The sequence below is a fragment of the Cannabis sativa genome, chromosome 7, assembly GCF_029168945.1.
Source record: "Cannabis sativa cultivar Pink pepper isolate KNU-18-1 chromosome 7, ASM2916894v1, whole genome shotgun sequence".
In the NCBI taxonomy this organism is placed as follows: domain Eukaryota; kingdom Viridiplantae; phylum Streptophyta; class Magnoliopsida; order Rosales; family Cannabaceae; genus Cannabis; species Cannabis sativa.
Genome location: NC_083607.1, coordinates 32,728,952 through 32,801,040, shown reverse-complemented (window position 1 = coordinate 32,801,040; position 72,089 = coordinate 32,728,952). Strand labels below are relative to the sequence as shown.

Here is a 72,089-nt window from a genome sequence, read left to right as displayed (position 1 = left end):
TAGATTCCATATTTATGTTAGCGCCCCCACTCAATTGCACTACCGTGTTCCCAAAATGTATGTATTGCCCAGACTAAAAATTAGGCTTAACTAACAAATCAAAGAACACGAATAATACTCTTGAAATTGAGCCTAACCATATCAGGATTTCGATCATGTGATCTAGGATCAACTTATGATATTGAATTGAATAGATATTTACGGTAAGTTTCAAAATCTAATTCAAAGTTCAATATCGGTCCATTCCAATGCATACTCCATGCATCCAACCTGAGCTTTACTTTAACCTATGTTCTGGAAAGAACATAACATTTCTCCAAATGTAAGTAAACTTTGTTGTAGATTGTCATATCAGTAAAACCCAGTGTTCTGATAAATCTAGGAATACTTTATTCACATAGTCATGTTTATTTTCCACTATGTTGACAACACAATAAACATGATCAAGTATGTGAAAAGGGGTTTGGATGAAATTATATATCAAATACACAAGCAATTGATTAAGTGAACCATGCAACATAAAAATGTTATTTCTGATCTTTATTAATAAGTAAATCTGATTATATGAAATGAGTTTTATTTAGGGCATAAAACCCAACAAAACGTACTAAAAACACTAATAATAATATGTTTATATAGGCTAATAAAGTTCCCTATAAGATACTAAAAGATTTAGAATTTATACTTTAAAAGATAAAAAAACAGGCTCAGGAGCCGCAACTCCACCGCCAATCAATCTGTCTTTTGCTCACAATATTTTATCTTTTAACACGTCAAAAATAGGGTTCAAACAGTCTCTTACATGCATAACTATTTTATTTTATACGTGTGTAAAATAAAATTTTTGAACACTTCTTTTTATATCTGAATTGCTCGAAATTTTTCAAGATGCCTTAAATAACTATAACGTACACGATCATGAAAAAAAAACTAAAAAAAATTCCTACATGCCAAAATAGTTGGGAGTTCACTTATGCATCCCTTTTTGGTGGGTGCACCGTAGAAGCTCCCTATACTATATATGTGAATTGTGAATCATGTAGTGTACATATACATAATGGAATACGTACACCTCAGGAAGTTAATTTTGAGAAGAAACCTATTTATGATAAGAGTAGACCTCTAAATTTATCAAGCTTAATTATGAAGTCATCCCAAATCAAGAAGTGATTAATTAAGGGAAGTCATCAAAGGACACAATAGACCGTTTGTACCCAAGATGGGACCCCGTCATCACCACGCGACCCTAGAAAGGGGTCACCTCCCCTCACCTTGCGCACCACCTGAAGGACCTGCTCATTTCTCTTACCAGCCATCGAGGCCTTAACTCGTTGCACCTCCCAACACCTATTGACCCCGAAAGGCCTTGCCTCGCTGCACCTTCCCTCACCTTGTGAGCAACGCTCTCAAGCAAACACCTACATGAGGCCATGCCTAGGCTCGTTGCCTACTTCCTCATCAGGTGGGCCATACACTTGCACCCACAATCCCTCATGAGGCATGCCCCTCACTCCCCTCTCTCACACACGCTAACACTCTCACTTGCTCCATTCTCTCACTCAACTAGCAAGCGTGCCATTTGCTTGACCTTGCAAAGCGTATGATGATGAGCCCCCCTCTTATTGATGAGGGCCTCTTCGATGGGAGATAATGACTGGAAAAATTCATAACGCAAGTATACATCTCGTTTCAAGTAATAATAGTGTGTATGCACAAGTATCATCCCACGAAGACTATTACCAAGTACCAATTATTGTTTTTTCTACTTTCTATTTGGCAAACAAAGATTGAGAAAATATTATTAAAACTAACAAAAGAATTTAACTATAAAATTAAAGTAAGTAAACAATGATTATAAATATCAATAAATAGAACTTAGGATATTAATTTCATAAACTTGTCAATCTATTTATTTTACAAATTCGTTCTATAATTTTTTCTTCCTATTTTAATAGTGGATTAACTAAAACGAATCATATTCTTTTTCGAGTTATAAAACTTCAATCTACATGTAAATTTTCTACATATACGTGATAAATTTTAACAAATAAAAGACATTAAGAATGAATGCCCTATTTGTTACACAAGTCATACGAGTACTCTCCTCCAATATGTAACCTATGACTATATTCAACTCTCATCTCTCGAATATCAAATTAAAATTACAAAAACATGCACATAATGATAAAGTATTCATAAACATTAAGCATAAATAATATACGTTAAAATAAAGAGGAAGAAATCAATAGAACATCATAGCAAAATAAAATAGAAATTAAAGTGACTCCAACCCCTAGATAAGAAAATTTGTGAGAAAGTCTCTAGAAAATTCCTAGGGCACATGAGGAATAAATTTTTATGAAAGATATTTTTGTAAAAAAGAAGGAGAATATAACCTAGCCTCCATTACACCATTTGGAGCGGGGAACACAATTCTTGGCAGCCATTATTCAAAGAAACTCAAGAGAATGAAGAAAAGAAAATGAAGAAATGGAGAAGAAGTACAAGAAATGAAAGAGATTGAGATTAGGCTAATAGTTTACTCTCTTTACCTTTTACTCTTCTTGTATTTTATTTTCTATTTCTAAATTTTGTAATAGATGATAGAAGTTTGGGTATTTTTGTGTTTTTGAGCATGAACTAATTTATCTTAGTTAGAACTTTTAATGAACCTTGGATTGTGAATTTTGTTGATGTTTTATGAATGTCTTTGGTAAGAAAGTTTTTTTCATTCAAGGATGCCTAATGTTTGTCTACCTACTTTTGCTTAAACACCAATTGTAGGTTGTTAGCTAATCTTGATTTTGGAAAAAATAAGATCAGTAGAAATACTTGAATGATGCAAGATTATCACCTTGGAAAAGTATGATTTGCAGATGGTATATGAATATGTTATTTACCTTGTATGACCCGTGGGAAATTGGTGCTTCATTTATGTTCTCTAGGTCTAGATTTCCATAGTTAATTTAATCTTGAGAGCCCATAACATATAGGTTTAGAAAAATCACATGTTCGTTTATATTTCCAGTTGATAAAATTTAATTACTAATGCATTCATCTATGAAATTTACATTGAATTTGCATTCTAAGTGGATTTGATTGTTCTAGCTCTTCACTTTGCTCATTTTCATTTCTCATTTTACTTACTTTCTTGTTTATTTTTTAGCCTAGTTCAAATCATCACCACTTCTTGTCTGTTTTACCCAAATTATTTAGTATTGATTTTTGCATAATTAATTTTTAATCAATCCCTGTGGAGACGATACTCTTTTACTTATCATTGTATTACTTGTTTGTGACTACGTGCACTTGAGTATATCTAATTTTAGCACAGCAAGTTTTTGGCGCCGTTGCTGGGGATTGATTTAAAGAATTTTTTCTTGTTCAAATCAATTGCTTTTCAATTTTGTCTTTTATTTTTCTTGTTTTCTTTTACGTTTACTTGTTTTGTTTGAGTTTTTCTTGCAAGGTACTTTAGATGTCTCATCCACAAGTACTTACTAATTTCATTAAACATGACTCGGAGCCTTTACATAGAGCATTGTGGAGATATAAGGATTTGCTAATGTGGTTTCCTAACCATGGTTTATCTAAAGAGTGTGTACTTAAAGTCTTCTTAACTGGGTTGCATCCAAGCACAAGAGAATGGGTAGAAGGAGGAGATAGTACCACAAATTTCTACCAACTATCTATCGATGAAGCCTATTGGATGTTAGAGGACATGGCAGAGTATGATGAGTGTTGTTGGAATTCTTCAACAACTAACCAAGTTTAGGAGAACACCTCTAGCCATATGGAGCAAACTTTTGATAATGACACTCAAGGACCATGGGAAGATGATTTATTAAGAGATTAAATATCAATGATGAGTGCATTCATGGAGAAGGTGAATGCGTACATGGAGAAGGTGAATGAATATATGGCTAAAATTGATGACTTAATTCATAGCAATGCCACATACTTAAAGAATCTAGAGAAGCAAGTTGAGGAGTTATCTTGGGAGTTGCATAATAATTCTCAAGGTGTATTTCCAAGTGATATACAAAATGTGTAGCTAGATGATGAAGAAACACTTGGAAAAACAATGAAGATTTTGAAAAGTGTGAGGAAACCTTTGCGCATCAAATGGAGCCTACTTCAATCCAAAATAATAAAGAAAAAGGAGAGAAAACAAAAAATTCAAATTTGTTGAATTCTGTCTCTACCCAAGGTGTTGAGAAATTATTTGAGCAAAGCGTTGAAGAAATGCTAATTCCACCACCATCGCTCATACAACAAGTAATTGGGTATCAATATAGTGAGAAAATAAGTTGAACATTGGAGCTCGCAAATTCACATCTCGCCAAGCTTGATGGCGTCCAAAACATAGACCCCTATGTGAGGGCATATGCCACTCTCTATGGGCGAAAGCCGCTCTTTGATAAGCACTTCTCCAAAAGTCAAGCTAGTGACTTTAAATCAAGCTCTTCTTAGGAGGCAACCCAAGTTTCTCAACTTTGTTTTTAATCTTATAAGTCTAGTTGATTTCCTTTGAAGAAAAAATAATAATGTTTAATTTCTGTTGCCAATTTCTAGTTTTTATTTTTATTTTTGTGTGGATTTTACACTTGGTTTGGTGTTTAAGGTATTTTTAGAGGACAATTTAGAGTTTTGGATGTGATTTGGGGGTCTAAAGTTTTTGCTAAATTTTTTATTCAATTTTGTGTCGGAATTTATTTTACCAGGATCTTAGATCTACTCACAAGTATGTTTATTAACACCCTAAATATGAACTTTCTAAAACGATGAAATAAACACATATAAAGTTTAGGAAACCTTACATTGGGTGCAGCGGAATATAATGACTCCTTCCGTTCAGATATCTAGCCCTTGATTCCTTTCTGTAGCAGAGCATCATCAATATCTAAACCTGGATCTCTTTCTCTGAATCTTTGATGTTGAAACCTCCTTCTTGCTGAAAGTCTTTCTTCACGATCTTCCTCACTATGATTGAGGTATCACTTGCTGTGTGTGGGCACTACTCATACACTAAGAATTTCGAAATCTCAATGAGGAAGAGAGAGAGAGTGGGTTCGGCCAAAGATAGGGAGAGAGAAGGCTCAGTTTTTTCTGAATGAAAAAGTAGAAAATTTAAGTGTAAATTTCTTGAAGCCTTCACTATCTATTTATAGCATTCCACTAGGGTTAGGTTTGAATTATTTGGCATTAAAATAATGAAAAAATCAGTTTAAATTTCCTACAAAAGTGGTCGGCCCTATACTAGTGGATTTGGGCCTCACTTTTTGCAATTTTGCAGTTTTACCTTTTCTGCATCTGATTTTCTCAAAAACGCCAATTTTCTAATTCAACCATTTAAATGTCAATTCTAACTATTTAATAACTATAAATAATTATTAAATAATATTGTCATTTATCATATTTATTAGTTGAACCATACAAAGTATCATAATTAACAAATATGCCCCTATAAACTCTTTCTTTACAATTTCGCCCTTACTTAGTGAAAAATTCACAAATAGACATAGTCCTATTTGAGAATTATAATTGATTAATCAAAACCAATTATATGAGTCTTACAAGCAATATTATCTGAACTAGTGCGGGGACCATGACTCTATATAACCGAGCTTCCAATAAGTAGATCAAGAATTTAGCATTAAAATTCACTAACTTATTAATTCTTCGTTGAATCCACGCATAGAACTTAGAATTGCACTCTCAGTATATAGAATGCTCTATATGTTCCACCATATAGATGCATCATTAGTTATCCATTGTTATAATCCTAATGTGATCAATGATCCTCTATATGAATGATCTACACTGTAAAGGGATTAAATTACCGTTACACCCTACAATGTATTTATTCCTTAAAACACTTGACCCCGTATAAATGATATTTCAGCTTATGTGAAATGAGTACTCCACCATTTATGTTCGTTTGGTCAAGCTCGAAGGAGATCATCCTTTTCTTACTATTCGCCAGATAGAAGCTATAGATTCCATGTTTATGCTAGCGCTCCCACTCAATTGCCCTACCGTGTTCCCAAAATGTACGTATCACCCTGACCTAAAAGTAGGCTTAACTAACAAATCAAAGAACACGAATAGCCTCTCGAGATTGAGCCTAATCATATCAGGATTAAGATCATTTGATCTAGGATCAACTACGCGATATTGACTTGAATAGATATTACGGTAAGTTTAATAAATCTAAGTCAAAGTTCAATATCGGTCCCTTCCGATGCATACTCCATGCATCCAACCTGAGCTTTACTTTAACCAATGCTATGGAAAGAACATAGCACTTCTCCAAATGCAAGTAAACTATATTGTAGATTATCATATCAGTAAAACCCTATGTCTGATAAATCTAGGAAACTTTATTCACATAGTCATGTTTACTTTCCAATGTGTTGACAGCACAATAAACAGGATCAAGTATGTGAAAAGGGTTTCAGATGAATTTATACATTATGTACATATAATCATAAAATAAATCATGTGAACCATGCAACATTAAATGTTATTTCTGATCTATATTAATAAGTAAATCTGATTATATTGAAATGAATTTTATTTAGGGCATAAAACCCAACATTTTGCCGCAGCAAAAACTGGGTATAAAAAAAGACTTTTGTCATTGATTTGGAAAAGTTCGCCTGCTGCAACATTTTTTAGCAAAAATCTAGCAAAAGTGGTACAAGTTAAACGAGCAGTCAGGAAGGTTTTTGCTGAATTTTTGTGAAAAAATTACTACAGCAGGCGTGTTTGAGTTTCCTTTGCGAGTTGTAGTAATTTTTGTAAAAGAAAAAGGCAAATGCTTAATTAGTTTTTCCCCAAAATAAATTAAATGAAAAAAAAATTGAAATGCCCAAAATTCCTAACCCTATTTTCCCCTCATTTTTTTTTCTTTTTCACCCATCTTCTTCCCCATCTCAGAATCGTCCATAGCCGCCCAAGATCACCACCTTGCTTGAACACCCATCTTCTCCCTCTCGGTCACTCCCTTTCTTGCTTAGCCACGCACAAATCTCCCTCAAACTCTCGCAATATCACCATCTTCACCTTTCCTCCTCCACGCCAGACCCCAAAAGCCCTACCACGTTTTTTTCCATTCTGCCCAAAACCCGACCACTACCCACCGTCCTCCACTCGCATGAACGTAACACCCCGCCCAACCCTCTCCATTTGACCCAATCTAAATGTCAAAGCCTATCACCACCTCTAATTTCCCCTTGAACCCATCTTCTTTCACCATCTCTCAGTCGAACACCATTCAAGCTCCATTCCACTGTGTGCAGCATCCTTCATGGCCCGTTCTCACCTTTCCAAAAGTTCACAATACTGATTTGTATTTTCAAGTTAGAATGATATATTTTGTCAGGTGCTCTGTGCATTGTGAGAGTTGGTTAGTTTTTAGCCTTGGTGACTATTAGGGATCCCTTTTGTTGCTTGGGAAGGAAATTTCTATGAGTATTTGTTATGGTAGTTGCTACATCAAGATCCAACAAGCATCTTGTTGGTTGTAATTTGAGTGTGATGAGGCTATTTTGAAAAAGTATCTCAAGCCTGATTCAGCCTAATATTGACTAAGCATTTCTCAACTCCACTCTCCAATTTACTTTCATTTAATTATTTTTCTTTATATTTATTTTTATGTATTGGGTTGGTGGTTGTAACTATTGTTCTTGTTGGTGTTATTACTCTTTGTTTTTTTTTTTTTTTGTGTTGAGTAGGTACTGCACCTCTCAAAGTGTGGGGTGTTGATTGCTTAGTTATGATATTAATTGAGTCACCCATCTTACTTTTTATTTTTGAGTCATTTTGTTGATTTTGTCATATTTTTGTAGGAGTGAGGAAATTTCATTTGCTTAGTGTGCTCTTAACAATGTGCTCAATGATTAATCAGTATTTTTTTTTAAAAAAAAAATAATCCATTCATTTTTTTTATTGCCTTTTGTTGTGTAATTGGCTAATTGTGTTCATAAGTGTTCTTGAAGTGATAAAATTTGTGATGAAAGTGTTTTTCCCAATATCATGTGCATAGCATGACCAAATCTATTTTGAATTCCTAGAACGAGTTAGATTCTTAAGAGAGCTTAAGTCTCTAGAATTGTTTAATGTTTCATTTGAGGCGAAATCCTAGAGAACACTTAATTAAGGATATGATTTAGGCCATCTTTGGATCGTTTGAGCTTTTCGAGTTAACCAATATATATTTTTATCCCTAGTCACCCCATTGAGCTTAATTTCCCTCTTCATTCTTAACCCATGATAAGCCTCCCTACACACATTATTTTTCCTATAACTCCTTAAACACCTTGATCTTGTTGGGAATATTTTACCAGGATCTAAATTTACTAACAAGTATATTAATTAACATCCTAAATATAAATATCTCTAAAATAATGAAATTAAACATATAAGAATTTTAGAAAACCTTACATTGGTTGCAGTGGAATATAATGACTCCATCCGCTCAGATCTCTAACTCTTGTTCCTTTCTGTCACAGAGTATTATCAACATCTAAACCTGGATCTCTTTCTCTCCTTCGAGTTTGGTTACCACCGTCTTACTCACTATGATTGAGTACTTGACTTGCTATGTGTGGATATGGCACTCTTTCACTAAGGGTTCGAATATGGTGAAGAACAATGAAGGAGGTGAAATCACTATAGAAAGTGTCTCTCATCTACTAGTTGTTTGACAAAGAAAACTAGATTTTTGGCAGGTTGAAAATTAACTGGATGAGTGAGAGCATTATGTTCCTTTTATAGTGTTTCAACTAGGCTTAGGGCTGAATTATATGGATTAAAAAAGAATAAAATATTACGCGAAAAATACACTTAAAGGCTGGCCAATAATAGGACCATTCTCTAGTTACAATTTTGCCACTTTATTTCAACCACTTATTCTTCTTTCAATAATACCATATTTTCCGATTCAATCTTATAAATGCCAAAGCTATTTATTTAATAATTATAATTAATTATCAAATAAAATTGTCATTGATATTATTTATTAATTAGACCATACAAAGTCTCTTAATTAATATATAGACCCCAAAATCTCTTTTCTTCACAATTAAGCCCTTGCTTAGTGAAAATTCATAAATAAGACATAGTCTAATTTTAGAATTATAATTGATTAATTAAAATCAATTAACTGAGTCTGCAAGTAGTATTTTCTCAACTAGTGAGGGGACCATGGGCCTATATAACCTAGCTTTCAATAAGTAGATCTAGATTGACCAAGTAAATTCTCTAACTTATTAATTCCGCCTTGTGCCACTGTAGATTTGGAATTGAATAGCACTCTCAATTATATAGAACGCTCTATATGTACCATGATAAAGATACGTTATGATTATCCATTGTAACAATCCTAATAGTCAAAGATACTCTATAGATGATCTACATTGAATAGGGATAAATTTACCGTTCTACCCTTCAATGTATTTTATCCTTAAAACACTTAGCTACCTATAAATGATACTTCAGTAATCTAATATAATTACTGAAATGAGGCCTCAATCATTTATCTCTATTCACCCAAGCTCGAAGGAAATCATCCTTTTACTTCTAAATACTTATAGAAGCTGTAGATTTCACATCTATGATCAGCGCTCCCACTCAATTGAACTACCATGTTCTCAAGATATAAATATCCGCCAGAACCATTAGTTAGCTTCCACGAACAACTCTAAGAATACAAATAATACAACTAAGTTGAACCTAACCATATCAAGATCCAGATCTATAGACTTAAGATCAACCATTGATATTTACTTAGAAAGATATAACGGTAAGTTTATGATATCTTATCTAAGATCAATATCGGTCCCTTCCGATGTATACTCCATACATCCGATACTGGTAAACTTTGCCAATGCCTTGGAAAGGACATAACGCTTATCCAAGGTGTAAGTATACCTTATCGTCGATTATCATGTCAGTCTTAATCCAGTGAACTGACAAATAATGAGAATTAAACTTTTGAACATATAATCATGATTTTATTCCACTGTGCTGATGACACTATAATCATGAACAAATATATATGTTCAGGACTTAATAGAATTTATACATTAAACTTAATCATGAAATAAATCATGTGAACCATGCAACATAAAATGCAATTTTTGATCTTATATTAATTAATAAATCTGGTTATATTAAAATAGATTTTATTTAGGGAACAAAACCCAAAAGATCTATCTAAGATATGCATTAATTTGAGAGAAAGTGAGAGGAGTGTGAGGATTTGTTGAGTCTTTGGTGCCACAATATAATATTCATATTCTTAGTGGCAACATTGGTGACAATGTTGGGTTTAAGTTTGGGGGAGAGTGTATGTTGTGTTTCTTGCCACTTTTATATATTTATTGATTCATTATTAAAGAGAGAGAGAGAGAGAGAGAGAGAGAGAGAGAGAGAGAGAGAGAGAGAGAGAGAGAGAGAGAGAGAGAGAGAGAGAGAGAAATGATAAAAAGAAAAAAAATATTAAAAAAAAAAAGTCCACCCCATTAAAAAAAATGTAGCCAAGTTATATAAATATAATTTGAAATTAAGTTTAGGGGTGTAGTAAAATAAATAAAAAAGAAGTTTCCTTTTCTCTTTCTTATTTTGAAAGTGGCAAGTGTGGTATTCATTGTTTGTGGGGACATTCTTTTAGGGAAGTGATTATGTGCTCTTATTACTTGAGTCCTAGAAAGATTGAGGTGTTTAAGGTAATTTGAGCCTAAAATAATATCTTTTATCCTACCTTTACCTTAGCCTAACAATACAAGCTTGATAAAGTCCTATTGATCCTTGGTTAAGTCTTTGTCTACATTAGTGGAGAAGGAAGCATTGAGTTAACTTATGGAGACAAAATGTTAAACTTTAGGATTGAGGTCGAGGAAAAATTGAGTTTGTTTTGGGAAGAGCTATGCATTAGCTATTGGGAGAGACACTTGCATTATAATTTTAACACTTCATTAACACTTGAGTAAATTAGTCGAATGCATTAGCAAGAGGCATAATCATCATCATCATCATCTTCCATCCTCATTTTAATAAAGTTTTGAGAGTATTTATCATTATTAAGTTGCATGTTAAGTAAAGATCTCCTCTCTTTGTCTCGTGTCTTGTGTGTTATTTATTTTCTTTTGTGTGAGTTGTGTTTTGAGTCAATTTTCTTTGTCGTCTATTTTTTATTCCTCTTTGAGTCATCACTCGAGGACGAGTAATGTTTTAAGTTTGGGATTGTGATAACTCTTGAATAAAGAGTTATCTGTCATGTTTTTTTAGCTTAATTTGTGTGTGTATTTTACTTATGTTTAGTTCTTTTCCTCCCATTTTGTGAGAATATATGTTATTTTGTATTTTTATGTTCTTTTGGGTAATTTGGAGTTGTTAGTGAGAATTATTAAGTTTTATTTGAGTATTGGTAAAGAAAAAGGCTTAATAGAGAAAGTGCAAGGTTTTACTGAAGTTTTGCAGGAACTTTGCTGCAGCAAAAGTAGCAGGGCTGATTGTTGAAACTAATGTAGAAAAAAATGACGTGGCAATTCACTGATGTGGCAAAAAATAGCTAAGGTGGCACGAATACATGTGGATTGTGGCTAATTTGTGAGGAAGTCTTTAGAAAATTCCTAGGGCACATGAGGAATAGATTTTATGAAATATATTTTTGTGAAAAAGAGGGGGAATATAACCTAGCCTCCATTACACCATTTGGAGGGGGGAACACAATTCTTGGCAACCATTATTCAAAGAAACTCAAGAGGATGAAGAAAGAAAAGGAAGAATGGAGGAGAAGTACAAGAAATGAAAGAGATTGAGATTAGGCTAATAGTTTGCTCTCTTTACCTTTTACTCTTCTTTTATTTTATTTTCTATTTCTAAATTTTGTAATAGATGATAGAATTTTGGGTATTTTTGTATTTTTGAGCATGAACTAATTTATCTTAGTTAGAACTTTTAATGAACCTTGAATTTTAAATTTTATTAATGTTTTATAAATATTTTTAGTAAGAAAGTTTTTTTTTCATTCAAGGATGCTTAATGTTTGTCTACCTACTTTTGCTCGATCACCAATTGTAGGTTGTTAGCTAATCTTGATTTTGGAAAAAAAAATAAGATTAGTGAAAATACTTGAATGATGCAAGATTATCACCTTGGAAAAGTGATTTGTAGATGGTATAAGAATATACTATTTACGACCCGTGGGAAATTGGTGCTTAATTTGTGTTCTCTAAGTCTAAATTTGCATAGGAATATGTTAATTTAATCTTGAGAGCCCATAACATATAAGTTTGAAAAAATCATACATTCATTTATATTTCTAGTTGACAAAATTTAATTACTGATGCATTCCTCTATGACATTTACATTGAATTTGCATTCTAAGTGGATTTGATTATTCTAGCTCATCACTTTGCTCATTTTCCTTTCTCGTTTTTTATACTTTTTTGCTTAGTTTTTAGCCTAGCTCAAATCATCATCACTTCTTGTTTGTTTTACCCAAATTGTTTAGTATTAATTTTTGCATAATTAATTTTTAATCAATCCCTATGGAGACGATACTCTTTGTAACACCCTAACTAACTTAAGCGTATTACGTGATTTTCAAACATACTGTGTAGCTCGTTGCTAATCAACGAGGTTTATGGAAAAACGTGATTAATTAAAATTTTGCTTTTTAATTAAACTTATAAGACAATATTACAAAAGACTCGGGATCCCGATTATAAAAATATTTACAAAAAGTTTAACTGTTTAACTGATACATAAAATAAAAGTCGTCTAACGACCAGTTACAAAAATCAGCCTCGCTGTCCCGATGATCGTACGCTCCAGGCCTAACCGCCCCGACATGTACAACCTTCATAAGCTCGCTCACGGTCCATCAGCTCTAGCCTTGCCTTTACCTACACATCAACGTAGAACTGTGAGTCGACAGACTCAGTAAGAAAAGCATAAAAATATCATACATAATACTAACTGCCGTGTCCAACACGATACTGAGTCCCACTACTGCCATGTCCAACATGGTACTGAGCCACTACTGCCATGTCCAACATGGTACTGAGTTCTGAACGTTCATAGGGACGGTACTATTGACACGTAACAACCTGATCGGTCGAACCGGTCATACTCCGGCTGCTGGTCATACTCCAGCCTGTACCGACGTGTTACTATATCCTCCTGATCGGTCGAACCGGTCATACTCCAGCCTGTATCGACGGGATACGTCAATAGTACGGAACCACCAACCAAGTGTCAGCCTGATCGGTCAAACCGGTCATACTCCGGCTGCTGGTCGTACTCCAGCCTGTACCGACGTGACAGGGTTGGATGGTTCGAAGCCAACATACAACTAATGTAATCTAATAGGCTTCCTACATGCACGCTAAACATGTAATCTACATATGCATACTGTTATACTAATCTTACCTGGATTCCGAATTCGTGTGTGGCCAACCCGACCGGAACCGAAGCCGAGCGGCGGACATCGGCTCCTAAACCATAAAAATCACAACGCTATAAGTGACACGCTAAATCACTTCCCGGGGACTAAAATTATGAACTAAAAGTTTCCCTATCGATAAAAAGCATGGCAATAACCCTAAAAACAAAAAAACGAGGAAAACTAGGGTCCCTGAATTTTCCCCAACCGGTAGACCGGTTGCCCAACCGGAATTCCGGTTCTGGAAAATTCAGAACCCTCATCCGGAATTCCGGATGCACAACCGGAATTCCGGTTCCTCGCAGGCAGCCAACCAAAATTTTCATAACTCGACCAATTCAACCCCAATTGGTTCCAAACTTTCCAGACCTGCTCTAAACACCCCAAAGAACAAATCTAAGGCAACAAACTAACCCAGAAACCTCAGAAGCAAAATTCACCATGTGAGCTCCAAGCTTTGAGTAAAAACTCAAACTTGGCTAAAGCTCACTCACAAGCCTCAAGCTAGCTTAGAATCACATAATCAAGCATAGAAATACAGCAGAAAACAAAACCTAGTTCATGCAACAACTACAGCCACCAATTTCTCAATTTTTTACTTTGAAAACCAAACTTTTGCATAAGAAAATTCTAGCATGCTCAACCTAGGAATTATACACCACAAGTAGCTTAATTAACACCTAAAAATCAAGATTTAACCTCAGAAATCAACAATCAAACTCAGCAGCAACAACATTCAAATTAACATGCATTAACTCATTTTTTTATCAAAAATTCCAAGAAGACTAAGAAGAACAAGTAAGAGATACATACCACAATCAAGAGTTTCTAAAATGTGATGAATCAAGCTTGAAAAACCCAGCCTTTGAATCCCCAATACCCAGCCGAAAAAGAGAGAGAGCTTTGAGTGTGTGAGTTTTGAAATTTCCTTTCTAATTTGACTAAGTGTGGAAATAAAGGAAAATAAGATTTTTAAGCCAAAAATACCACTTTACTTCAGCCAAATAAACACATAAAATAAACATTTATTTTCCAAATAAAAAGTCACTAAAAGACAAAAAGTCATTGGGGCAAAAAGACCATTTTGCCCCTCCACCATAAAATCACAAAAACCATACTAAAGGGGTATTTTTGGGAAATTCTAAATTCCCGGCCATTCCCGACATTCCCAATGTCTAAAACCCGTCCCCAAACTACTAGCATACTAAGTTGTGGTTTCTACTGAGCCAAACGCCGAGTTCCAAAATACCGGGCACCGGAATTACAAAATAGGCAAGCTACTGAATACATAAATAACAGTAATAAATTATTTAAATAGCTATAAATAATTTCATAATTAATCACATTCAACTGATAATTTCCAAATTAACTAAGCGGGCTTTACAACTATCCCCCCCTTAAAAGGATTTCGTCCCCGAAATCTAACCTGAATAACTCTGGATATTGAGCTCTCATATCTGACTCTAGCTCCCAGGTGGCTTCCTCCACCTTGCTGTTTCTCCAGAGTACCTTGACCAATGCTATGGTCTTATTCCGAAGGACTTTATCCTTTCTATCCAGGATCTGCACTGGTTGTTCCTCATATGTCATGTCTGGCTGAAGCTGAAGACTCTCGTAACTGAGTATATGAGAGGGGTCTGAAACGTATTTTCTCAACATTGAGACATGGAATACGTTGTGCACTGCTGATAAGGCTGGAGGCAATGCTAACCGATATGCCACTTGACCTATCTTCTCGAGAATCTCGAAAGGTCCTGTAAATCTAGGGCATAACTTGCCTCTTTTCCCGAAACGTTTAATCCCCTTCATCGGAGATACCCATAAAAACACATGTTCCCCTACTTGGAACTCAACATCCCTGCGTTTCGGATCTGCGTAACTCTTCTGTCTGCTCTGTGAGGCAAGCATTCTAGCTTTTATCTTTTCTATCGCCTCATTGGTCCGCTGAATTGACTCTGGACCTAGGTATTTCCTCTCCCCTGTCTCATCCCAGTGGATAGGGGATCTGCATTTCCTACCGTACAACAGTTCATAGGGAGCCATCCCTATCGTACTCTGATAACTGTTGTTGTACGAGAATTCTATCAACGGTAGATACTTACTCCATGAGCCTTCAAAGTCCATAACACAGGCTCTCAACATGTCCTCCAATATCTGAATTGTCCTTTCGGACTGACCATCTGTCTGAGGATGGAATGCTGTACTGAATTTTAGCTTTGTACCCATTGCCCGTTGCAAACTTTGCCAAAATTTGGAGGTGAACTTCGGATCCCTATCCGAAACTATAGACTTCGGTACCCCGTGAAGTCTTACTATCTCTCTGACGTACAGTTCTGCCAACTGATCCACTGAAAATGTTGATCTAACCGGCAGAAAATGAGCAGATTTCGTAAATCGGTCCACCACTACCCAGATGGAGTCAAATAAACCCGTGGTCCTAGGTAACCCGACCACAAAATCCATCGTGATATCTTCCCATTTCCATTCTGGTAGGGTTAGAGGCTGCAACAACCCAGCTGGTCTCTGATGTTCAGCCTTAATCTGCTGACAAGTGAGGCATCTCATCACGAATTCTACCGAATTCTTCTTCATACCGCTCCACCAGAAGTACGGTTTCAAATCTTGGTACATCTTAATGGTGCCGGGATGCAGAGAATACGGGGTAGAATGAGCCTCCTCAAAGATCTCATTTCTAAGTTCCACACTGCTCGGAACACAAACCCTGGCTTTATACAAAAGCATCCCACTGTCTGATATTGAAAAGTCCTTGGCTTGACCAGCCAATACCTCATCTCGGATTTTCACTAACTCCGGATCTGTCATCTGAACGACTTTTATTCTTTCCAACAGATCAGATTGCAGCGTTAAGTTGTGAAGCTGACCTACCACAAACTCAATGCTGGATCTAACCATATCCTCTGCTAGCTGAGGTGAGATCTGAATCATGCTAGCTACTTGCCCGGGACCCTTTCTGCTCAGGGCATCGGCCACTACATTGGCTTTTCCGGGATGATAGAGGATCTCACAATCATAATCCTTCACTAATTCCAACCAACGCCTTTGTCTCATGTTCAAATCTTTCTGAGTAAAGAAATACTTGAGACTTTTATGGTCGGTATAGATCTCGCACTTCTCCCCATAAAGGTAATGCCGCCAAATCTTCAGTGCAAAAACCACTGCGGCCAATTCTAAATCATGAGTCGGGTATCGCTGTTCATAATCCTTTAACTGACGGGAGGCATAAGCGATAACCCGATCGGCTTGCATCAATACGCACCCCAAACCCTGTTTGGATGCGTCACAGTAGACTACGAACTTCTCCTTGTCCGAAGGCAAAGCTAGCACCGGAGCAGTAATCAATCTCTGCTTCAGCTCCTGAAAGCTAGCTTCACATTTATCTGACCAGATAAATCGCTGATTCTTCTTTGTAAGCTCGGTTAGGGGCATTGAAATTTTGGAGAACCCCTCCACGAACCTACGGTAGTACCCAGCTAAACCCAAGAAGCTTCTGATCTCTGTCACTGTCTTCGGTCTCGGCCAATCCCTGACGGATTCAATCTTCCCGGGATCCACCTTGATCCCATCTTTACTCACAATGTGCCCTAGGAAGGACACCTGAGACAACCAGAACTCACATTTCTTGAACTTGGCGTAAAGCTTATGTTCTCGAAGTCGTTGCAGTACCATCTGAAGATGTAACTCGTGCTCCTCTTCTGATTGAGAGTACACGAGGATGTCGTCGATAAACACAATCACACAGATATCGAGGAAATCCTTGAATACTCTATTCATCAGGTCCATGAATGCTGCAGGAGCATTGGTTAGTCCAAATGACATAACTAGAAACTCGTAGTGTCCATACCTAGTGCGGAAAGCCGTCTTCGGAATGTCCTCCTCTCGGATTCTCAACTGATGATAACCCGAACGGAGATCAATCTTAGAAAAGACCGTCTTCCCCTGAAGCTGATCGAACAAGTCATCGATCCTAGGTAATGGATATTTATTCTTCACCGTCAGCTTGTTCAACTCCCTGTAGTCGATGCACATCCTCATAAATCCATCCTTCTTCTTGATGAACAAAAACCGGGGCTCCCCAGGGTGACACACTGGGCCGAATGAACCCTATGTCAAGCAACCTTTGGAGCTGAATCTTTCATTCCTTAAGTTCAGCTGGAGCCATCCTATACGGGGCTTTAGAAACCGGATCCACCCCTAGTGCCAAGTCAATCACAAAATCAATCTCCCACTGAGGTGGTAACCCTAGAAGTTCTTCGGGAAAAACGTCCAAAAATTCCCGAACCACTCTGATGTTCTCTGGCCGAATGGTGTCTGGCCGAGTGGTGTCCACCACCACGGCCAGAAACCCTAAGCACCCGCCGTGCAACAATTTTCTCGCTGACATAGCCGAGATCACCGGGATCCGAGATCCCTGAACTGAACCCACAAATACAAACGGTTCTTCACTTTCCGGTTGGAAGACCACCATCTTCCTCTTACAGTCAATGCTCGCCGAATATTTAGATAGGAAATCCATTCCTAAAATAATATCAAATTCGACTAAGCTCATCTCTATCAGATCAGCGCTTAACTCTCTACCATCTATCCTGATCGGCATAGACCTAATCCACCTATTGGAGATAACCAATTCTCCGCCAGGTAACAGGGTTCCAAACCTTGATTCATATCTATCATAGGGTCTACCCAATTTACTAGAGATTCTAGCAGCCACACAAAAACAACCTTGACCCAAGCACTCACCCGGAGAATGCCTCTTACTAATAAGACACTCCAGTAGGAATAACGGGTCTTAACACTACCCTGACGATCGCCTTGATTCTGGTTCCCTCGGAACCTCTTGTTCTGCCTCGAGCCACCTGATGCAGTGGATGATTCCTCCTCCAGTCCATGGCCGAACCACTACCTCCCCTGCTGAAACCTGACGCAGAAGGGGTAGGAGCCCCGCCACATTCCGGAGTCCTAACTGATTCCACATACATCTAGATGCGCCCACAGCTCACCATGCTTTCTTCGCCATCTCAGCTTAGATGGTCTTATTGTCGGTAGTGATCATAAGGTCATACTTGATCTTCACATTAAGTCCATCGAGATATTTTCTTTCTTACTGAAATCGGTTGGCGCAAATCCCGAGGCTAACCTCGCCAACCGGCTGAACTGAGTAATATATTCCGTCATGCTCATATTCTCTCACTGGGTCAGGTGGGCGAACTCTTTCCTCTTGGCGCTTCTGACCGCCTCGTTATAACATTTTAACGCTGAAGAGTTCCTAAAACCTTTCCCAGGTCATAGAGATGACGTCATGGATCTGAGACACCATGTCCCACCAGACCAGAGCGTCTTCTTAAAACTGAAAAGTGGCACTCACCACTCTGTCGTTCCCGGTGACATCCATAAAGTTCAGAATCTTGGTGATCACCGTCAGCCATTGCTCGGCTTTCACTACATCCGGACCTCCCAGGAAACCGGAGGTGCACGCTTCCGAACCGTTCGTACAAAGGTTCCAATCTATTGGCCGCCACCACTATCTCGGCACAGGCGGCGAGGGCGGTGCCACCGGAACTACGGCACCGGAACCGCAAGAGCACCCCGCCGTCTCAACCTGCGAGATCTCGAGATCTTGCTCTTCTATCCGGGTTTGCGTTTCCGCAACCGTAACTTCCCACCCCGGGCTTCCTGATTGACTTGGGCAGCCTGCGGCGAGTTAACATCACTCCAACCGCGAACCCTGCCCCTCGGACCTCTACCTCGGCCCAAAACACTTGAGGGGAACTGAGCTCCTCGACCTTGATCTGACCCGACCGAGATGCCCTGACTCCTAATATTTCGCCTGGCGTCCATCTAGTCTGAACCGCCTCAAAATCCCGAGTTGGCACTTCAGGTCACGATCATCGAGAGCTTACTAATGCCGCTTAATTTGGAAATAAAAAACGAAACATGCGCCTATTCTACTATCAGGCTACTAACATGCTTCCTAACAAGCTTTTCTTTTCCATAACTGAATAAAATAAACTACTAAAGCAATAGAGGCTTACTGAACCGTGAACCGAGCTAACTGCTGATGATGATTGTACATGTCGTGACGATCTTCGGAAGACAACCTGGCGGCTCTGATACCAAATTGTAACACCCTAACTAACTTAGGCGTATTACGTGATTTTCAAACATACTGTGCAGCTCGTTGCTAATCAACGAGGTTTATGGAAAAACGTGATTAATTAAAATTTTGCTTTTTAATTAAACTTATAAGACAATATTACAAAAGACTCGGGATCCCGATTATAAAAATATTTACAAAAAGTTTAACTGTTTAATTGATACATAAAATAAAAGTCGTCTAACGACCAGTTACAAAAATCAGCCTCGCTGTCCCGATGATCGTACGCTCCAGGCCTAACCGCCCCGACATGTACAACCTTCATAAGCTCGCTCACGGTCCATCAGCTCTAGCCTTGCCTTTACCTACACATCAACGTAGAACTGTGAGTCGACAGACTCAGTAAGAAAAGCATAAAAATATCATACATAATACTAACTGCCGTGTCCAACACGATATTGAGTCCCGCTACTGCCATGTCCAACATGGTACTGAGCCACTACTGCCATGTCCAACATGGTACTGAGTTCTGAACGTTCATAGGGACGGTACTATTGACACGTAACAACCTGATCGGTCGAACCGGTCATACTCCGGCTGCTGGTCATACTCCAGCCTGTACCGACGGGATACGTCAATAGTACGGAACCACCAACCAAGTGTCAGCCTGATCGGTCAAACCGGTCATACTCCGGCTGCTGGTCGTACTCCAGCCTGTACCGACGTGACAGGGTTGGATGGTTCGAAGCCAACATACAACTAATGTAATCTAATAGGCTTCCTACATGCACGCTAAACATGTAATCTACATATGCATACTGTTATACTAATCTTACCTGGATTCCGAATTCAGGTGTGCCGGTCAACCTGACTGGAACCGAAGCCGAGCCCGGACATCGGCTCCTAAACAATAAAAATCACAACGCTATAAGTGACACGCTAAATCACTTCCCGGGGACTAAAACTATGAACTAAAAGTTTCCCTATCGATAAAAAGCATGGCAATACCCCTAAAAACAAAAAAACGAGGAAAACTAGGGTCCCTGAATTTTCCCCAACCGGTAGACCGGTTGCCCAACCGAATTCGGTTTGGAAAATTCGAACCCTCATCCGAATTCGGATGCACAACCGAATTCCGGTTCCTCGCAGCCAACCAAAATTTTCATAACTCGACCAATTCAACCCCAATTGGTTCCAAACTTTCCAGACCTGCTCTAAACACCCCAAAGAACAAATCTAAGGCAACAAACTAACCCAGAAACCTCAGAAGCAAAATTCACCATGTGAGCTCCAAGCTTTGAGTAAAAACTCAAACTTGGCTAAAGCTCACTCACAAGCCTCAAGCTAGCTTAGAATCACATAATCAAGCATAGAAATACAGCAGAAAACAAAACCTAGTTCATGCAACAACTACAGCCACCAATTTCTCAATTTTTTACTTTGAAAACCAAACTTTTGCATAAGAAAATTCTAGCATGCTCAACCTAGGAATTATACACCACAAGTAGCTTAATTAACACCTAAAAACCAAGATTTAACCTCAGAAATCAACAATCAAACTCAGCAGCAACAACATTCAAATTAACATGCATTAACTCATTTTTTTATCAAAAATTCCAAGAAGACTAAGAAGAACAAGTAAGAGATACATACCACAATCAAGAGTTTCTAAAATGTGATGAATCAAGCTTGAAAAACCCAGCCTTTGAATCCCCAATACCCAGCCGAAAAAGAGAGAGAGCTTTGAGTGTGTGAGTTTTGAAATTTCCTTTCTAATTTGACTAAGTGTGGAAATAAAGGAAAATAAGATTTTTAAGCCAAAAATACCACTTTACTTCAGCCAAATAAACACATAAAATAAACATTTATTTTCCAAATAAAAAGTCACTAAAAGACAAAAAGTCATTGGGGCAAAAAGACCATTTTGCCCCTCCACCATAAAATCACAAAAACCATACTAAAGGGGTATTTTTGGGAAATTCTAAATTCCCGGCCATTCCCGACATTCCCAATGTCTAAAACCCGTCCCCAAACTACTAGCATACTAAGTTGTGGTTTCTACTGAGCCAAACGCCGAGTTCCAAAATACCGGGCACCGGAATTACAAAATAGGCAAGCTACTGAATACGTAGATAACAGTAATAAATTATTTAAATAGCTATAAATAATTTCATAATTAATCACATTCAACTGATAATTTCCAAATTAACTAAGCGGGCTTTACACTCTTTTACTTATCATTATATTACTTGTTTGTGGCTACGTGCACTTGCGTATATCTAATTTTAGCACAATAACTTAATAATTCTCACTAACAACTCCAAATTACCCAAAAGAATATAAAAATACAAAATAACATATATTTTCACAAAATGGGAGGAAAAGAACTAAATATAAATAAAATACACACAAATTAAGCTAAAAAAAAATGACAAATAACTCTTTATTCAAGAGTTATCACGCAACCTCTAGGCCTTCTCAGCTTAATTTCCTCTTCCAGGAGCTTGTTGGATAAGGTGAGTCAAATACTCCATCATCAAGATAAAGAGTAAAGGGAGATAGGTTCTTTTTTTAAGACCTTTCTCACCCTTAATATTGACCTTGAATTCGCCCATTCATCATGAGTGAGTACGAGGTGCCTCTCAAACAACCATAATCCAATGGATATATTGAGAAGGGAAGCAAAAGGTGGTAAGAATAAGGGTACAACATAAAAATAAATATTTAAGTCAGAATCATTAGTCTTCTTCAACCAAATGTGCTATCATAAATTGGTCATATTTCACAACAGGTTCGATCATTACAAAGAACATATTCCATCATTGCAATTTCTGCAATTTATAATTTTGTTGAACCAAGAAGAAATACTTTCACATGTGAATAACACAGCGCAAGCACTTGCCCTCTTTCATGAGATCGAAAGCTTTATTGATATCCCCAAATGCCAGATTATGTGTTATATACTCGTCAATCTGAATTTTCTGAAAGGAAAAAAAAAAACAACTGTCAATGATCTCTTCTGCGAGGAATGAATGCATACATACGAGCGACATGTTCTAAAACAAGAAAACTCTTCAGTATTATTCGTAATCATCCTGCAAGGTCAGAACACCTTTGACGGACAAAACTAACTTGAATATGATGAAATAGGAAAAAGAAAGGCAGAGATGAGAATAGCATAGAACAAATTAAAATAGTCCTCATACTTGAGGCATCAACCAAAATTTACATGATATTATGTAGCAACTTTCTCAAGGCATACTAAAGAAAAATGCACTTATTCAAACGGTTTCTACTGCTAAATTAAAAGAGAAAAGATGAATTTGATTGACATTGAATACAAGAAGCATATAAATTTTCAGCCACCTTATTCATGAGTTATGCCAGTCTTGCAAGGTTTATCTGGCGCTAAAATCACACATGGGACTATAGTTTTATTTGTGTGCATCCCCTCTCATGTTTCTATGTTCTGTTTCTAGAAAAGATTAATGTTTAATAGCATACCCTAGCAAAATTTTCATGCATGGCTATTTGCACTTTTACTAGGAAATAAACTCCAAAACATACCAAGCTCTAGTTTTCTACCCAAAAGTGGTCCTTAATGACAACATATAGCTACAAAATATCACGAAGAAAGCCATAAATTCTCTACATTTAACAAAACAAAATAATAAAGAAAAGCAGTTATTTCCTTCTGATTTTGAAAGCAAGTAACATGACACATGAGCCATAAAGTTTCAACTATCATCACACATGGGATGCATAATTGCATTTTTACAAATGAAATATAACAGTATGCCATAATGTAATGAAACTATACATAATAAAACATGACAACTCCATTGTAGTTGATTAGACAATAAAATAGTATAAAGTAGTAATTTGCATAGGAAAACAATTACAATATCCACGAAGGGGGTAAATTTCTCTTGTTGTCGCACCAAAATCTTTTGATTTAACAAAATTAGCTTTAGGATATAGTCCTTCCTATAAATAAAACTATAATTCTTAAGAACAGTGAAATGGATACAAGATATAAGCTCATTATGCTACTTAGAGACTTGGAATTACTTACTATACTTTGTCTTTCATCTCTTTTCTCAATTTCTTCTGTTCCAAGATTTATACGTACAGAGAAAATAACATAAGCTGAATGCATTTTTTATAACTAGTGCCCTTAGTTTAAGTTTGTAAGAAAAATATGTTGTTATAAACCGAGTAAGTTTATCGTAATTTTCCTTTCCTTTTCCTCTGTTTTGTTTTCCCGTCCTTTTATTTATTTATTTTAGTTTCATTTGTTTGGCTTTTATGCTGAGTCTTACAATATGGCCACTTCAGGCCAATATTCAAATACACTTGTGTGCGGAGAAAGAATAGAGACGAAAAGGTGTGACATGAGTGTAGGGTGTGTTGTGAGAGATGTTGACTCATAGAAAAGAGAAGGCTGAGTTAGTTTTGGGTTTTGTAATAAAGAGTGGAGTGCGTGATAAAAGGGTTTACGGGAATTTTGGTGGGTTGTTAGGAGAGTCCAAGCTCTCGAATTCCAGGAATTATCTTCCTTTTGCTGTTTTTTTGTTTCCCTGAGATTAATATGATTGTTGGTTTCAGGCGTTTCTTCCTTTTTCTCTGCAATTTTGCTGCACACCAGGCTTAGTTTCCACAATAAACTTAACAGTTTCATAGCACTAGAAGTGAGCATTGTGCAACAACGATAAACGCTTCTAATTTTGTCTTTTTACCTTTTTTTTTTCCCATTTTATCTTTTCGTTTTGAAGTCACTGTAAGGGAATATTCCATTTTATTACCTTGTTGTTTGTCTTACGAACTTGATAGCATTTAATACTTTGTATATAGTACATCAATTTAAAGTTCTACATATCCCTCAATTCTAATTTCTTTTTCTTTTTTTGTTCATAAAAAATTTATTAATATTTTGTAGATTGGTGTAAATTTATGGACGGGTTTTAGCAATAATGAGAGAGCAAGAGAAAGATTAAGAGAGGAGAGAAAAAGACAAACACATTGAGCTGAATTACTTCTTTATAAATTGGTGAGAATCTGGAAGAGGGAAGGTAACTCAAGAGACATTCAACTCTCCCGAAACCAATCCCAATCTCCTAATACCCTGAATACCCTGTTCTTCCATCAGGGACTACATATACACTCAAGATCAGCTACAAACTAACTTAATGTAATAGTTATCTAAATTTACAAAATTAACCTCCGTTTTGTAAAACTTTATCCTGGTTTGTTTTATTTCTAGAATAAGTTGTTGATGCTGAAAAGTGACTAACACTAGCTCGTTAGATTGGCGAGATGAATAATAAATTTAAGTATATAATTTAGAGAGACATGCAAAATTTATAGTAGTTCACTCGCCATGTCGCGATGGTAGTCAGGATGGTATAGGAGCTACATCTACTTTGGCTTTTTATTTCTTACAAGAATTTTTTTTTGAAAAACAGAAAGAGATCTTTGTCTAAGACCGACCCCTCCCCCGTTATCTATAGATAGCTTTACTTGTGGCGGAGGAATACCATGATTACAAGTGCTATATCAAAAACATTTAAAACATTTGAAACAAAACCAAACCAACGAGACATCAACAATTCAGGTGCTATTAAGCAACATTACTCAACAATCTCCAATCTCTATTCAAATCTAAGAACGAAAACTGCTCAAAACTTTTAGTTTTATAAACCCAAACAGCTGTCCAAAATCTGACTTTTTTCCATAATTCTTCAACTGAGGCTTCAATCCCTTCAAAAATTCTGTTATTTCTTTCGAGCAAAATAACCCAAATGATTGCTAGAACAGCTGTCTTCCATAGATATGATCTACCCTTACTACCCCCCACCTTGCTGGACTAAATCGGGAAGTACCCATTGGATCTCAAAGGCATTCAACAGCTTTATCCAAAGTTTTTGGGCAAGACAGCACCCCAAGAACAAATGTGCCACTTCTTCACTACTTTTCTTACAACAAACACACCATCCCGGGGACAAACAGATAAATGGTCGCCTTCTTTGCATCATAGGATGCACATTAATTTTTCCTAATGCCACAAAAATTACAAGAAAATCGGCTAAGTCTGAAAGCTCTAATTTCTAGAGAGAGATGTTCTGATCTTATGAGTACTTTTCTAAATGTAAAAAATGAGCTAGAAGAGCTCTCTTTTTATAGGGAAAGAGGTCCTATTAAAATGATAAAAAAAAATAATTCAAAAAATATGAAAATTTACATTTAGGCTATTTGTTACCGTAGATGATGATCTAACGATGAAATCGACTCTGGAAGTCGCTCGTCAATTTTCGAAGGTTGAGTCGTGTCTGCAGCACTTGTTTTGGGTAAGTTGTACCTTAAATTTATAACTCTCTCAGGGTGAAATTTGGAGTCAATAGCTTTAGAATTGCGATTGAAGTGGAAGTCAAGACTTGATAGAGCAGTGAAATAGCTTCGCAACACAAGTTGAATTACATCAATCGGATCAATATTGAGTGAATTATGACCAATTTAATGAAGGTTGTGTTACACCACTGCCACTACCACTTAAAGTGTATTCTAGAAGAAATAAAAACAAAAGAAACTAAGTGTACATATAACTGTTGATGTGGCAACCTTGGTCAAAGGAAGTGTTTAGTTTGGTGTCAGTTTTAGTGGGTTGGGCATAAGTAGAGTCTTATTCTTTCATTTGGGGCATTGAGAAAATTGTACAGGGTAAATAATACTCTAGGGAGATACCTGGTTGTCTTGAAAAGCTATGAAAGAGATTTTGTAAATGTCTTTCATTCATCAATAATACCAGACTTTTCTTCAACTCTATGGCTTGGCTAACTTTGATTTGAGCTTATAATGAGGTGACTGTGAGTGCATCAAATTGGCATCAGAGCAGTTGACGTGAGAGTCATGGCACCCACTAAGAAAGCTGCCAAGAACGACCAAGAACGCACAGAGGAGATGCCGGAGACAGAGGAACATGTCGATGCCAAAATCGAATGTATCAGACATGAAATGCGACAGTTTAAGGAGGAGATTACAGCCATGCTTGGAAAATTATTAGATAAGCAAGCTGATGAAAGTGGGTTGAACCAGAACAAAGAGCCCGTTACGAAACAACCCCATTTAAGAACTCTAGAAAAATCTTAAAAATGGATTCAACAACCAACCATGGGATTTTCAACAGTACCGGACATGAGAAATACCAACTCCGTTTACGAGCATCGATGGCACTGTCGCTTACGACGACTGCAATTACCCATCTTTGATGGTACCGACCATGACGGGTGGTTGCTCCGAGCTGACAAGTATTTCACCCTCCAACGATTCAGTATTGAGGAGATGTTGGAGACAGCTGCAATCAGTTTCGAAGGGAAGGCGCTTACTTGGTACCGGTGGGAGTTGCGGCGCCGTTTGATCATCTTGTGCGAAGACCTACGGTTGCTGGTCTTGAATAAATTTCGTAACACTTCCAAGGGTTCGCTCCACGAACAGTTCTGCAAGTTCCGACAAGAAGGTTCCATGGAAGAATATCTGGAACTGCTTGCACCCTTAAATGATGTCTCCGAGGTGGTGGCGCTCAGCCAATTCTTGACTGGGTTAAAAAAGAATATTAAGGAAGAGTTGAGGTTATTTGAACCCAATACTTTGAAGTTTGAACAAGGCCATGGATTTTGCTGCTAAGATCGAGGGCAAGAACCATTCTTTATTTGGTTCTCATTTGAATTGGAACAATTTCAAAGGGCCAGGCAACAATGGGGATAGGAGGAGAACCAACCTTTCTAATAAAGATCAGAAACCCATTGGCTAATTCCGAGGTGCAAGAAAAATGACAAAAAGGCATTTGGTATCGGTGTGATACCAAATGGGCTCCGGGATCGATGTGCTAGGAAGGAATTGAGTATGGTAATCACTTGTGATGAGGACGAAGACTCGGGACCGGAGAAGGATGAATTGGCCCTTGATCAAGCTGAGATTACAAAGATAGTGGAAGTCTCGCTAAATTCAGCAACGAGAATAGTAGCCCCACGCACTACGAAAATTAAAGGAGCGATAAGGAATTATAAAGTTACGGTACTTATCGGCTTTGGGGCTACCCACAACTTCATTTCCAAAGAATTAGTAAAAAAGAACAAGTTGTCGTTAACTAAAACAGGGGAGTATAAAGTGACTTTGGGATCGGGAAAATCGATTAAGAGTGAAGGAGTTAGTAAGGAAGTGGTGCTAGAACTACAAGGGCTGACCATCATTGATGATTTTTTACCTTTTGAATTAGGAAGCACAGATGTAATCTTGGGTACGCAATGGCTGGCAACCTTGGGCAACACTCACATTGATTGGAAGCATCAGATTTTGAAGTTCAAAGTGGGGGAACAACTCGTAACCATAAAAGGGAATTCTTGTGTGGGAAAGAGTCTAGTGAATTTGAAAACAATGTTGAGAATGTGCCACAAAGAACCCACTGAGCGGCTGGAAAAATGTAATTTAGCCACCACCGAGACTAATCCAGCATTTTTAGACAATGTTTTGAGCAATTACAAAGTGTTTCTTGAACTCCCAAAGGTCTATATTAGAGATACGTGTTGCTCAAAGGTTTCTCCTTTACAAATTACTCTCTAGACAAGTCGTTTGGCAAAAGGCATGTCCTGAGATACGTACGCGCACTACCATGGCCTGGCACGGGGGACAAGATCTAATCTTGTGTCAGAAAAAGGTATAACCGTCTGTAGGTCGATTTCCATATGAGGTTGGCGTGGCCATCCACATCCGTGTAGGAGTTGTCGTCCGTCATCAGTCCAGAGTAGTCCTTACCCAGAATTTAGACAACCAACCTGCCATTCCAGGACTTCTCGAAGCTCCAGGACAAATACGGTCCTTCCGCGTCTCGAAGATGTTAACTGGCCATAGATAGCCCTCTGCCTTAAGTATCCATCAAACCCCTCCCAGATTAACGGGGTGTCTCCGTGAGGATCCGTGGTGGTCATCCCTATTGGTCCGGGAGATTAACGCATCTTTACCTCTAATTATGCCACGTGTCTCCTACTTAAAAACACAGATAACAGGGATAAATCCCCCACAATTGCCAGCAAGGACACACGACTAGGCAACAACCACAAGGCCTAAGTCGATCAATGTCTTTGATCGACTTGGAAGACAAAAGAGCCTGCATAACAACATCACGAAGAAGCGGCCAGCTGATACACATATCACCACAGTGTGTAGGGATGAATTTGACACCCTTGCCGCTCTGGTTAAGGGTATCATTACTCCGAAGCCAACAGGGTACGGGTTAGATCAAGAGCGATGTTCTCCTCTCTCAGATCGAATCAAGGCTTTGAAGATCCCCTCAAAATTAAGAATTCCAGTATCCATACACTAGCAAAGAAGACCCTCTCTCTTACATACACAACTTCGAAGTACAGACTGACCTGCAAGGCATTTTAGACGATTCTCGTTGTCGAGTCTCTCTATCCACGCTATCAGAAGCAGCACAACAATGGTATCTCAAGCTTTCCCCGAGATCTATTGTTTCCTGGGAAGCGCTCAAGAAAGTATTTTATGACCAATTCTTCCCATCAAGGCACAGACCAATCGAGCCCAACTATTTGGTCGACATCAAGCAACAAGAAGACAAACCTTTAAAGGATCATCTTCAACAATTCTTAAAGGCCACCGCACAGACGAAGATACTCAGTGAAGACGCTAAAGTCATAGCAATGACAGCTGGACTAACAGAAATGAGTCCATTCTTGAAAGACTTGAAGCTCAAATCAATATACACCATTCAAGAGCTTTTAGATAGAGCTGACGATTTCATCAAGCTCGAAGAAGCCGTCAAGAAGGTCAGAGGAGTTGCTTAACCAAATGCAATCAATTACACTGCTTATCTATTTCCTGAGTCTCGAAGAGACATTGACCAAGATAGTAAAGAAGAGTCAACATCGAATGCCTTCACTGAAATAGATTCCTTCTATTTCCTAAGATGAACTCGAGCAGGGAGATAGTGATGACGAGTCCCCTGCTATTTCTCAAGAAAGTCTCGAGCAAGAAAACAGTGATGATGAATCTCCCCCTACTTCCCAAGACGACTCAGGAGAGGAAGGCAGTGACAAAGATTCTCCCTTTGTTTCCAACAATGATCAGAAACAGAGAAGCAGCAATGAAGATGTCCTATGAGTCTTCTAAAGATATAGATCAAGAAAGTGACACTGAAGACTCCCACTGAAAGAGGGAAGGACCTTATATCGCCACTGAAGCGTTAGAACCAGGGACAAACAGGTTTGAATTTTCTATGACTGCCACTTGAATCCAGTGTTGGTACCAAGGTATTGGAACAGGGAGCATTTGAGACGATATCATCAATAAAGCAATTGTTCCCTAAACAGTACGCTGCACAATGAGATTTACTTTACCTTGTGCAAGTGAAACGATCGCCTCTCGAGCTGATAAGATGCGACAAAGTCATCTTTTATTTGGGAGGTCCATCGCTAAGGTATGACCCCTACAATATTATTCGAACAAGACATTAGTGTAGTGGGGATCACTTAAGCTAAATGTTGATGAAAAACGAAAGTCTGCAACTGCTGACAACACTCTCAAGCGCTAAACAAAGCTTGTAGAGTTGGTCTTGAGGTAACTACAGTTATTTCTTTAATGAGTTAAACACTGCCAACCCATAAATCTCCGAATAAGTGGACAGATGCTTACACATGTAATAACTCTCTGAGACACATGATCAACAAAGCCCAACGGGATTCGGTATGACAAGTGACCAATGGAGGTATTTATTCGATCACTTGGGGGGCAAATAAAACATAGTATATGAGAGTTATGTACGTTATATGAACATTCACAAAAATCATGGTACACGAGAGTCATGTATGTCACATACACTTTGGTATACGAGAGCCTAGTGTTACCCTGGTATACGGGAGCAAGGGTTGCAGTGGCATTCAAAAATTCCGCACACCTGAGTTAGTATTTCTTTGGTTTAATGAAATGTTGACGTTATCCCTAGTAACTGAGTTTCTTAATCTTGAAGTGCTAGTGCGAGTGCTGGTAAGTTCATTAAGTTGAATAACTCCACATACAGACTATCTACACACCAAAAATGAGCACTATTACAGTATAAACGTTTGAGGTCACACAAGAATATAACAACGAGTTTATCAATCTAAAGTGCTAGTGCAAGTGTTCCTCCTCGAATCACAAAAAAAAACGAACAGCATCATCATTTACAATAGGCTCTCTGGAAGCAGGACGTTGCATCCAAAAGAAATTTTCTAGTTGATTGAAGAAAACCCTCTGAGAGTGGGACGTTGCCCCAGTTGTGGTATTCTTTCAGTGGCTAAGCCTCCTCCTAAGTATGGGACGCTGTACTTAGCACGGGTTCAGTCCAATCTATCTTTTTTCTTTTTCCTCCCTTGGAGTTTTTTCTTTGACAAGGTTTTATGAGTTGAAATCATCAAACCAGGTTCTTCAACAACCAATGATTTCGCCCTTATACAGAAAATCTAACAGGTTTCTCCACACTACTTATCGACAATGATTCATCTCACTTATGATCATAAAATGAATTTATGTTTGAGCACCAAGCGCATAAGCAACAACCCACCACACCTCAACAGTGGTTTATCTCACTCACAGCAGATAACTTCAACATACAAAACTTCAATGTTTTTCACTCCAGTCACTAAGAGATCAACATTGGGGGGGCAAGAGCAGTCAAGCTCAGACAGTGTCAATGAAATTTCAAACATCATGGCAACTAAGGTGATGTTTAAGGATCAGGCATCACCAAATGTTCTAATCAAAACAGACACTAGAAAGAGTGAGTCACTCCCTAAAAGATTTGAAGTCATGCAAACAATTCATGTATGGTTTCAGGTGAGCCAACATCGTTCCTTGTGGTAAGACCAGATTACCACTCACAGTCGAAACAGCCCCATGGCAAACATCACTAGGTCTAGGACAACCTTCATAGTGATCGACACCAAGTCTCCTTTGAAGGTCAACACCCAGCGACCTTCGAGCCATCTCAATTATCTAACACATGTCTGTCAAAATCTCGACAGCAGTTGGTATCGACCGTCTCCTTGGCAACCAAAGAGTAGAATGTGAATGTTACAACACATCGTTGACATCCGCCCAGAAGATCTCCTCGACTATGCTGAGGGAATGAGGAAAACCTCCTTCACTATGATAATTGTTGACCTCAGGTTTGGCCAACCGACAGCGGAGTCGTATTAACTCCGATGCTTGCCACGTGTTACACAATAAGAAATTAAAAGTAAAAGAACACAAGATTTTTATAGAGTTCGGCCCCCTTAGTTAGCAGGTAATGACCTACTCCCCTTTTAGTTGTATAGATACTGGGAGATAATACTATTCAGATCACTATAGGTGGGATCTGCGATAGCTCTCTTAAGGTTACAGTGTAGGAATCAAAGATGGCAAATCTCAAGTGTGGAGAGAAGCAATGGGCGTGTGAGAGAGAGAAAGATGAGATAAGTTCTCAGACTTAGAGCTTAAGACTTAAGATTTTGAACTTAGTTATGACGTAGGGTTTTAGGGTTTAAATAAAGCCCTTTATATAGAAGAGCTTAAACCCTTATTATCAAATAAAATACAAATGACTAAAATGCCCCTTGAGAATAGATATTTTCCTCTATCTTCATGGGTTGTTAAGGCCCAATTCGCAGTCTAGCTTGCTATCCACGTGTAATGTTGTACACCAAAGTCCTACCAGGCCAAGTTCTGGCAAATCATGCACCTGCAGGATGCAAGCATACCGACCTTGTGCTGTCCAGAAGCTGGCCGGCCAGCCTCCTTGAGGTGGCTGGTCTGTCATTCGTCATCTCGTTTGAGTGCCGGGACTCCCCGTTGGTTGAAGTGCTGAGTAGATGACTTGGCCTTCTTGTTGGTGAACTGTACTGCGACGTGGCGCTGATATCGTCCACGTAGACATGCCACGTCAGGTGAACAAAAATCGAGATAACAAGAACAGTTAAGGGGAAGTGGAAGACCACCTTTGCTGTCAAGACAACCAAGGGGACGAAGAAGGCCTCTTCTATTGTGAATACAAAGGGACGATGAAGACCTCTAAGGTTAAAGAACAAGGAAAAAATGGAGACTGCACCTGCAATCATTCTAAGGTGCACCCGAGACGGGGAAAACATCACCCTTATCTTGGGCATATTAATTCAAGAGTTGGTCACATCCTCAATTGACCAAAGAACAACCAACGAATGCTACAACACATCGTTGACAGTCGCCAAGATGACATTCTCCGCTGTGAAGCCGAGGAGATGACGAAGACCTCCTCCGCTGTAAAGCTGGAGGAGATGATAAAGGTCTCCTCCGTTGCAAAGCCGAGGGGATGTTGAAGGCCTCGTTCGCTGGAAAGTCGAGAGGATGTTGAAGGCCTCCTACTCTGTAAAGTTAAGGAGTTGGCGGAGGCCTCCTCCGCTATCCAACCGAGAAGATGAACAAGACCACGTTCACTGAAACACAACCGAGGGAATGCTAAAGAACTTCAACACTACAACCTAAAAGAAGATAAAAACTGCATCTATATTCACATAAACATACAGTGTGATAAGAGAGTCAATGCTAAGACAACAACCAAAGATCTATTGTAAATGTTGACGTTTCAATGTCGGCATGATTTCACAATATCTCAACTCAAAGGAAACCATTCAAGGAGTCATATAAATTTTAAGTTGAAAAGGAGAAGATAAATGGTAAGAAAAAATATTCATCTTTTCTCTTCTCTTTTTATACTTAGAATTTCGAATTCCACTATTCAACAGGGAATGGGAATTCAAACTCCTACTCTTAGTGGAAATGCTTGAAGAACAGAAACAATTGTCCTAGATTTTCAAAATTGATATCCACCTGATAATTTCGAGAAAAACGGGCTTGGTTCACGTCACCAAGTCAACTCCACACAAGTGTAAAGTTGACTTGGAGGGCAAATATTAACCCAAAGTCAACCTGGACGCAGGGCTAGGGACCCCTCCCAGGTCGACTTGCTATGATCCGAGACTACTCAACTCCGGGATGTTTTCTTTCTTGCCACGTGTCAAACACGGATGTCTACGTCATCAGGACTACTTTTGATGTAAGCATAAGTGTTGTGTACTGGGGTCTTATCCATTCATATTTATAATTTTTTAATATTAAAAAAACTATGGAAAAGTACAATTTTGAACTGATTTATGTTAGGATCCACATTGACCAAGTAAGCGATTTGTTGGTAGTATATAACTGCTTGGGTACTTCCTCCCTTAGGCTACCTAAGTAGTTGTATCAAGTGGTATCAAAGCCATGCATCCAAAGTGGACCACCGTAGAATAGATCCCACATGGACTAAGGTGGTATTTGGTTGGGGGTAATAAAATTGAATGAATTAGAAAGGAAACAATTTTTATTCCATTTCTTTGTTTGGTTGCATTTAAAAATATTGGAATGTCATTCCAGTAGAATGCTCTTTCCACTATTTTAGTAGAATGACTATTCTATTTTGAAATGGAAGGAAAGACCATTCCAATATAACATGAAGAAAAATTTAATGGTTTTTTTTATTAATTTTTTTGTACATTTTAAATTTTATTCCATTCTATTCTTATTTCTATTCTGATTCTCATTTATATTCCTATGTTTTCATTCCTCCTAACCAAACGCCACTTAAGTATGAGATTGATTGGTCGCTTTTGGGAGTGAGCTCTACCCAAGTGGTAATATCAATTTATCATATACAAGATATGAAAATATTATTAATTAAACATGTACTAAGTTGGTTTCAATTTCAAGACTGACATACTAAAATGGTATAACTAAACTTCAGTACTTTAAGAATCATACACATATTGTTAGTTATTATTTATATGAAAAGAAGGAAATGGAGAACAAATTATATAGCCATGACTGCTTACCTTCTCGATGTACATGTTAACTAATGATGGAAGGTCCGATTTAGGTCTCCATCCTCCAAATAGAGATCCTTTTAATGTTCTCCCAGATAGAAATGTTCCATAGTGAGCGGATACTTCTGGTTTTACTTTTGGCACACCAAGTGTGACAGCTATACCCCATCCCTGAAAGAAGACACCACAAAAAGGTTGAAGCAAAGTTCACTTTAGAAAATATATATTTATGAAATATAAAGGTGTGATAAAAATTACATCGCAGCATGATTGCAATGCTGTAGTTATCATTCCAGTGTCACCTATACACTCAAAGGAGTAATCTGCTCCTCCATCTGTAACACGCTTAATAACCTGAATCGATAAAACATTCCAATAGTTTCAAAGATAAATTTATCTCAAATATGAAGCACTTCTTGGAAGAAGGGAGTTGCCAAAGTAAGTTGGTGATCATATTTTATTATCTAAACTGATTTATGTTTTAATTTAAGGCCACATCAATAAAAATGACAACTCCACCAACTCAACTAATAAGTTAATGTTCAACCAATTTTTATTCTTTAAAGTCAGCTAATATGATTGTCAAGGGAAGGATAGTTTTCATTATGGTGGTTTAGATGAATAAAATACCTGCTGAATAGGTTCGCTACAGTCATTAGGATTGAAAAATTCTGTGATTCCAAAACCACTTGCTGTGGACCCAAAATAGTACAAATTATTCATCAAGAATTTTACATGCATTAACCTTATAAATCCAATCTTAGAAGAGAATAAGTCGGTACCTTTTACAATTTTTTCAGGATTTGTGTCTACACCAATTACTCTAGATGCTCCCCTAAGCTTAGCACCTTGTGCAACCTGTAAAGAAAAAAATGCATTTCATGTTTGTAATCATAGTTTAGGAGCCAATTGTTGAGAAACATAGTGAAATGTAAACATATTATCAAGTCTATGAACTTACAGAAAGGCCTACTGTTCCAAGACCAAATATCACAACAGTTGATCCTTTAGATATATCAGCAACATTCCAAGCAGCACCCAGACCTAGCAACGAACTTCAATTCCTTTCTTTAGATTACTCAACCAGTTGAATTTTCATTTCTGATAAGCATCTGATACAACCCACAATAATATACTCATCTATTTCCAAGGACGAGTCTCCTATCCAACTATCACACTACATTTTCCTAGCTTCATCTTTTTCCCTTTACCAAATACATATCTAAAAACATAATTTTCTGCACAAAAAATATTTGAGAACTATTCTTTTACATTTCAACTCTATATCAACAATGAATATAAAAATTATGCCTTTGGTGACATGGATTAAGAAAAGAAAAAAAAAATAAAGAGAATGTTTGTGTGTGATTTTTACTTCAGACAATTTGTTAATCTTAATTTCATCATTTGAAATTATCATTTCCTGCACTAATTCCATTCCAATTGTCAAATTTGACTTTTTCTTTAATTTGCACATAGCCCAAATATGAATATTTATACGCAGATATTGCAAGAAAAATTATAAATAAAGAAAAAAAAAACAAAAAATCAAAAGGTATCGATATCTTTAGAAAATGAATTCTTTTAAATGATACCTGCAGCTACTCCACAGCTTAGAAGGCATATTTTGTCTAGAGGGACATCGGAGTTGACTTTGACAGCACATCCAGAATGAACAACGATATATTCACTAAAACTAGAAACTGCACAATAATGATAAACAGGCTTTCCTTTTATGAAGAAGCGTGTCTTTTGATCACTATGCATTAAACCTCTCCTCTCCAAGCCCAATACTTGGCATATGTTGCTTTTACCAGATACACATTGTCTGCATGTGAAGCATTCTCCTGTGAATACTGTAAGCACATGGTCCCCCTCACTAAATTCAGTTACTCCCTGCCCCACACTCTCGACAATCCTGAACATTTTAATGAAGAACATTAACTGAACGACATATAATAGAAATGTTGATATGATTACAGATTTAAAAAAATAAAATATGCTGTTTTGAAGTCATTTTTCTGTTTATTTGTTAATACCAATAAGTGAAATTCCTAAGAGAATAAAAACAAAATAATAATTGTATGTCATACTTAACAATAAAACATGAGACAATAATCCTTAACTCTTTATGATGGTTAAGACTCAGACGTAGTAGAGAATAACCTCTAAGATGCATAATTAAATTAGAGATTTAGAGTAAAATTAAGTAATACCCCATACCCAAAGAAAAAGATAATATGGAAAAGCACATTGATTAAACTGACACTCAAAAAGGGAACACGCTGAGAATTTGTGACAGTGACCAAAATCCATTTTCGTCGTATGAGCTAACATGAAGGGGAACCGCAAATTATGTAATTGAAAAATGGGGAAAAGGTTACCCCGATGCTTCATGGCCAAATATCCGAGGAAATATATTCTGCATCAATGAAAAATTCTCCAAGAAAGGTCAGACAAATTTATCCAGAGATAAAGTTATTGAAAGTTCATTGATGGACAAATATTTTATGGCTAGCAGTAAATATAAGATATGATATTTAATTTCCAAAAGTGAATAAATTATACATTCTGAGAAAGAGCCAATACTAAGGAAACCATTCAAGAAAATATCAAGTACATTCTTTCAAAGAATGATGAAAATTCAATTGCAAATATCCACAATGGTTCAATGATTACAAGTAGCAATGTACTTACTAAGAGCTGTGTCTTTATTATGTATGTATAAATCTTTATATAAATATATATGTGTGTGTGTGAAACAAATTTTTTATTAATAAGAGATTAATAAAATATCAAAGCAATTATATAAGAGATGAAACTATCACATTACAACAATTAATGCCAATCACAAAGAAGTGTTGAGGAGTATGTGTTACAATCCTTGTTGAAGATCCGCATAGTCATACAATGCTTAATTTTGTATCAAAGAAAAAAAACACCACGTCCTCTTCTTCATCATTGATAATTCTAATGTTTCTTTCCAGTCACACTACTTGTCAAAAGCAAAACAACAACAGGAACATTTGAATTGAAACACCCTCATGGCACCCCATGCCCCCCACACCGTAAAAGCATCCTAGGACCTCCAGGAGATACATTGTGTCACGGCTTGGCAAGAATTGGCACACTCATAGTGCACAAGCATACAATCTTAATCAACTCTTGTCATGCTCAAATTAGCAAGAATTTTTATAGAGTTCTAGTGAAAGAAATAAACGTCAATAATAATAATAATAATAATAATAAAAGTGTGTTATATTTCATTCCAACATATCAACCAAAATCGTTTTCCATTATATGAATTTGAAGATGTTTACCGAGATTTTTGGAAACTAATTAAAATAGAGCCTAAGAAATATTAAATGCAGTAAGCAAAATAGACAAAGAGTTTTACATATTCAGGCGTTAATGAACCTTAATCTACGAGTCAGTATTTTGGCCTTAAATGACTGGTATAATATTTTACAGTGGTGTTTACATAAAACCTCAACTCTGCTCTCTTGATTTCTCTTGAAGAAGAAAAAAGCTTAGAGGAATTTTAACAGAGTTTCGGCTGTCTTTTTTGTGATCCCCTTCTATGTGGGAATAAAAGGGTATTTATAAGTACTGGTAACCCCATGACCCATTTAGGGTTTCTATAAAAGAGCCCACTATTGGAGTAAAATTCACATAAAATACTGACTATTGGACCCCCAAGAAAGTTCATTCTCGTGCATTGAGGCAACTGTACATTGGGGACCATTGTATGTACAAGACACGCGTCGCCAAAAGGTTGCACCTTGAAAATAAGACGCCTAGACAAGCCATTAGACAAAAAGGTATATTCAAAGGTGAGGTGCATGCACTACCATGATCTAACATTGGGGACAAGATCTGATCCTGTGTCAAAAAATGTATAACCGTCGCTCGAGCTATCCAGCTCTCGCCTCGCAAGTGGCTTTTGGGATCAGCCTGTATTTATAAATTGGTCCTCCTCTTGTCCAGTTGGTAGTGATCCCAATAGGTCTATTCCCCACACCGCAGATGGCCATGGACTCTGCATGAGAATAATCTCAATAGGTGATGCACGCGGAACCTTCGCGTATCTCTGACACTGTTCACAATCCAGCCATACTTGGAGCTTTCAGATGGCCTACAAGCACTACTCTATATTGTACGATCTCCAAGTGTGTTGCAAGTTTAGCCAACATGTCCGCGAATGAATTTTGGTCCCTTGGAACTTGGTGGATGTTGTAGCTTTTGAATCCATGTAGCAATTCCCGGGACCGTGTTACATAGGCAGCCATCTTCTCACTCTTGGTTTGATATTCCCCGAATATTTGATTCACCACCAGCTGGGAATCGTTGTACACTTCAATAACGTAGGCTCCTACTTTAGCCAATTGCAAGCCAACTAGCATAGCCTCATATTCTGATTCGTTGTTGGAGGCTGAAAATTCAAAGCGAATGGCGCCTTCGAGCTGATGTCCTTGAGGAAAGATTAGTACAATTCCTGCTTCGACTTCCTTTTTATTTGACGCTCCGTCAACGTAGACCTTCTAGACTGGCAGTTCCGTGACTGACTCATCAGGAACTTCATCAATTGAATCCGAAAAGGCCCCACTCTATTTCCAGACAAGTTTGGTTAAGGCAACAATCTGCTCCTCCAACCTCTTTGTGTCACTATTTGGAAGGTCGCACTCGCGAGCCTTATCGTTCACCTGAGGTCATTTCCACGTGGCGTCGCCTTTTCTCCTTTAGCTTTTTCATACTTAGCATCGAGACGCCTTCGAAGGTCCACGGTGGACCAACTATCATCAGAGTACTGTCCTATCGCACCAGGCCTTTTTTGCGCAACAGGACCTTTCAGAGCAGAAGGACGTCCAAGCCCAGAGGCATCGGTGGCCTTCAGCGCCTGCAAAGGTTTATTGGTTGGATTCACGCTTTTTCTAGGAGGTTCGGGAGCTGTCAAGTTTTGAGGGTCACCCACCTTCACCTTCCCCTTGTCCTTTGCAGGAGCTGAGGTTTCAGCGTTAGTAGGGTTTTCCCTGTTGTTTCCATTGAAGAGTTCCACCAAGGCATCTTCTTCAGAGTCCTCTTCCAAATCTTCGAGCTTTTCTTGGAGGCGTGTCATCATACTCTCCATCTTTTGAGAAAACTTCTCTTGACGGGCTAACTTTTCCTGGGTCTCATGCAGCTCTTTGGACACTCGAACTACTTTTAGGTCTTGTTCATAATAATACCCATATTTATAGTACTCGTCCTTGACGTATCCATCATCATCTTCCTCCTCGTCTTCAATTTCACAGTCTTCTTCACCCTGTTTGCGATGCTTGTCTAAGTTACCCTCTCGGTTGTCAGCTTCTGATGCATCCCCTTCTCTCGCATTGCTCGGTTGGGTGTGCTCTGGAGAGAGAGGGTTTACATCTTCTATTACGACGTCAAGGCTGCCTTGAGGAGTCTTCTTTGTGATTATTTTTCGTGTAGCCACCATAGTTTCAACAATACTGTGGCTTAGATTTTTCCTCAGCATTCAATGAAAGCACCAAAATATTTTAGAGATTTTCAGAAACAAATTAAAATAGAGCTTAAGAAATATTAAATCCAGTAAATAGAATAGACAAAGAGTTTTACGTAGTTCAGGCATTAGTGAGTCCTAATCCACGAGTCAGTATATTGGCCTTAAATGGCTAGTATAATATTTTAGAGTGGTGTTTACAATAAAATTCTAACTCTGCTCTCTAAGTTTCTCTTGAAAAAGAAAAAAGCTTAGAAAATTTTAGCAAAGCTTCGGCTATCTTTTCTTTGATCCCCTTCTATGTGGAAATGAATGGGTATTGATAGGCTAAAGTACGGGTATGGGTGACCCAGGACCCATTTAGGGTTTCTGCAAAAGAGCCCACTATTGGAGTAAAATACACATAAAATACTGACTATTGGGCATCCAAGAAAGTTCTTTCTCATGCATTGAGACAATTGTACAATGGGGACCATTGTCGGTATAGGACACGCGTCGCCAAAAGGTTGCACCTTGAAAATAAGACGCCTAGACAAGCAGTCAAACAAAAAAGTGCATTCAGATGTGAGGTGCGCGCACATGGAACAAGATCTGATCTTGTGTCAGAAAAGGTATAACCGTCGCTCGGGCTATCCGGCTCTCGCCTCGCAAGTGGTTTCTAGGATCGCCTTGCATTTATAGGTAAGTTGGTCCTCCTCTTGTCTCGGAGCAATAATAAGGCTTTCGGGTCCTCGTTGGTAGCTTGTTGGGGAACAACTCTTGGAACCCTAGTCCGGATCAGAACTTTCCTAGATGGGTGTATTCTTTTCATACCCATCAGGGATTGATGAGGTTGTGCTAATTTGGAGGGTTGCTATACGACTTGTCCTTAATCAGGGAACAAGAATAACAGAAGACTTGACAACAAATTCATCTTGCTTCATCACATTCACCACTTCTTATCGCCAACTGGATTCCATCAACCTTCCTCTAAAATCTCCATTGAATCCTTTCTATACAGCTTACTTCCTACGATTTCGTATGACATACTATACTTCTCATTTTCCTTTTAATTCGCCCGTCTGGCGCACAAAACTAGCAATGTTAAGCCCATTACTACTAGACACAAAATGCTTCTTTGACCCCAAACTCATTTTTGTTTCTCAAATTTTTAAATGAACCAACGCAATCTCTGAAATGGTCTGTTCATTACCCAAACCAAGAAACTCCTCCCTCACTCTCTCTCTCTCTCTTTTGGTATATGTCTTGTTGTTTAATTCACTTCATATGTAATTACCACTGTGTTCATCGAACAGGAGAAACTACTTATTTTAACTCGTTTATTTATATAAACAAAAGAGAAACAAAAACTCAGCAAAGAGAAGAAGCCAGAAAGGATAACAGTTAATAACACTCAATAAACGAAGTGGGTTGCTCAAAATAAGAAACTATTGCAATTTTCAAGCATCAAGAGAGATTAAGGTACCCCGTACCTGAGATTCCCAGGCAGTGATATCAGTGCGGCAGAGAGAAGTGGCGACAACTTTGACCCTGATTTCCATAGGTTGAGGAGGGCTGACTTCAACTTCTTCCATCACCAATGGTTGACCAGATCCCCAGGCCACCGCAGCTTCTCAAGACAAATGTAATGTAACCATTTATTCTACTAGTAAGATCATAATCATCCTACCTAATCTATGTATGCTACATTTTTTTTTTTTCATATTTCGTATGTAATGCGCACGTACCTTTGCAGGTGATGACCTGAGATTGCTTGAGGGAAGACGATGACATTTTACAAGCCGAGACAACTGAGTGACCCAGCGGAGAAGAATAAGGAACTTGGTTGTTGGCGGGAGTCGTGCTTGGTTGGTGAGCATTTTGTTTCTTATTTTTAGAGGGGTAGTTGGTATGGGTAGTTGGTAGGCTGGTTCCGGGGTTCAATTGAGTGCTTTTATATGCACCACATTGTTTTGTAGAAACTTATTCTTAAAAAAAAAAACAATTAAAAAACCTAAAATAAATTTCCTCCAACTAAGTACAATCTACTTCAAGTTTTTATTCTCACGAGATGATCACTACAGCAAGTGTTTAAGAATCTGAAGCTTCGAATTCTAGAAAAAAAAACTCTGACTTTATGGGTAGTTTCTGAATATCAAAAATAACCTAAGGGAGCTCTCCTTTTATAGGTGAAGGAGGCCCACAAAAATACGAGATAAATTACAAATAAAGTGTTTTCCACAGCTGATGATGATCTCACAGTGAAAAATAACTTATGGTAAAGATAGTTAATTTTTGGTGTCTGACAGGTCCCTTTGCGAAATATTGAAAACTTATTTTCGTAACTCTTTTGGGGGTTAATTTTGAGGATGATAGCTTCATAATTTTTCCTGGTGTGTGAGACATGACTTGATAGAGGGCTTAAATAGCTTCAAAACTCAAGTTGAATCTCATCAATCGAAATAAAATTGAGTGAGTTATGGTTGTTTTACTAAAGGCAGTTCAGGTTCCAGCGCCCAAGTTGACATCCAGCGCCAAGGTTGACATTCCAGCGCCCTAGTTGACACCTGACGTCAAACTGGAGGTGGTATAACTGTGAAAACGTCCAAGGGGAGTCCTTTGAGATGCCTAAGTGATGGTTTGACACCCCTTAGTCCTTTTATATGTTATGGTAAAGCTAGTCACTCATTCTCGGAGATGTTGTTGTTTTGCGAAAACGGAGACTCGAAACTTCCGGCTTCTGGATGTGCCAAAATATAAGTTGTTAACTCGGTTGATCTAACTTCATGGATCATTGCACTTGTGAAAAACCAAATGAATTCAAACAAGCAGAATCTAGTGAACCAGGATTTATGTTGACCTGGGCGTTGAGGCCTTCTAACCTGAGCTTCGGGATCCTAATTTTGATACTTTCAAGGCTTCCAAGGCTTCTAAACTTGAGAACATGGTCTCTCCCCCCATTTTTGACCATGCCAGAGTCAATGGTTGCATCGAATTTGGCATTCTAGCACTTAAAGGGAGCATCCCAGGTTAATTGCCAATCTGGGCGTTGGGCCCAGTCCTAAGTGTCAACCTTGGTGTTGGGCCCTGTTTTACAGGGACTCGAGTTTGTGGCTTTATCCCCGAGTTTACTTGAATCTTTGTTATTTCTAATGACGGTGAAGACGTCCAGAGCACTTTTTGCTAAACTGATTTGGAAATAGCCCAAGTTGACAATGGCGCAAGGCCTAGTCCCAAGTGTCAACTTGCGCGCTGGGTCCCTCTTCTGCCCCTTTAGAAGTTCCTTTTGGTCCCCAGAACTAGCTGATTCTCAATATTTTCTGAAGACGGAGATGATGCTCAAAAGAATTCTAAGAAAACTCCATTTTTTGTGGCCCAGGTTGACAAGCGCTAGGCCCTATTTTTTTACCCAGAGCTTGTTGTTTTTCCTCCAGAAGGACTTGTTTTCCCATTTTTGATGAAGATAGATTCAATGAAAAAAATGGATCTTTGATCTGACACTTGGAAGACGCCCAAGTTAACAAATTTCAACTTCGGCACTGGGTGCTCGGTGCCCCGAGGCCCCGGGTGCTCAAAAACCAACTTGCTTCGAATTTGATTCGGATGCCTCAAACATGTCTGCGGTATGTCTAGTTGATGTCACAATGCAAGTTTTGGCCACTTTGCACTAAGATGGTTCCAAAAACTGAAACCCTAGTTCAAGATGTCAACTTGGGCGTTGGGTGAAACCCTGCCCAAGTTGGCTTCCGAGTTACAAGTTCGTGTAATTTTAGCTCCCAGACTTTGTGTTAGGTTGTTCCAAGTCTTTATGGTACATAATAATAAAAGATAGTGAGTTTGATTCAAGCTATTGAAGCCCAAACTTTCATCTCGGAGATCCCAGAGTCAACCTGGGCGCAGGGCTAGGATCCCCTACCAAGTTGACTACTATGACTTGGGTCTACTCAACTTCGTGACGTTATCCTTCATGCCACATGTTAAACATTGATGTCGACGCCACTAGAGAAAGTGTATGAGTAAACATTTGCACCCTAAGTTAATTTTACACTTGTGTGAAGTTGACTTGATGACAGGAACCAAGCCCATTTTGCTCGAAACTACCAGACGAACATCAATTTTGACATTCTTAGGCACGTGTATCTATTCTTCAAGCATTCGTAGCTGAATCAGGACTTTGAACACTGTTGATTAGTGTTGGAAATATTTTACCAAGATCTTAGATTTACTAACAAGTATGTTGTTTAACATCCTAAATATGAACTTCTAAAACGATTATAAATTAAACACATATAAAGTTTAGAAAACCTTACATTGGGTGCAGCGGAATAATATGTCTCCTTCCACTCAGATCTCTAACCCTTGTATACTTTCTGTCGCAAAGTATCACCAAGATCTGAGCCCGAATGTCCTTCTGTTGAATCTGGATTCTTCACGATCTTCCACGCTATGATTGAGGTACCACTTGATGTGTGTGGGCACTTACTCTATCACTCAAGGGGTTCGGTTCAATAGTTAAGAAGAGAGAAGGGAGGTGGCGGCTAGGTTAGGTAGAAGGCACTCATGTTTTTCTCTGAAGGAATAAGATGCATCATCTTTTTTCTGAAGCCATCACTACCTATTTATAGTATGCCACCTAGGGTTAGGTAAGAATTATTTGGCATTAAACTAATGAAAAAATAAATGATAAATGCCTACATAAGTGGCCGGCCAAGGCTTTGGATATTGGGCCCCACTTTTACAATTTTGTTGTTTTATCATTTCTACATCTCATTTTTTTCAAAAGCGCAAATTTTTAAATTCAACCATTTAAATGCCAATTTCAACTATTTAATAACTAAAATTAATTATTAAATAATATTGGCATTTAATATATTTATTCATTAGACTCATCAAAGTCTCTTAATTAACAAATGTACCCTAGAAACTCTTTCTTTACAATTTTGTCCTTGCTTAGTTAAAATTCACAAACTAGAAAAAGTCTAATTTTAGAATTATAATTGATTAATCAAAATCAATTAACTGAGTCTTACAAGTAGTATTGTCTTAACTAGTATGGGGACCATGGGCCTATATATCCGAGCTTCCAATAATCAGACCAATAACTTACCAAGTAAATTCACTGACTTATTAATTCTTTGTTGCATCCACGCATAGAACTCATAATTGCACTCTCAGTTATATAGAACGCTCTATATGCTCCACCATATAGACACGCTATTAATTATTCATTGTTATAATCTTAATTTGATCAATAATCCTCTATATAGATGATCTACATTGTATAGGGACTAAATTACCGTTACACCCTTCAATGTATTTTATCCTTAAAACACTTAGCTCCGTATAAATGATATTTCAGCGAAGTGAAATGAGTACTCGACTATTTATCTCTATTTAGCCAAGCTCGAAGGAAATCATCATTTCACTTTCTATTTGCCAGATAGAAGCTATAGATTCCATCTTTATGTTTAACGCTCCCACTCAATTGCACTACCATGTTCCCAAAATGTACGTATCACCCTGACCCAAAAGTAGGCTTAACTAACAAATCAAAGAACATGTGTAATACTCCTGAGATTGAACCTAACCATATCAGGATTAAGATCATTTGATCTAGGATCAACTAGGTGATATTGAATTGAATAGATATTACGGTAAGTTTAATATATCTGAATCAAAGTTCAATATCGGTCCCTTCCGATGCATACTCCATGCATCCAACCCAAGCTTTACTTTGACCAATGCTCTGGAAAGAAAATATCATTTATCCAAGATGCAAGTAAACTATGTTGTAGATTGTCATATCAGTTAAACCCTGTGTTCTGATAAATCTAAGAATATATCTTTAATCACATAATCTTGATTACTTTCCACTGTGCTGACGACACAATAAACAAGAATATAAATGTGAAAAGGGTTTGGATGAATTTATAAATCAAATCGACAAGTAATTGATAACATGAACCAAATAACACACAAATGAATGAAAAATACTTCTGTTTCTTTATTGATATTGAATAATAGAGATTACATTGAAATGGAGTTTTATTTAGGGCATAAAACCCAACAAACTCCCACTTGCACTAATATAAAACTAATCAGTACATATCAATCAATCTTAAATTCTTACGGTGCTTTTCGAATGCAGTTCCTGCCAAGACTTTGGTGAATGTATCAGATAGGTTATCCTCTGTGTCCACTTTCTCCACCAGTACATCCCCTCTTGCCACATATTCTCTGATGATGTGATATTTTCTTTCTATATGCTTGCTCCTCTTGTGGTTTGAGGCTCCTTACTGTTGGCTATGGCTCCAGTGTTATCATAAAGCAAAACCAATGGTTTTTCCATTCCAGGGACGACACCGAGACCTGTGAAGATCTTTCTCAACCAGACAAGTTCTTTGGCAGCCTCTGCAGCAGCTATGTATTCTGCCTCCATGGTAGAGTCTGAAATCACAGTTTGTTTAGCATTTCTCCAAACCACTGCTCCACCCCCAAGAGTAAACACCATCCCAGATGTAGATTTCGTGTCATCAAGACATGCCTGGAAATCTAAATCGGTATAGCCTACGGGATTTAAAGCACCACCCTTGTAGACTAACACAAATTTTCTTGCACTCTTCAAGTATTTTAGGATATGCTTAATATCACTCCAATGTTCCTGACCTGGATTTGTCTGATACCTGCTCACGATTCCTCCTGCATAACAGATGTCAGGTCTATTGCATAACATTGCATACATTAGACTCCCAACTGCAGAAGCATAAGGAACTTTTCCCATGTTCTCTATCTCTTGAGGATCAGTGGGACATTATTCCTTAGATAGACGGATACCATATCTAGAGGGCATAGTCGCCCCGTTGGTGTTTGTCATTGAGAATCTCTGTAAAACCTTATCAATGTAAGTTGTTTGAGAGAGAGCAAGGGATCTGTTCTTCCGGTTTCTGATAATCTGAATACCGAGAACATAGGCAGCCTCACCCAAATCTTTCATTTCGAATTGACTGTCTAACCATTCCTTGATGTCAGTCATTTTCTTGACATTGTTGCCAATGATCAAAATGTCGTCAACATAAAGGACCAGGAATACTACCACTTGGTCTTCCTTGAGTTGGTAAACACAAGGTTCATCTTCATTCTGAAGAAAGCCGTAGGTCTTGATGATTTCATCAAACCTTTTGTTCCATGAGCGAGAAGCTTGCTTAAGTCCATAAATAGACCTATTTAGCTTGCAAACTTTCTTTTCCTGCCCTGGAAGAACATAGCCTTCTGGTTGCTCCATATAGATGGTTTCTTCAAGAATTCCATTAAGGAAGGATGTCTTGACATCCATTTGCCAGATTTCATAATCGAAAGCGGCTGCGATGGAGAGAAGAATTCGGATGGATTTGAGCATGGCAACTGGACTAAAAGTTTCCTCATAGTCCACACCTTCTCTTTGGGTATAACCCTTGGTGACCAGTCTAGCTTTAAAAGTTTCGACTTCGCCTCCAGCGCCTCTTTTCTTCTTGTAGACCCACTTACATCCGATTGGACGATAGTCATCGCGTGCGTCTACATATTCCCAGACTTTGTTCTTTTTCATGGAATCCATTTCTGAATCCATGTCGGCTGACCATCGTTTCCGTTCTAGACTTGCCATTGCCTATTTATAGGTCAATGGGTCATCTTCAATACCGTCACCAACGACCATATTGATTTCACCATCCAAGCCGTAACGAAACGATTTTGTAGAAACCCTCCCACTACGACGAGGATCAGTGATCTTCTGAATAGGAACTTTAGTGGTAGTTATCTCAGTTGTTTCGACTGAGGGAGTGGGATTATCCTCTTCTTGTGTAGAAGAGGACGGAACATTGGTAGGAGTTATATTTGAAAGCATTTCCTCTAATACAACTTTACTTTTCGGTTTGTAGTCTTTAATATAGTTTTCTTGAAGAAAAGTAGCATTTGTAGAAACAAACACTTTGTTATCCTTGTAACTATAAAATAGTCCACCCCTAGTCTCTTTAGAATTTCCGACAAACATGCAAACTTAAGTTTGCGATTCCAGTTTGCCTTCTTTCTTTCTCAAGACATGAGCAGGGCACCCCCAAATCCTATAATGGTGTAAACTAGGTGTACGACCATTCCATAGTTCGACGGGTGTCTTAGGAACTGCTTTAGATGGAACAACATTTAGAATGTCGTTTTCCATCTGTATATCATATCCCTAGAAGAACGTAGACAGAGTTGAATAACTCAGCATAGACCTAACTATTTCCAAAAGAGTGCGATTTATTCTCTCTGCTACTCCATTTTTCTGTGGAGTGCTTGGGGCAGTATATTGGGATTCAATTCCAAGTTCAATTAAATGATCTTTGAACTGCATATCCATATATTCTCCACCCCTATCAGTTCGCAAGATCTTTAATGTTTTACCTAATTGGTTTTGAGCCAAAGCATGAAATTCCTGAAACTTTTCAAACGTTTCAGATTTCTTTTGCATTAGGTAAAGAAACTATATCTAGAGAAATCGTCAATGAAAGTGACGAAATACTCATAACCACCTCGGGCTTTGACATTCAGGGGTCCGCAAACATCTGAATGCACTAACCCTAGGGATTGTTTGGCACGCTCTCCCTTTGCAGAGAAAGAACATTTGGTCTTTTTTCCTTCTAGGCAAGACTCGCATACAGGTAATTCACCGAAGACGACATTTTTCAATGGACCGTCTTTGGTTAGCCTATTGAGTCTATCATAGCCTATGTGACCTAAACGTAAATGCCATAGATAAGTTTGTTCATCATTATCAATCTCTTTTCTTTTAAGGATCTAGGTCTAGCAACATTGAAAAGTTCACTGTTTAGTGCGATTTGTATATTTTGTCTTAAAACATAAAGCCCTTGTTCCATGTGAGCAACACATAATTGAAATCCATTACGAGAAATTGAACAATTAAAACTCGAAAAATTCAATTTATAAAGATGTGTTTGTAAACATGAAACACTAATCAAGTTTTTACTAAAGTTTGGAATAAATAAAATATTTTCTTAAAGTAAAAATCTCTTTTGAAACTTGAGGCGGGCTTTTCCTCTTGCTTTGACCGATACTAACTCGCCATTTCCAACTTTAAGCTTCAACTCTTCTGGGTGCAGATTCTCCCAAGTTTCAAGCAGCTGCAATGAAGAACAAACATGGTTAGTAGATCCAGAATCAACAATTCATATGGATTTGTCATTCTCTAAAACACATGATTCAAAGACAAAAGCATTACCTTCGTTGGAATTATTTAGAAGCCGGGGACATCGTTCTTCTTGATGTCCCTTTTCATTACAATTCGAACATAGAAGATTATGTCTAATAATTGTACTTGAAGAAGTAGCTTTGTTAGAAGCTTCATGCTTAATCCTTTTCCTATGATTAAAAATTGCAAAACCAAGAGGTGGCATTGCAATCAGATTCCGTTCATGAACTCGTAATTCTGCTTCTAGCTTATCCATGTCGGAAGAGTTAAAATTGTTGACCATGTAAGATACAACAAATGCATTATACTCTGGAGGAAGACTATTAAGTATGGTTTGTACCCATTGTTCCTTTGATAACTCAATTCTAAGTAGATTTGCCTTTTGGAACTTCAGATTCATCATCAATAGGTGCGAGTTTATGCAACTACCAGGGTGCATTTTCACACTATAGAGTTCATTTGCTAAGACATTGACTAGGAGTGGGTCGGGGTGTGGGTTATTCATATTGGCACTACAAATATCAATAAAGCAGAAGTAATGCTTTGGTTCAATAAATTCATACACAAGTTTAGAAAATAACAAATAATCACATATGTTTATAAAAATACCAAAATTCTAACATTTTTTATTTTCCAAGGTTTCCAACAAACTCATACAGTGTCCCGTTTAGGCGAGAGTCAAAGCATCATCCATTGAATAGAGTTGTCAATTCATCTAAAATGATAAACATTCTAGCAACCTTTTATTCGACCGAAAAGAGAATCCAACGTTGTCCCGTTTAGGCGAGAGTCAAGGTCATTCCTATTTCATGAGCTCCTACCATTGTTTCGTACTTTTGTAAGCCCTATAATAGTCGCCACCATTAGGGTGATCTATACTAAAATAAACACTTACAAAAAGTACTTATCTTTCGAGATTCTACGGCATTATATTGCTAATGAACGTTCCTCCATTAGGGAGGATTACTCACTAAAACAATAACTATGTAAAATCAACAATGGAGATCGAATGTCTCTTGATTAAAGCTCATTACTTAAAAAAAAATATGTATTTTATTTAACCACTTATTTTATTCTATATTTTAATAATGAAAATTACAAATTAAAGTTGGTTTAAGAAAAATTTAAAAATTAAAAAAAAAAATTCCAACTTTAATTAAATTTTCAATTATTTAATATTCGAAAAATAAATTCGAAATTAAATAAATAATTAAAATATAATAAAATAAAATTTGAAAAAATATCTAATTTAAGTTGTTATAGGAAAATCTAAAATATCTAATTTAATTAAATATCATAATTAAGTTGTAACCACCTAATTTGAAAAATATTCCATTTTAAGTTGATCCAATTTTAAAAAAAATATCAACTTAAAAAATATCTAAAGAATATTCAATAACCAATTCCTAGAATTCCTCAACTTAATTTTGAAATTCAAAAGATATTCAAATTTAAGATGATAAATAAAATTAGTTAGAAATAACTAATTTTCAACTTAAATAGGAATATTTAATGAAATATTTAAAATAAGCTTTAAAAAGAATCTAGTTAGTTATCATTCTATATTTAATTAAATACAAAAAAAATACATATAGTTTATCTAGAAATTATTTCATTAAACTAAGTGTGTTTTTCTTAAATTAATTTCAAAATATACGAATGGAAAAATAAATTCCATTTACTTTGAAATTAATTATGTTGCTAATCAATTTTATTAGTGTTGCTCCAAAATTCGCCCAAAATACGTGGACCAGTCGAGAGGGGACACGTGGATCAGATAACTTGGAAAGATTTGCTAAGTCTATTTATGCCACCAGGAAGCGCTATTAGCATGGGTCCCGGAGGAGACACCCGGAGTACAAGGTACTCCAGGAAGCTAGTATAGCATGAAGGCTCTCCGGGATGTGTCAGGTCTCTCCCGAGAAATCAAGTCGCATTTAATGCTGCATGGGAGGAAGCGTGTTGGGACTGTAACACGCAATAAAGTCTGACGGCACAACCCCCGAACAGCAGCGCTACAGTAATGATCATTTAAGTCTAGCGACGGCTACTCTGCGAAGAGTCACGTCAATCACAAGACAAAAAGGACATTCTCCATAAAAACCCTACAGCACCTAGGGATTTGACCATGCATCTCCCATGGTATATTCATCGGAAATGCCCAACTTTATGGATACTTACAGACACATGTGTAAGAACAATTCTAGGGATTACCCCACCAAAACACTATAAATACCCCCCAAAGCTCATTTAATGGGGTCGAGAATCTTGGTTGCAAAAGAGCAAGAAGAGAAAAAACTCACCAAGAACATTCTCTGTATTTAAGAGAAAAACATTCTCTCAAGTGTAGAATCTGTATTAAATACATCCATTAATAGCAGTGGCTCGTGGACTAAGGCTCATTAACGCCCCAACCACGTAAAAAGTCTTCATCTCACTTTCTTACAGCTCCTTATTATAATTATATTTTAATAGTTGCCGAAAACCTCAGTCAACATTTTGGTGCTTTCATTGAGAGCTGAGGAAAGCTGCTTCACAACAAGCATTTAACTTCACGACAATGGTGGAGACAAGAGCTACACGTCATCCTCGCCCTCTAGAAGACGCTCAAGATCCCAATGAGGAAGATGTAGCCTCAAGGGCAGCAGAGGAGTCCGAGGAAGAAGAAGAAGAAATAGTTCCCGATGAAAACTATGAGGAACACCTCGACGAGTATGCCTATGACGGAGGAAGCTACTCGGAGCTGGTGCTCCTTAGACAAAAAGCTATCGATCATGAAGCTGAGATCGAAGCTCAGAAAGCGCAAAATCAAAAAATGCAGGAAGTGATGCTAGCCATGCAGAAAGCCATGGAGGCAGCTGGTATTCACGTGCATCCCAAGGCGATGGCCGCTGGACTCGACGAGGAGCCAGCAACGTCTTCGCCTAATTCCCAGCAGCAAAGGCCTAGGGAACCTAGCCCTATAAGGCACCCTGCTGAGGAAAACCAAACAAAAAACCCTACGTCTGCCCCTGGTCGAAAGAAAAAGGCGCAGGATCCGCGAAAGGTCCGCTCAGATTTCCCTGAAGGGAAAGGTCCGCAGAGGGGCAAGCCCCAAAGAGGGAGTCTTGGCCCTCAGGATCGAGGGGACCGGAAAAGCGTTTCCGTGCACCAGGAACCAGGGGGTAGAGGAAGGAGAGGACAGAGATGTCCACCCATTGACCTGAGAAATCAAATCAATGGGAATCAAGGTGACCTCCGGGATCACCTTGATCAGAAAAGATACAGGCCCGTAGTCTCCTCGGGTACTGTAAACGAAGGGATTATGCCATACTTCGAAAAGATATTGCCCGAGTCTCCCGGAGGCAGAAGGGAGACGACTCCGACTCGGACAGTGAGGATCGGGAGCCTTGCGCCAAACATATCCTGGAGGCGGAGCTCCCTAAAAACTTCAAGATGCCCGAAATGGCGGCATATACTGGGAACTCCGACCCCAGTGATCACTTGTCACGATTCAACCGAGTCATGACAGTCATGCGGGTCAGCAATGACGCCAAATGCTTATGCTTCCCCCTCACTCTGAGCGGATCGGCAGAGGAATGGTTCAAGAAATTGGAACCAGGATCGGTGGGTTGTTGGAACAAACTCCAAACCAACTTCCGGAGACAATTTGTCGCTGCCAGGAAGGTCAACTTGGAGGTTAGTGCCTTGACCAACATCAAGCAACTGCCCACCGAGACCTTGAAGAATTACATCAAGAGGTTCCGAGAGGAAGCCTCGAAGACCAAGAAGGTCGACGACGGACAACAGCTTGCACTTCTCCAAGCAGGAATCCGCACTGGGACTCCCTTCTGGAACGAATTACAGCAAGAAGGCGCTGCTAGCCTTCAGGACTTCCAGAAGCGAGTCCAAAAATATATTAACCTCGAAGAAGCCCAGATCGTGGCTTACGGAGGCTATTATCCCACTGGGATAGCGGGATACATGCCAGGAGTGTCGCCCTCGGGTACTGTCCCGACCGCGACTCCTCCAGTAAGTGGCATACAGTTCTCTGCTACTCCCGGATACGACGGTGGCCAAGCTTTGGCCCCGGCATCTTCCCATTACGGCAACCCGTCCGGGGTGAATGGACGGACCCCTTCACAGGCTGCCCCGACTGCTAGCTTAACAGGCCCTACCCAGGGGTCGAGGAGCAAAAGGTCCTCCAAGGGCAGCACCCGAACGGGAGAGAAGCGCCAAAAGAAGGGGTACACACCCCAATACACCCAGTACACAGAGCTCACGGACTCTCAGGAACGTGTATATTTTGCCACAAGGCAGAATACGCACTACCGGAGACCACAGCCATTGTACAAAGACAGCTCCCGGAGAGATCCGAGTAAAAGGTGCGAGTACCACAACGACATTGGTCACAGCACCAACGAGTGTAAAAATCTCAAAGACGAGATTGAGAATTTGATCCGTTTGGGCCACCTCTATGAGTGGATCAAAAATAGGTTGCCCCACCTTAATCCGGGGCAGGTGGCAGGGGGTATGCCTTCGGGAACACCAGGGGGTACAGCAGGAGTATTGCCTCCGGTGCTCCGCAGGTGACACCCAGCATATACCCGGACTACCGCCCCGCCCTAATGGACGGGTAGCCATGATCTCCGGAGGTCCCCATATCGGAGGAAACACTCGCAAGGAGCGAAAGAGATATGCCGAGGCCGCAAGACACAGTGAGGTGTGGGAGGTCACTCAACTCCCGGCTCAAAGGCCTCGGCTAATGGACCAACCCATAACGTTCAGGGAAGAAGACGCCAAGACGGTACGTTTTCCTCACCACGACCCGCTGGTCATAGAGACCCCCATCGCAAATAAAGTGGTGGCTAGGGTCCTGATTGACAATGGGAGTTCCGTGAACTTGCTCTTCAAAGAAGCCTTCACTGCGATAGGGTTGATCGACCGGGACCTCTCTCCTAGTGGATCGCAGCTCACAGGGTTTAACGGGACAACGCTAATCCCGATGGGAAAAGTCAGGCTCCCAGTTACCCTGTGCCCGGATACCCCCCAAAGCACATTCAAGTATTGCACCTTCGTGGTGGTAGACTGTCCAACAGCCTACAACGCAATCTTAGGCCGACCGGCCCTCGTCGACTTTGGTGCAATTACTTCAATCCGACACCTATGCCTAAAATTCCCTACCCAGGAAGCCGGAGTGGGAACGGTGAGGGGAAATCAAGGAGAGGCCAGGCAATGTTACAATGTTGCCACCCACTTGCCAGTACTCATGGTCCGGGGGCCCCCTGAGATAGAGAAGGCTGAAGAGGACGAGTTGGATCCTCGCATAGGGTCCGAAAGGGTCGTAGAACCAATGGAGGACGTCGAGGAAATACCAGTGTGCGACGACGACTCCACTAAAGTACTCCGGATAGGGAAAAGCCTGGATCCGGAGGAAAAAGATAAAATAATAAAAACACTGAAGGGCGCCATCGACATTTTCGCATGGCGCCAAGAGGACATGACCGGCATCAGCCCTCATGTCATCACCCATGTACTCAACGTCAACCCGGACATGCCCCCTGTGCAGCAAAAGAGACGCCCGCTCGACTCGGTGAAAGCCGAGGCCTTAGAGAAAGAGGTGGACAAACTTTTGTCCAATGGCATGATCCGCGACGTATACTATCCGGAATGGCTGGCCAATCCGGTCCTGGTGCCCAAGCCGAACGGGACTTGGCGGGTTTGTATAGATTTCACAGATCTAAACAAAGCCTGCCCAAAGGACTGCTTTCCGCCGCCCCGGGATCGACCAGATGGTAGCAGCCACGTCCGGATTTAAGCTGTTGTATTTCATGGATGCCTATGCGGGGTACAACCAAATAAAAATGCATACGGCAGACCAGGAGTGCACTAGCTTCAGGACCGATAAGGGGGTATACTGTTACCTAGTCATGCCTTTCGGACTGAAAAACGCCGGAGCAACCTATCAAAGAATGGTTAACCGGATGTTTAAAAGCCTCCTGGGACGAAACATGGAGGTATATGTAGACGACATGCTCGTCAAATCCAAAGCATGCAACAGCCATGCAAACGACTTAGAGGAATGTTTCGAAGTCGTCCGGAGATACGACATGAAGCTCAATCCGAAAAAATGTACCTTCGGGGTCAAGTCGGGAAAATTCCTGGGCTTCATAGTCAGCCAAAGGGGGATCGAGGCGAACCCGGAGAAAATCCAAGCTCTCCTAGACATGCCATCCCCCAAGAAACATAAGGACGTGCAGAGTCTGACCGGAAAGGTAGCCGCCCTGAGCCGCTTTATCTCACGATCCACGGACAAGTGCATACCCTTCTTCAACATGCTGAAGAAATGCCAAAAGTTCGAATGGTCAGATGAATGCGAGGAGGCATTCAAAAGGTTAAAAGACCACATGGCCAAACCTCCTATCCTATCAAAGCCCGTCCTTGGAGAAGACTTGTTCCTTTACATGGCCGTCTCCGAGCACGCGGTCAGTGCTGCACTGGTCCGGGAGGAAGAAAAAATTCAGCACCCCGTGTACTATGTTAGTAAGCGCATGGTAGGGGCCGAGACAAGGCACCCGGTTATTGAAAAATTAGTATTCTGCCTCCTGATGGCATCAAGGAAGTTGAGACCATACTTCCAAGCCCATCCGATCAGAATCTTGACCAATCATCCCCTCCGGCAAGTTCTCCAAGCTCGAAGCATCCGGAAGGCTCCTCAAGTGGGCGATGGAGCTGAGTCAGTTCGACTTACATTACGTGCCCCAGATTTCCATAAAAGGCCAAGCCTTGGCGGACTTCATCACCGAATGTAATGAAGCCGAGGCGACAGCCAATACACCGGAGCCACCCATCCCCACTTGGAGAGTATTTGTGGATGGAGCTTCTAATGAGAACGGTTCAGGAGCCGGAGTGGCTATGATATCACCTACTGGATTGCGGCTCCAGGCAGCACTCCGATTCAACTTCACAGCTTCGAATAATGAAGCCGAATATGAGGCCCTGATAGCAGGGCTAAAATTGGCTAAAGCTGTAGGAGCCAAGAGGGTGGAAGTCTACAGCGATTCTCAGCTGGTCGTAAACCAAGTTTCCGGAGAATACCAAACTCGCGGCGAAAGGATGGCCGCGTATGTAACAATAGTCCGAGAACTACTCCACGAATTCACGGACTATAAAATAGAAAGAATCCCCCGAGAAAAGAACGCTCACGCGACCGTCCGGCTAAGTTAGCCTCGGACGGCGAAATCGAAGAGCCGGGGGTAGTACCGGTGGAACGCTTGGCGAGCCAAGCATCAAAATAAAAGAGACCACACAAACGGTTGGGCAAGAACCCAGTGGATGGTCCCCATCATAAAGTACATAACCACGGGTGAGTTGCCCCAAGAGAGGGCACCGTCTCGAAAGATTCGCATCGGGCTCATCGTTATGTAATGATGGATCAAATTCTCTACCTGGAGAGGACTCGGCATGCCTTATTTAAGGTGTGTATCGGACCACGAAGCTAGACAAATCATGCTGGAGGTCCATGAAGGGTTCTGTGGAGATCATACGGGAGGACCCAGCCTCTCAAAGAAAATATTGAGGCAGGGGTACTTCTGGCCAACAATGAAAAAAGATTGTATAGACTATGTCCAAAAGTGTGACTCGTGCCAAAGGTACGCGAACATACCGAGAGCTCCTCCAAATGAGATCACTTTGATGACCAGCCCCTGGCCCTTCGCGGTCTGGGGAATAGATCTCATCGGGTCTCTACCTACGGGAAAAGGAGGGGTAAAGTATGCAATAGTAGCAGTGGACTACTTCACCAAGTGGACAGAGGCTGAGCCTATGAAGACAATAACTGCTAAGAAGGCGTTGGACTTTGTTATCAAAAACATAGTGTGTCGATACGGCTTGCCTCACAAGATAGTCTCAGACAATGGAAAGCAATTTGATTGCGAGGAATTTACTGACTTTTGCAACCAACACGGAGTGGTAAAAAGCTTCTCCGCGGTAGCCCGACCTCAAATAAACGGCCAGGCGGAAGCAGTCAATAAAATCCTAAAGGTCACCTTGAAAAAGAAGCTGCTGGCCTGTAAAAATAACTGGCCTGAAGAATTGCCAAGGGTATTGTGGGCCTACCGGACGACCCCCAGAACCACAACCGGTCACTCGCCGTTCTCAATGGCGTACGGTTGTGAAGCAATGGTCCCGGTGGAAACATTATTCCCATCCTACAGGAGGACGACTTATGATCCGGCCACCAATCAGGCCCTGCTCCAAGAGGCTCTGGATCAAGTCGAAGAACTCCGGGATGAGTCCCAAATACGGATGGCTGCTTATCAAAAGAAGGTGACCAAGTATTTTAACTCCAAGGTTAAAAATAGAAAATTCGCTATTGGGGATATGGTCCTAAGAAGGGTTTTCCCAGCCACCCAAGAACCCGGAGTGGGGGTACTTGGACCAAATTGGGAAGGACCATATGAAATCGAGGACGAAATCGGTTCTGGCACTTACAAACTGAAAAGAATGGACGGAACTACTGTCCCAAGAGCCTGGAATGCCGATCACCTCAGAAAATATTACCAGTAGCGAATTAAACTTAGATTTTGTTCAAAGGGTTTGTACCGTCCAAATGTATGCCTCCCCTATATTAAATAAAACTGAGTGCCTTAAAAACAAAGTTTCTATGCCACTCAGGGGGGTACTAGGGTATACCGCACGGATAAACAAAAACAATCTAAGTAAAAATATCCTGACCCAAAGGGCAGGTCAATCCAAGTAAAATATCCTGACCCAAAGGGCAGGTCAAAAAATATGCGCAAAAATAAAGAGCATAAGTATAAAAACCCTGAGCCAAAGGACAGGTTAAAATACCTAAGTGTGACAAATAAAGATCGCATATATATAAGAAAAAAAAATATCCTAGCCCAAAGGGTAGGTCATACACATGTAAATGGCCCGGGGACAGGCCTTAAGATATAATTGTCTCCCCTTCAAATAAAAGCTGCCGCCTATATGTAAATTGTTCTAAGGCAGCAGCAAATATGTACAAACAAAAAAAAAAGAGTTATAAGAAGAACGGGTAGAATCTGGGTCAATAACACGGCAGCTCAGTCAGCCCGCGGAGGAAGACGAGGTCCAATCCGTGCCTCAAGCGCAGCATCAAGCTTCTTCTTCTTTTCCCGAAATCTGGCAATCATTTCCTCGGGTTTGGGATAAAAAGTAAGCTTGATACTCTGATCATTGGTGGCCCAAGCCATGTAGACACCATCATCAAAGCGCTTCGGGCACCGGGCGCAGGAAACAGGAGAAAGGAGCTCGGCCCTCTTGGCCTTCCTGGTAGACTGATCTTTGTAATCCCTAAGCTCCTTCAACTCCGCAGCTAGAGCGGCCTTAGATTCAATATCCGACTGGTGAGTCTCCTCTAGAGACCTCACCTTGACGGCCATTTCATCCAAAGCCTCCCTGGCCTCCCGGAGATCTCGCCTGGCCTTCTCGACAGCCTCGGTTTGAGCCCTTAGTTCCTCCTGATGATGGGCCTCCATCCTGTCTCTCCGCTGGGCCTCGTCCCGGATCATGGCCTCCGCCTGAGCCTCCCTCCAGTGGGCCTCCTCTTCCTTGGCCTTGGCCGCTGCCTCCTGGCGCTCGGCAGCCTCCTGGTAGATCTGCCTCTCCGCTGTGAGGTCTTGGAGGACCTTCCTGACGTCGTTCATGTCCCCAAAGTCGGACAGAGCGAAGCCATGGTTTATGATGTTCCTGGAGAGGCGACCAGCCTCAGCAGCAAGCTGAACCATAACGAGGTATAAGGAAAAATTTCTCAAAGGAAGAAAACAAAATACAAACAACAAAAAGGAAACGCAAAAAATTGCAAAGTACTTACCACTGTGAGAGAATGGCTGAGGTCCTGGACCTGGAAGATAGAGTTCAGGGAAGCACAAGTGGCAAACCGCTTGGGCGCACAACGTGTAAGCTGAGAAGCGAACTCACCGGTCATCTCCGCGGCAAAGGGAGCCAAAGTGGGCCCTAGGAGGGGACGGAACCAGTCTGTTAAGGGGTCCAGATTGAGGTTCCACGGATCATGATAGCCCGGGTGGTTGATGCTCGCCTCGACCTAAGCTCGCAGAATCCTCCTAAGGGCCTCCACTTCGGCATACCCCCGGGAGTACTCGTCCATAGCATAGTTGTGTTTGGCTATGCGAAGCTCCTGCCTCACCTCATCCCCCGGAATCGGGGTAAGATCAATGTGGGGAGGAGCAGGATTTTCCTCCATCGGGGAAACCCCGCCGTCTAGGCCATGAGCAGGAGTGTCGGCCCTCCGAGGCCTCTTCGGCTCGTCCTGGGCAATCATCTTGCCCTTACGCTTGCGAATCAGAGCCACTTCAGGCTCCTCCTCGTCCTCCTCTGCTACCACTGGAGGGGCTTGAGGCTCTCCAACACCCTCAGCGGCTTCCTCCGAGAAGTCCCACCCTTTCCCTTGGCCTTCTCCCGGAAGCACCTCCTCGTCATCCACTAAGTCAATGGTTTCGGGGGGAGCGCCGGAAGGAACCTTCAAGGAAGGAGCCGGGGGAGAGGGGGTGAAAGCCGGAGGAGCCACGGGAGTATGAACCCCGGCAAGCTGCTCCAGGATGGCATCCATGGAGGTACCTGTTCCAATAAAATAAGCAAGTGTTAGAAGTTCGTGAGGAACCGCTTATAAAAGATGCAGCAAATAAGCTACTCCTACCCGAACTTCCTAATTCGGCCCTAGCAAAGTCCCGAACTTTAATGCTGGCAGCATCATCTCCAAGATAACTGTCCGAAGGCCGAAACCAGCTGGACGCTATGTAAGCCGACGGACCTAAGGGAATAGGTTCCGGAGGGCCGGAGCCCATCCGGGACCGACCTAGGTAATCTCCTAAGTTCGTAAAATAAAATTCCTTCAAATGATCCCCCCACCGGGTCGACGGCATCTTAAACCTACGGAGACGCTCGTCGAACCCTATGGGCCTATGACTGGTATATTCATCAACGGAAGGAACATAGCGAATTATCAAGGGAGACTTACCACCGGCACCGGAAGTGCTAGCACCGGGAGCACCCGAGTTTGGTTCGGGGGCTGAAGGCTGAGGCCGGGAAGTCTGATTCTCAGAAGAATCTTCAAGACGAAGGGGCCCCCCGGCAGAAGGACCCCCAATCTCTTCTTGAAGTATCTTGTCAAAAAATTTAGCCTCGGACTTCCCGCCAATGGCTTGGCTCCTTCGCACCACTGGACTCCCCACGTGAAGCCCTCTCCCAGAGGCAGCCTGGGCCTTAGAATACGCCTTCTCCTGGGCCTTCCGGTAGAGATAATCTTGGTACTTCTTCTCTGCCGTAGCAATGAGCTCATCCCGGAAAGCCTTCTCCGCAACCGGTGCCCTCACATTGGGGCAGATGACCCGTGAGAGGTTGGAGTCATCCACGGATTGATGAGAAAGGATAAGTTTGGCCTTCCTACAATTCTCCGTGGTGACCAGGCCCCCGACATCAAGATCGGCATGGTCGTAGGAGGCGAAGGCTTGGGCCCTTCGAAGGAAAGCCTGAGTGGGAAGCGTCCGCTGGTAAGGTGGGATCCGCACCCACTCCGTGAGAAGCTCCGGGTGGTCCACGGCCCTGAACCCGGACGAGAAGAAAAAGCGGTGGCGGTACTCCTTAACATGAGTCTGCCTATTATATGGAACCATCCCCTCGTTAGCAGGGTGGATCCGGAACCCATAAAAACCATCCTTAAGTTTGTCCCCTTTCTTGGGGACGGATACTAGTTCATAAAAATATAAAATTTCCGCCGGGCTGGGAGACCCCCAGCCACGGGCGGTGTAAAAAATGAATAAGCCTGAGAGCAGGCGGTAAGCTTGAGGAATAAGTTGGTATGGCGCAAGGCCGACAAATACAAGAAAATTCACAAAGTAATCTTGGAGCGGGAGCATGGCACCGGCCATCAAATGGGTCTGACTCCAAGCCCCGAAGCCGTCATAGTTGTGATTAGGCGTCTCCGAGTCACGAGGAGGCCGGTGGAAGGTCCCTGAGGTAGAGGGTTTGATCCCAGCCACATTAATAATGTTCTCCAGCTGGTGAGGACAAGTCAGGGTCGACCGAAGCTCGGCCTCTTCCCAGCCAGTTGCATGGGACTTGTACCCCTCCTGGGCGACGGGTCCCAAAGAAACCTCCTCCAGCGTGGCCATACTTTTCCCTTTCTTCTTAGAAGATTTTGAGCCAGAAGCAGACATTTTGTGTTCTGAGAAAAACAAAAGGGAAAAAGAAAAGCCCAGCAGTTAGGTACCATACCAAACCCTAAATCAAGAAAAAGGGAGTGGGGGTCCCCTAACTGCTGGAAAGAGGCCCCCTCCGGACACGTGTCACCTGGGAAACTCTGGAAAGAATCCCTCAACAAGTGTCGGGTGCAATGAAATCGCAGAAAGTGGTTTCGAAAAAAAAAAGAGAGAAAAGCCATCTTATGCCCTAAGCAACTGTTAAAAGAAGAACGCATGGCCTTCTCCAAACAGAACTGTATAACTACAACAAGGGCATGATAAATGGCGATTCTACAACTAATGCAGTAAACATAAAACAGAACTCGAAGAACTTAAACACTCACACACCCAGAAGCCTCTAAGTGCGAACCCAGAAAACGAACGAAGTAAATATAAGCATGTTATTATCTAAGGATGCAAGAAACTTACAGTCGATCGTTGAACTGGGGGTACTGAATGTGGTTGAGTGAGAGTTGGGAAGCACTGGCAAAATCAAACACTGGAAAATTGAATGAAGTGTCTGGGTATTAAGACAGTTCGTGCTACTTTGAGGAATTTTCTCTCTAGGAAATTCGAGCAGAAATGGCAAGGAATGGAAAGTAACCGAAATGAAGGAAAGGTGGTGGCTTTTATAGGCAAAAGTGCATGAGGAACAGGCGTCTTCACCTACCAATCGCACGGTGGGGGAAACGCACGATTCGAATTCCCAAAGATCAACGGACCAGATCAATCTACCATTAAGGCGGTGGAAACGTTTGAGTATCCGTCTGACACCATCAATGCGCCGCATCAATCATGGGGCGTGAAACGAATCGACCTCTGCAAAAGCAAATCGCTGCATTTAATGCCATTATCAGACACACCTCCACGCGCCCCCAAGTCGTACCAAAAGACCGAGGAGGCGGCTGGAAACATTCCTGCAAAAAGCATATCGCTGCATTAAATGACATCATTTAATTTGCCCCCACGCGCTCGAGGCTCGAGCTAGGGAAACGAGGGGTCAACCGGAGACACTTGAACAAGCCTTGGTTTATTTTTACTAAGTAAACAAGGCTTGGTGGGTAAATGTTGCTCCAAAATTCGCCCAAAATACGTGGACCAGTCGAGAGGGGACACGTGGATCAGATAACTTGGAAAGATTTGCTAAGTCTATTTATGCCACCAGGAAGCGCTATTAGCATGGGTCCCGGAGGAGACACCCGGAGTACAAGGTACTCCAGGAAGCTAGTATAGCATGAAGGCTCTCCGGGATGTGTCAGGTCTCTCCCGAGAAATCAAGTCGCATTTAATGCTGCATGGGAGGAAGCGTGTTGGGACTGTAACACGCAATAAAGTCTGACGGCACAACCCCCAAACAGCAGCGCTACAGTAATGATCATTTAAGTCTAGCGACGGCTACTCTGCGAAGAGTCACGTCAATCACAAGACAAAAAGGACATTCTCCATAAAAACCCTACAGCACCTAGGGATTTGACCATGCATCTCCCATGGTATATTCATCGGAAATGCCCAACTTTATGGATACTTACAGACACATGTGTAAGAACAATTCTAGGGATTACCCCACCAAAACACTATAAATACCCCCCCCAAAGCTCATTTAATGGGGTCGAGAATCTTGGTTGCAAAAGAGCAAGAAGAGAAAAAACTCACCAAGAACATTCTCTGTATTTAAGAGAAAAACATTCTCTCAAGTGTAGAATCTGTATTAAATACATCCATTAATAGCAGTGGCTCGTGGACTAAGGCTCATTAACGCCCCAACCACGTAAAAAGTCTTCATCTCACTTTCTTACAGCTCCTTATTATAATTATATTTTAATAGTTGCCGAAAACCTCGGTCAACAATTAGGTTAAACTAATTTAATTAACCTAGTACAGTTATCCAAATCAGGCAAATGGGCCTTCACAGTTGGGGTTGTTCATGTGAGGGAGAGCTGGGCTCAGTATGTCGTACCCACTTCTATTGGCCCCCTAACTCTCACACAAGGCCCAAAAGAGAGGAATTTAACTTTAAAATGAACAACTGTTATTAATTGAATAGGCTCAAAAACTAAATGGGCCTAAATAAAATTTATCATGGTGTGACATTTTATTTAGCAACCTAGTTCATCTAATTAAAAAATTAAATGAACAACCTATATGCATCTAAACATAAAGTAAACATATAGGCTCACACAGGCACACAGATTTGGATGGATCCTATCATGTTACTAGGTCATACACAGATTAAAGAAGAATGTAAAATTTACCTATTACAAATTATTTACTTGACCTATTGACAATTGAACCATGGGTTAAAATCAGATCATTGGATATGTCAACAAGTTAACCATGACAATTTAGATCAAGCAATAATAGGTTTTATAAAACTTACACACAAGCTAAAACACATACTCCTACAACAAGTTGAATTGGATAGTTAGATGTAGGATTTATTTAATTTTAAATTAATTAATTTAAAAAAAATCCGAAAATAATAAAAAATAATAAAAAAAATGTTTTTTTTTTTTTTGGTTTTTTAAAAAAAATTAAAAAATTAAACCTACAATTTTGAAAAATTAGGTTTTCACTAACCTAAATATCCTTTCAAAAAAATGCTAACCATCTTTTGAATTTCATGTTATTTTATAAATTAAATATTCAATAAAATAAAATGATAATTTAATATCCATTTTCTTATTTTATAATTTAATTTAAATAAAAAAATAACAAAATTTAAAAGTTAGCATAATATCTTATTTCTATTCAAAAAATCATGATTATAATGATCTTATTTTAAATTTAACTAAGGTCAAACAATTTAAATATAGAATAATTTAAAAAATATTAATATCTCAGCTTAAATTTAAAAATAAGATAAAATAATGAAAATTTTAAAAATAAGATAAAAAAAATTAAGCAAAAAGATAGATTTTTACCTATTTTCAAGTTCAAATTACACTAATATCTTAAATTAATTTTAAAAAAATCCAATTAATTTATTTCTGATAATTAGATTTGAAATATGAAATGTAAAAATCAAAATACAAAACTACACAAAAAATCGGAAGTTAATTCCACGAAAGAACTTGAAAAATCGAAGAAAATCGAAAAAAAATGTGAGCTGTATGGATGCTATGCAGCTGCATACTCATCCGCGCGTGCCACTAGGTGACCAGCTAAGAAAACTCGGCGCCAGAGGGGATATCAGACATCCCTGGGCGTGTCGCTCGGACAAAACCATGTCCGAACACGCACCTTACCGAGGGAAACTCGTTTCCGCGCTCGTGGGTGAGTGTGTGTGATCACCCTATCTTTTTTCAAAACTTCAAAAATCATAACGATTTCAAATAAAATCGAAATTAAGTTCTGTAAAAAAGTGAATTGCTTAATTTTTTCCAAACTATCCAATAAAAATAATTCCAGAAACGAAAATTCAATTATTTTTCATAAAAATTTCACAAGCATCAATTAATCATCACAGATCAACATGAAACCATCCAAATCACACACAAATCGTTTTAAGTCCAAATTTCTTGAAAGAAAATCAATTACCAAGGCTCTGAGGCCGGTAGTTGGAAATATTTTATTAGGATCTTAGATTTACTAACAAGTATGTTGTTTAACATCCTAAATATGAACTTATAAAACGATTATAAATCAAACACATATAAAGTTTAGAAAACCTTATATTGGGTGCAGCGGAATAATATGTCTCCTTCCACTCAGATCTCTAACCTTTGTATCCTTTCTGTCGCAGAGTATCACCAAGATCTGAGCCCGAATGTCCTTCTGTTGAATCTGGATTCTTCACGATCTTCCACACTATGATTGAGGTACCACTTGATGTGTGTGGGCACTTACTCTATCACTCAAGGGGTTCGGTTCAATAGTGAAGAAGAGAGAAGGGAGGTGGTGGCTAGGTTAGGTAGAAGGCACTCAGGTTTTTCTCTGAAGGAATAAGATGCATCATCTTTTTCTGAAGCCATCACTGCCTATTTATAGTATGCCACCTAGGGTTAGGTTAGAATTATTTGGCATTAAAATAATAAAAAAAATAAATGATAAATGCCTACATAAGTGGCCGGCCAAGGCTTTGGATATTGGGCCCCACTTTTACAATTTTGCTGTTTTATCATTTCTATATCTCATTTTTTCAAAAATGCCAATTTTCAAATTCAACCATTTAAATATCAATTTCAACTATTTAATAACTAAAATTAATTATTAAATAATATTGTCATTTAATATATTTGTTAATTAGACTAACCCAAGTCTCTTAATTAACAAATGTACCCTAGAAACTCTTTCTTTACAATTTTGCTGTTGCTTAGTTAAAATTCACAAACTAGACATAGTCTAATTTTAGAATTATAATTGATTAATCAAAATCAATTAACTGAGTCTTACAAGTAGTATTGTCTCAAGTAGTATGGGGACCATGAGCCTATATATTCGAGCTTCTAATAAGCAGACCAAGAACTTACCAAGTAAATTCACTGACTTATGAATTCTTTGTTGCATCCACGCATAGAACTCATAATTGCACTCTCAGTTACATAGAACGCTCTATATGTTTTACTATATAGACATGCTATTAATTATCCATTGTTATAATCCTAATTTGATCAATAATCCTCTATATAGATTATCTACATTGTATAGGGACTAAATTACCATTACACCCTTCAATGTATTTTATCCTTAAAACACTTAGCTCCGTATAAATGATATTTCAGCGAAGTAAAATGAGTACTCAACTATTTATCTTTGTTTAGCCAAGCTCGAAGGAAAACATCATTTCACTTTCTATTTGCCAGATAGAAGCTATAGATTCCATCTTTATGTTTAGCGCTCCCACTCAATTGCACTACCATGTTCCCAAAATGTACGTATCACCCTGACCCAAAAGTAGGCTTAACTAACAAATCAAAGAACATGTGTAATACTCCTGAGATTGAACCTAACCATATCAGGATTAAGATCATTTGATCTAGGATCAACTAGGTGATATTGAATTGAATAGATATTATGGTAAGTTTAATATATCTGAATCAAAGTTCAATATCGGTCCCTTCCGATGCATACTCCATGCATCCAACCCAAGCTTTACTTTCACCAATGCTCTGGAAAGAACATATCATTTATCCAAGATGCAAGTAAATTATGTTGTAGATTGTCATATCAGTTAAACCCTGTGTTCTGATAAATCTAGGAATATTTCTTTAATCACATAATCTTGATTGCTTTCCACTGTGCTGACGACACAATAACCAAGAATATAAATGTGAAAAGGGTTTGGATGAATTTATCAATCAAATCGACAAGTAATTGATAACATGAACCAAATGACACACAAATGAATGAAAAATACTTATGTTTCTTTATTAATATTGAATAATAGAGATTACATTGAAATAGAATTTTATTTAGGGCATAAAACCCAGCCATTAGTCCTTGGGAATTTTTAAAATTAATTAATAAAGAAAAAGAGGGAAAAAAAAGTCTTATCTTTTTTTTTTTTCACTTATCTTTTATTTCTTTCTTTGAAAATGTGAGATTTCTTATTTTTGTTATGGTATTAGGATTAATTAGATAGGAATCCTAATCCTGGTTGAACATGCCATTCGAAATTAGAGAGAGAAAGGAAGAAGTGAAAAGACTTTTGGGCCTTTTTCTTATCATTTATCTTTTTGTTTTGATTTCTCTAATTTGTTATTAATCCCAATAGCATATAGAATTGTTATTACCTTTTAAATTTGTATTCATATTCCTAGTTGTATAGGAATTTCGAAATACACTTAAAAAGGAGAAGGGAAAAGATACAATTATATCTTTTTCTTATCATTTACTTCTTCCTTAGACAACTTTAAATTTAAAAGACTCAAAGTAGATTTAGGATTAGGGTATTGGACTCAACTATAAATAAGTGAGTTGAGAACTAATTTTTTCACTCTTCTCATTCAATTCCACATGCCTATAGCAGTTAGTGAGCACCTCAGGATTTCATCTTCACCAAGCCTTCAAGCCTTCTCCACTTCAAGGTAGAAGAAATTTTTTTTCTTCACGCCGATTTTTTTTTTTCTAATTTTTTCTTCTTCTCTTCCTTTGCTGATCTTACTCCAAGGACTCCTTAACTCCAAAACTCCCTTGAAATAGTTTCCCCAAGCCTCCCAAAAATCCAAAACTCCTTTCTTTTGCCTTGAAAAAACTCCTCAAAGCTACTTAGACTTTTCCCAACCAAGTTTGACTTTCCTTGAGTTGTAAGTAGCGTAAGTTGTTGAATTTGAGATGGTTAGGATGAAGAGAAGCAGAAGATTACATGATGAGTATGATCACCATGTTGCTTAGTTCATCAGAGCTAAGTTGACATTGTCTAAGTCTAAGAACTTAGACAAGGCTTGTGGTGGAAAAGTGATGGCAACTAAGCTTCTCAAAGCTGTCATTGAGAGTGATGCTCCGAGAGATCGAGGCTTCAAGCTTAGGCCCCTTGTGTCTAGTACCCTTACCGAGCTTCAAACTCAAACCATTCGAGATGATTACTATCTTCTTGAAATTATTGTTCGAAAACCTCAACATGGTGCTCCCAAGGGTTCCTAGAACACTTGTTATAGTGCTTGGTCTAGATTCCACATGAATGCGGGTGCTTACTTGCCCTTGCATCCATGGTTTATATCTATAGTTGACTTCTTCAGTGTATGCCCGTAACAGATAAATTCCAAAGACTATAGGATTCTGTCCACCTTCTTCATTTTTTACTATTTTAGGAACTGGCCTATCCCAACTCCTCATGAGATAAACTTTCTCTGTGACTTGAAGAGGAGTCCAACCCGTAGAGATCAAGGCTTTTACCACTTCCACCAATTCGGTTCCTTCATAGAACACATGAGCAAGAGTAATGGTGGCCTTTACTTTCAAGAGTATTTTATGCTCCTATTCTTCCATTGAGATACATTACCTTTCAAATAGTCAGCTCTTTCAAAAGACATGCTTCTCTTATTAACATGAAGAGAAGAGCTAAAGCCATGTGATTGGCATCTCGGCTTGGGAGAGAGATGGTCGAACCCTCTTTAATACTAAAAATCTTTAGAAAGTAAGGTTGATTATGGCATGCCAAAGCATATATGCTGATGTAGGGTTCTCTGAAGAGTCTTAGACCATGCCATTCGAGCAAAGTGATGAAGATGCTTAGAGTGTTACTATCATTCTGTCTCAAACTGTGATGGAAGAAGTGACTTTTGTTTGAAATGACAAAATATTTAGGGAGAATATATGTATTCTTAGACCAAGATGACAGAGAAGTTACCTCTGCTAGGACTGCTCCAGAGAAGCATAGGGAATCAGTAGATTGTTGACATCCATGCTGTGTTCTTATACTTGGGTTCGAACTTAGTGGAGCAATTGCATGAGTAAGGCTCCTCACTTCTTGCCAATAGTGAGGCCCTGATTGGTGTTAGGGCTGAGAACATCCTGTTGCAGCGATTTGTTGTTCAAGGTTGATAAGTGATCTCAAATTGACCTAGTTCAATTGCCTACTTGAGTAGGGGCCCTGATGCTTCTGGTTTCATCAGAACTTGCCTTAGTGGTTGGTTAATAAGTACCTTCACTATGTGAGCTTAAAAATATGACCTTAGTTTTCTAGAGGCCAAGACCAAGCAGTAGGCTAACTTCTCAATAGGTGGATACCTCAACTCGAACCCAATAAGACGCTTGCTGATGTAGTAGACATGGTGCTGTATTCCTTCTTCCCAACGCACCAGAGTAGCACTAGCTGCATGCTTGGTGATTGCCAAGTAGATATATAGTTCTTCACCATCTATTGGCTTTGATAGGATAGGAGGCTTGGCTAAATGATGTTTGAGAGCTTGGAAGGCTTACTCGCATTCATTATTCCATCCAAAGCCCTTGTTGTTTCCTTTAAGTAAATTAAAGAAGGGAGCACACTTGTTTGTTGACTGGGAGATGAACCTACTAAGTCTAGCAATTTGTCCTGCGAGGCTTTACACATCTTTTATCTGCAACCACTACTACAAAAATGGGTTTCAATCACACACATTGAGTTTGCTTAGCTTGTGGAGCAGATGGCCGGCGACAAGACATAAAGAGAAGGGTTGAGCGGGTGGCAGAGAAGATGGCCAGAGAAGATTAGGAGGTTCTGAGACCCCTTACGACCGGTGGTAGAGCCCAATCGAATGGTGTAAGGCTGGATGGTTGGACTGCTGGTGGAGGCCAAGGCTGCCCGCGTAAGAACTTCAGAGAGAATGAGAGGGAGGCGGAAGAGAAGAGATAGAGGAAAAGTGATTTTGATTAGGGTTTTTTTTTCCCTTTCTTCTTATATTCATTTATTATATTTTATTATTTATTATAAAATTTTCTAATAATCAATTATAATTAATGAATCATTTTAAATTTAAGAAACAAAATATAAGGAGCTTTTTCCTTAAAAAAATACGAAGCTTTTATGTACCTGCCTTTTTTTTTTTTCTAAAAACAAAATATATAATTAATTCATACACATATACAAAGCTTTATTTGTTATTCTTTTTTAAAAAAATAGTTATGATATAGTGACACGCAAAGACTGTTGGTAAACATTTACCCAGTCGCGCTTGGCGCGTCACTATAAGTTAATATTTTTTTTTTTTAAAAAAAAAATTAGAGAAATTGAATGATTTACCCTATAGTGACACTTCATATCTTTAGTGACTTAGGTTCTAGGACACTAGTACTAAATTTTGAGTCTTTTTTATGTATGTCACTAAAACTTACCCCTAATCTTTTAGTGACCTACACTTTTTGTGCATGTCACTAAATGATGTCACTAAAAGGTAAGTTTGTGGTAGTGAACGGTGGCTTCATGTCTGGCAAGGCCTTGATCTTTCTTTGGATTCCCTTCAATACCTCTTGAGTTGATAATAAATCTAAGAAACTTCCCTGATTGGACGTCGAAGGCACATTTTAGAGGGTTGAGTTTCATTCGATATTCTTCTAGAATGTTGAAGCACTCCTTTAGATCTTTGATGTGGTCTTTGGATCTTTTTGACTTTACTAGCATATCATCGACGTAGACTTTCATATTGTTCCCAATTTTGTTATTGAACATACGTTTGACTAGTCTCTGATAAGTTGCACCTGCATTCTTGAGTCTGAAGGGCATTACATTGTAACAGTAAAGCTTGATGTCAATTCAGAAACTCGTGTGTTCTTCGTCTGGTGCGTGCATATTGATCTATTTGAAACTGGAATATGCATCCATGAATGTGAGGAGTTCAAGTTGGCTATCGGGTCCACCAATTGATCAATTCTTGATAGTGGAAAATAATCTTTAGGGCATACTTTATTGAGGTCAATGAAGTCAATGCGAGTCCTCCACTTTCCATTAGGTTTAGGCACCTGTTATCCGCATTTTTGTAATTACAACACGTGGATTTTAATCAAGAGAGGTTAAGAAGTCATTAGCCGATCAACTTCCTCAACTGACGCCCCGGGATGGTAAAGGCCCTGACTCACGGAAAGGGCTTTCGTGAATCGATGCGGAGAGTATCCATGACTCGAAGTCTTCCTCAGTCTTGAGAACCGAAGCAATCTACTCCCGCAAAGAGTATGGGTTTTCCCAAAAGAACAAAGGCCTTTCGAAATATGTCTAACTAGGCTACACTCCTATTCTGTGGAGGCTTTGCTAGTACGAGTTAGACTACGGACCTAATGACCAGGCTTTTTCAGGTATGACGTAAAAGGTTGTCTCCCAGAATAAGCTATTGTACAGAACATGTTTGTCTCGTTGTACCTAACCGAATGATCCAACGACTAGGGATAAGGAAAATTCAAAAAGGAATGACCCTGGGGCGACACACGTATGACGCCACGCCTGTACAATCTGACACCCTTAAATACCATATGGAGAAAATGCCACCTACAAATCCAACAGAGGGATTTTGCCCAAGGATGATCAATCCAAGCCAGCACATGAAGAGAAGTTGGCCTATAAATACCACTGTAAAGCACAAGAGGGGGGAGAGAGACATTTGTAATATCCCAGAAAATAAATAATATTTAAATGGACATATTTTATTAAATATGTAATTACTTGGGAAATGAAGTAGGATTATGATCTTACTTAGGAATATTGTTGAGAAATTATTTAATGAAATACGTTATTTTGGGCCCGGCAATTGTGGAATTTTAGCTATGTGGTTAGCAATGTCACGACATTAAATGAAAGAATTATTTTGAGAATATCCCGGATTAAGTTAGAATTTTATTAGAATGTCGGATTGGGGAATTAGTAAAATTACCAAAATGCCCCTAGGGTTTTTTTTTAAGAATTAAATATTTAAGAGGGGTAGATTAGTAATTTAGGTGTTGGTTTTGTTTTTCTTTTGTAGCTGCCTATATTTTTTTTTTTTAAAAAAAAAGAAAACAAAGCATTATAAATGAAGAGGAAGCTTTCTTCCAAGGCAACAAACACATTTTTCTCAACCTTCTTCCTCCTCTTCCTTCGAGCAGCTGAAACCAGCCACTAGGGGGATTGTTTTGCTTCAGCCATCTCCTATTTTCAGAGCTAAACTCCACCTTCAAGTCAACCTTGCACCTTAGGTAAGTTCATCCTTATGTTTTGGTGTCTTTCTTAGGTTTCTAAGCTAGGTTTGTTATTTTTTTTGGAAGTTTTCAGAGCTGTAGGTTTGG

General features: G+C 39.4%; 1 protein-coding gene across 1 annotated transcript; it reads right to left on the bottom strand.

The window, feature by feature from the left end:
- Nucleotides 1–21,870: 21,870 nt before the first annotated feature.
- Nucleotides 21,871–41,881, bottom strand: LOC115697476 (alcohol dehydrogenase-like 6). The gene is made up of 10 exons (XM_030624498.2): nucleotides 41,720–41,881; nucleotides 41,465–41,601; nucleotides 36,877–36,914; nucleotides 36,088–36,410; nucleotides 35,454–35,536; nucleotides 35,275–35,350; nucleotides 35,123–35,184; nucleotides 34,751–34,846; nucleotides 34,502–34,663; nucleotides 21,871–22,549 (listed from the first exon to the last, which is right to left on the bottom strand). The coding sequence occupies exons 1-10, from the start codon at nucleotides 41,763–41,765 to the stop codon at nucleotides 22,439–22,441; spliced, it is 1,134 nt and encodes a 377-aa protein (XP_030480358.1). The 5' UTR covers nucleotides 41,766–41,881; the 3' UTR covers nucleotides 21,871–22,438.
- Between the last annotated feature and the right edge of the window lie 30,208 nt (nucleotides 41,882–72,089).

Excerpts from the sequence above, each read along its gene's own strand:
- LOC115697476 (XM_030624498.2), bottom strand. The coding sequence starts at position 41,765 with ATGTCATCGTCTTCCCTCAAGCAATCTCAGGTCATCACCTGCAAAG. Across the intron at positions 41,602-41,719 it reads TCAGGTCATCACCTGCAAAG|CTGCGGTGGCCTGGGGATCT; the intron begins GTACGTGCGCAT and ends TGTCTTGAGAAG. Across the intron at positions 35,351-35,453 it reads TTGGAACAGTAGGCCTTTCT|GTTGCACAAGGTGCTAAGCT; the intron begins GTAAGTTCATAG and ends TTTTCTTTACAG.